General features: G+C 44.1%; 2 protein-coding genes and 1 pseudogene across 2 annotated transcripts; 2 read left to right on the top strand and 1 right to left on the bottom strand.

Annotated features, from left to right (window-relative positions):
* Positions 1-12,016: 12,016 nt before the first annotated feature.
* Positions 12,017-15,593, top strand: LOC123102097 (nucleolar GTP-binding protein 1-like). The gene is made up of 3 exons (XM_044523382.1): positions 12,017-12,141; positions 12,583-14,662; positions 15,344-15,593. Exon 2 carries the CDS (start codon positions 12,614-12,616, stop codon positions 14,618-14,620), a length of 2,007 nt encoding a protein of 668 aa, XP_044379317.1. The 5' UTR covers positions 12,017-12,141; positions 12,583-12,613; the 3' UTR covers positions 14,621-14,662; positions 15,344-15,593.
* An 8,225-nt stretch (positions 15,594-23,818) lies between these two features.
* Positions 23,819-25,710, top strand: LOC123106412 (copper-transporting ATPase PAA1, chloroplastic). The gene is made up of 4 exons (XM_044528588.1): positions 23,819-24,150; positions 24,259-24,312; positions 25,122-25,275; positions 25,445-25,710. The coding sequence occupies exons 1-4, from the start codon at positions 23,884-23,886 to the stop codon at positions 25,462-25,464; spliced, it is 495 nt and encodes a 164-aa protein (XP_044384523.1). The 5' UTR covers positions 23,819-23,883; the 3' UTR covers positions 25,465-25,710.
* Positions 25,711-33,991: 8,281 nt separating this feature from the next.
* LOC123102096 (GTPase LSG1-1-like) lies at positions 33,992-37,765 on the bottom strand (annotated as a pseudogene).
* Positions 37,766-72,089: the final 34,324 nt, after the last annotated feature.

Here is a 72,089-nt window from a genome sequence, read left to right as displayed (position 1 = left end):
AAGAGGGGGTACGGAGGCCACCGAGGTGGGCATAATCCACCTGGGCGCGCCTGCCCCCCCCCCCAGGCGCGCCCTGGTGGGTTGTGCCCCCCTCGGGGCACCCCCAGGTGCTGCTCTGGCTCATTGGATGTCTTCTGGCCCATAAAAATCCACAAAAAGTTTCGCGGTGTTTGGAATCCGTTTGATATTGATTTCCTGCGATGTAAAAAACAACAACTGGCAGTGGGCACTGGGTCAATAGGTTAGTCCCTAAAAATGATATAAAGTTGCTATAAAATGATTGTAAAACATCCAAGAATAATAATATAACAACATGAATACTTCATAAATTATAGATACGTTGGAGATGTATCAACATCCCCAAGCTTAATTCCTACTTGTCCTCGAGTAGGTAAATGATAAAAGAAATAATTTATGAAGTGTGAATGCTAGCAAAGTGCACAAGTTTGATCAATGACAATTTCAATCACTTCTCCTAGCATCATAACAGCAATTCTTTCCTATAAAACCTCTCATGTTAAAGTAGCAACCAATTCACATGTTAAGGTTCAAACAACGAATTCTCTTGAAACTCAACAACTTATGTTCTCAGTCACCAAGCAATTGTAATTCAACTTATTCAACAGAGTCTAAGTAAGAGCTCCACATACTCAACCATCATATAGTCTTCTATGATTGCTAACACTCACCACATACACATGATCAAAACATTTCAACCGGACACATATAAATATAGGGGCTTATAATTTCGCCTCCCAATGTATTCACCTCAAGGGTGATGTCAACAATAATAACTCATGCTACCCATATCCAACTGGATATATGTGCCTAGATCTTTCCTCACCACATGATGCTTGCCAAAAGAGAAAAATAGAAAGGAATAGAGAGAAAAACTTTGACTCTTGCAAGAAAGTAAATACATAAAAGTAGAAAGGTAGGCCCTTCGCAGAGGGAAGTAGAGGTTGCCATGCGCTTTTTGTTTATATGCTCAATCCCTTAGTGCAAAAGAACGTCATGTTATATTGCCCCTTATGATCACAACCTTTATTATGCAGTCTGTCGCTTTTATTCTTTGCCATCACAAGTTCATACAACGCTCAACTTTCTCTTACACTAAATGATCTAACACTTTTAGGACCAATTTTTATTGCCTTATTGCACCGATGACAACTTACTTGAAGGATCTTGCTGAATCCTTAGGTAGGTATGGTGGACTATTGAAAATAAGATTTGGGTTTAAGGGTTTTTGGATGCATAAGTAGCATCTCTACTTGGTGCGGAATTTTTGGCTAGCAAGAATGGGGGGCAAGCACCACATGTTGAAGGATCTATGACAATATAACTTCTGTGTGAATATGAACAAACGTAAACCATTACATTGTCTTACTTGTTCAACGTCAACAATTTTGGCATATAATATTTTGATGGGGGCTCACAATCACAAAAGATTTCCAAGAGAGTGTATTTGCATGTGAAAGTTCTCTTCCTTATAGTAATCATTCAGGAATTGCTTGTATGACCAATATTGTGATTGTCAAGCTTCAAAAGATTTCACTTTCTAAACCCAATGTGAAGCAACCACTATGCATAATATGAACATATAATTTCAACTTCATGATATTCAATTCATTCAACAATTTACTCATAGGATATAAGTGAAGCACAAGAGTAAATGACAAGCTACTCCAAAAAGATATAAGTGAAGATCAAGTGAGTAGTTATGTAAATTAGTAGCTATTTGAGGACTCTCTCTTATTTAGAGTTTTAGATCTAAGTATTTTATTAAAACAACAAGCAAAACAAAAAAAATGACATTCCAAGAATATCACACATTATGTGAAGAAGCAAAAACTTAGGCTCAACCGATACTAACTGATAATTGTTGAAGAAGAAAGGTGGGATGCCTATCGGGGCATCCCCAAGCTTAGATGCTTGAGACTTCTCGAAATATTATCTTGGGGTGCCCTGGGCATCCCCAAGCTTGAGCTTTTGTGTCTTCTTAATTCCTCTCATATCACGGTTTTCCTAAAATCTCAAAAGCTTCATCCACACAAAACTCAACAAGAACTCGTGAGATAAGTTAGTATAAATCAATGCAAAACCTTATCATTCTCTACTATAGAAAATCACCAAAATTATTATTCAACATTGCATACTAAATGCATCTGCATATTTAATACTCCTATCCTCAAATAGAATCATTAAACAAGCAAATATATGCAAACAATGCAAACATAACAGCAATCTGCCAAAACAGTACAATTTGTAAAGAATGCAAGAGTATCAATACTTCTTTAACTTGAAAAATTATGAAAATTTACCACACTCTAGAAAATTTATCAGATCTTATTGTGCAAAAAAATTCAACATTTTATCAGATTCTGACTTTTCTCGAGAATTTTTGCAACATTGATAAACTTTCTGTTTTGAAACAGCAACTCATATACTTGCAAGAAAAGCATGGTAAAGGCTATCCTTGCCACTTTTATTGAAATAAAAGATGCAAAACATTATTATAAATAACAGAAATAAAATCCTAACAAAATAAAATGACGCTCCAAGCAAAACACATATCATGTGACGAATAAAAATGTAGCTCCAAGTGAGGTTACCGATAATGTCGGAGACGAAAGAGGGGATGCTTTCCGGGGCATCCCCAAGCTTAGTTGCTTGGGTCCTTCTTGGATATTAACTTGGCGTGCCTTGGAAATCCCCAATCTTAGAGTCTTGTCACTCCTTATTCTCCTCATATAGACATCTCACCCAAAACTTGAAAACTTCAATCACACAAAACTTTACGGAACTTCGTGAGATAGGTTAGTATGATAAAGAGCAAACCATTTCACTTTGGTACGACCAAAGACAAGATTCATAATTGTTTCCACACAATTCCTACTGTAGCTTATCATTTTCATAATTTATATTGAGCAATATAAGCCATAGAAACTAGAAAACAAGCAAACTAAGCATTGAAAACAGAATCTGTCAAAAACAGAACAGTCTGTAGTAATCTGTACTCCAACCATACTTCTGCTACTCCAAAAATTCTGAAAAATTAGGATATTCTGGGAAATTTGTCTATTAATCTTCCGCAAAAATAATCAATATTTTATCACGCTTCTATTAAAAATGAGAATTATTTTCCTAAGCGCAAAAGTTTCTGTTTTTCAGCAAGATCAAATCAACTATCACCATAGACCATCCCAAAGGTCTTACTTGGCACTTTATTGAAACGAAAGCTATAAAACATGATTACTAAATTAGCTTAAACATGTGAACACGCAAAAACAGTAGGAGTAAATGTTGGGTTGTCTCCCAACAAGCGCTTTTCTTTAAAGCCTTTTAGCTAGGCACGATGATTTCAACGATTCTCGCATAAAAGATAAGAATTGAGACATAAAGAGAGCATCATGAAGCATATGACTAGCACATTTAAGTCTAACCCACTTCCTATGCATAGGGATTTTATGAGCAAACAACTTATGGGAACAAGAATCAACTAGCATAGGAAGGCAAAACAAGCATAAATTCAAGATTTTCAACACATAGAGAGGAAACTTGGTATTATTGCAATTCCTACAAGTATAAGTTCCTCCCTCATAATAATTTTCAGTAGCATCATGAATAAATTCAACAATATAACCATCACATAAAACATTATTTTCATGACACAAAAGCATAGAAAACTTATTACTCTCCACATAAGCAAATTTCTTCTCATCAATAGTAGTGGGAGCAAACTCAACAAAATAACTATCATGAGAGTGAAAATTAAAATCATGATGAAAAGTTTCATGGTTATCATTATTCTTTATAGCATACATGTCATCACCATAATCATCATAGATAGCAACTTTGTTATCATAGTCAATTGAATCCTCATCCAAAATGGTGGATTCATCACTAAATAAAGTCATGACCTCTCCAAATCCACTTTCATCATTATAATCATCATAAATAGGAAGCATGCAATCATTATAACAAATTTGCACATCAAATCTTGGGGGACTAAAAATATCATCTTCATCAAACATAGCATCCCCAAGCTTATGGCTTTGCATATCATTAGCATCATGGATATTCAAAGAATTCATACTAACAACATTGCAATCATGCTCATCGTTTATACCAAACATTCTATTGAATTCTTCTTCTATCAATTGGGAACATTTTTCTTTTCCATCATTTTCACGGAAGACATTATAAAGATGAATAATATGATGCAACCTCAATTCCATTTTTTTGTAGTTTCCTTTTATAACCAAACTAGTGATAAAACAAGAAACTAAAAGATTCAATTGCAAGATCTAAAGATATAACTTCAGGCACTCACCTCCCCAGCAACGGCGCCAGAAAAGAGCTTCGTTGACGAGATGTGAGTGCCGCTTACCTAACCTCCCCGGCAACAGCACCAGAAAAGAGCTTGATGTCTACTATGCAACTTTATTCTTGTAGACACGTGTTGGGCCTCCAAGCGCAGAGTTTTGTAGGACAATAGCAATTTTCCCTCAAGTGGATGACCCAAGGTTTATCAATTCGTGGAAGGCGTAAGATGAAGATGGTCTCTCTCAAACAACCTTGTAACCAAATACAAGAAATATCTTGTGTCCCAACACACCCAATACAATGGCAAATTGTATAGGTGCACTAGTTCGGCGAAGAGATGGTGATACAAGTGTAGTAATGATCACTACTATAGGATGCTTCTAACGCGACACTACGATCAGATCTAACGCGACACTACGATCAGAGACCCTTCGAGGAACTGTGTGCGATGCAATAATCGCAAACGGCGGTGTATGAAAACCGTCAAAAAGGTGCAAAATGTTTGCGATGGAGAATGCATCAAACACGGTTCAAATTTTAGTTGCGTGTGCGATGAAGGGCATACGGTTCAGTTCAATTAACTATTTGCGATAAGGAGGAACAAAAGAAACGGGCAGCCAGATGAAGGCATGTGCGATACACAACATACGGTTCACTCAGATGAACTGTTTGTGATTAGGCAAAACAAAAAAACGGGTAACCAGATAAAGGTGTGTACGATATACAACATACGGTTCACTCGGATGAACTGTTTGTGATTAGGCAACACAAAAGAAACGATTAGTCAGGCCAAGGTGTGTGCGATATACGGCATGCGGTTCACTCGAATGAACTGTTTGCGTTGACACAAGAGAACAGAAATGGTTCAACTTAACAAGAAATGTGTGTTGTGCGATGAGATTGCATACAGGACAACAATATATATATAGACACACACACATACACACTTATAAGGACATGCTTGCATAACCAAATTAAACATCCACTTACATAGGTGGCTACTACAACCTTGGCATTTGCACACACCAAAGTAAACTATTACATGCATAATTACATAGGTGGCTACTACACACATGACATTTCCACACACCAACAATAAAGTAAATTATATATTACATTCATGATTAACTAGCACAAATGATCATCTGATCATCATCTACTTCTTGTGACGCTTGCTCTGCTTGTGGCTCGATCCAAGCTAATCGATTTTGGTAACGAGGCACTTCCTCATGTCAGCGATCCGCCTGTGCATCTCGTAGCATGTGTACACGCTCTTGGCCGCGAACCTGAGGTGAGGTTCATCCAGTTGCCGCATCCAGGCCCATGCCAGGATACGGGACTTGTTCTCTGGGCATCCTGCTTTATATTTTCGTAGTAGGGGTCGATGATGGCCTAGGCGAGTTCGACCATGGAGTGCCTCTTCGTGCTGCCCCAGACTCTATAGTGGTCACGGATTTCGACAAGGTTCTTGCAGGCCAAGCCCGTAACACGGAGAGCGTTTACGTCGTTGGTGGTTTTCACCATGGCGAACTTGTAATCAGAGCTGTTGACAAACCTGTTGAAATGGTCGCGAGGCTCTGTGGCCATGCAGTAGTGGTAGATGAGGACATGATGGCCCACGCACAAATGGGCGACGACAACCTTCTGATCTATGCCGGGACGACCGGTGGTGTACTGGAGGTCGATATCGACCACCTTGTACTTGTCTCGAGCAAGCAACTGCTCAACGCTATTGATGTAGTCGTCCACCATAGCCGGGTCGATGGTGTACACCACCAAGAGATCCGTCTCCCTCATGTGGGTCTCCACTCTATGCTCGCCGAACTCTATTGGAGCGCCGCTGGACATCATCCCCTCTCTATGCGTCATCATGGGTGTGCTTGTTGTGTTGTGGGGCGCGATCGAAAGATTGAAGAGACTAAGGTTATAATGGCCGCGGGAACTAAAGGGGAAGCCGAACGGCCAGAAATATCGGCAGGCCCTGATGGCGGTTCTAATTTGCAGCGCGTAACTCCATCGTGCCGCACATAACTGCATCGCGTGGCAACGCGCGCGGCGCAACCACATGCATATGGGGCCCCGACGTGATCGTGCACACGCCTAACCACTGGCAGAGCACGCGCGGAGGGACGCGAGCAGAGCGCTCCGCGGTCGCCTCAACGATGATCAACTATTTCTATCTCTATTCTTATAAAAGACCGAGTTGGTGATGATGGTGTGCCTGCCATCGTGTAATATAGACCGTCCGATCTATATCTGACGGTTAGAAAGCAAACTATGACAATTTTGCAAAAAGATGCCCGCACCTTTCTCCACACTTGCAAATAAGGACTTCTCTCGTTCATCCTTTTCTCTCACAAGATAAACTACTCATACAAATGTATCTTGATGTTTCGTGCAACGCATAGGCATCTTGCTAGTATATATATGCATATAGCAGTTGAACGCGCAAGGAAAAGCTGTTCACAAACCGAGCGCGCCGACGGACGCGAGCAGAGCGCGCCGCAGCACCTAACGGCGAGCAGAGCTTGCCGAGGGACGCAAGCAGAGGACGGCACAGTGATACGTGACAAATAAGACGAACTGTGCAAGCGGTGTCGGAGACATCAAGCACGAATCAGATTAGAGTTGCGTGTGCGATACATGTCATACAGTTGATCCATCCGAACTGTTTATGATGGAATAAGCCATGTGTGTTACGGGCAAACGCTTGCTGGTATATAACCTTAAATTTAACCAAAACAGTGTTAATGCATGTTATAAAAATTGTATAGCTGGAAACTATGTTCAAATACGACTCCAACAATATAATCTTTGGTGACATACATTTGTATTTTATTAGTTAAATCCTACTTATAAACCAGAACGGGGGAATAGTAGGTAATTAAATCGCAAACGTTTTTTTATTAAACACGTCCTCTCGCACGTCTTGTCACCCCGCTGCCGCAGACGGCTTACAACGCAAGCTTGCATAGCGCGCGGGAGCGTTGTTTTGGCCAAACGGTGACGCCAATAAATCGTGGGTGAGCCCGTTCCCGCACAACCTCCCAGTTTCCCGCGCAAGTTTCCCACCCGACTCGATGAAATCCCCCAAAATCGCAATGCTTACCGGCCTGCTGTAAAAAGCCTCACGGCCGACGAGTCTTGCGTCGCATTTTCCCATCCCTTTCTGTAGCTTATTTCGTCTGCTTCTCCCACAATCGCCAATGGCACAGATCCGTCGTCGTCGCTCAGCCACTCCGTCGTCATCGAAGGACAGCTCCAGCTGGGAGGCTACACCACGGCGGCAGCGCAGTCCTCGGTGTAGTGTAGTGCGCGTGGCGTCCCTGTTGGATGTGTGCGGAGCACCTAACGCGATAAAGAGGTTGTCAATCCCTTCACGGTTACTTGCAAAAGTGAAATTGATAGAGATAGATGAAACTAAACAAAAGGTAAAGTCATGGAGCCTTAGTAGGAAACATCTGCAATAACGCTTTTTTTACTTCTTCCTCAACATATGGGGCCGGCAAAATCTCATTCATCGTTAATGTCACCTTTACCGGCACATGATTTAACACGTCAGCCACGCCCGTGCACTCCCTCAGATGTGTACAAGTTTTTGTAGAACTTCAGGGCTAAGTGTTGCATCTCAAATGGATTATCCGTGAGTTGTCCATTTGTTTTTTGCAAAGCCATTATAAGGTTTTTTCGTCATTGGACCGAGACACATAGGTGAAAAAGAATGAGTGTTTCTATCATTAGCCGAGAACCATTTGATACGCGACCTTTGACGCCACATCAGCTCGTCAAATCGATTAGCCGACAATCCCTATTTGGCGCTCCAGGCGCTGATTATTATTGTTTTTGCAAATCGGCGCCTGCAGCCACGTTAGGTGGGCTCGGCCCAACTACATTATTTTTCTGTTTTGAAACTCAAAAAAGGAGTGAGGGAAAGTGTGCGCAATCGGGAATCAAACCTGCGATCTCTTTGTTAACAGTTAACTCCACTAACCACTACCGCAACCCCGCCACAGGTGCATAAAACACCTTTCCTCCTTTTATATGTACAGGAAATGCCCCTTATGTTTTCTGCGTTTTTTCCTTTTCCTTTCCTTTTTATGTTTCTTGTTTATTTTTTTTCTTAAATATGTGAAATGTTTACAAATGCACGATATTTTATTCCTAATTCCTGAACTTTTTTTAAATTGATGGACAAATTCGATGAACTTTTTCCAAATTCGATGAACTTATTTCAAATTCAATGAACTTTTTTCAATTTCTATGAACTTTTTTTAAAAATCAATGAACTTTTTTCCAATCGAATGAACTTCTTTTCACAATTGGTGAACTTTTTTTCAAATTCGATGAACATTTTTTTCAAAGTCGGTGGACTTTTCTCAAAATCAAAGAACTTTTTTCAAATCCGATGATATCTTTTAAAAAATTGATGAAGTTTTTTAAAATTTGTGAACCTTTCTCTAAAATTGATGAAATTTTTGCAAACCGATGAACTTTTGTCAAATACGTGATCATTTAGCTCATGAACTTTTATTAAAATTTGCCAGCTTAGTCCAAATTTCGTGAACTAATTTCACATTTCACAAACTTGTTTCAAAATTCAAGAACTTTTTCAATCGATATTTTTTCCTAATTCCTCAACTTTTCTCAAGTTCATGAACATTTTTCATTTCCGCAAACTTTTTCCAATTTCTATAAACCTTTTTTAAAATTCATGGTTGTTTTCACTAGTTTTAAGAATCTATTTTCAATTTTATGTTTTGCTTTCATATAAATTATGTTGGGTATATAATAGTTTATGTCAACTAAAGAAAGGGCCAAATAGTGATGTTTCCTTACAATGGACAACCAACAATGTTCCTGACCTTGGTTCAAATCCTCCTTCCCAATAATTTATGTTAGGAATTTACCTTTTTCCCTTTTTCTTTGCGTTTTCTGTGTTTCAAAACAGCTTATTGGGCCAGCCCGCGAGGAGGGGTGCTTCAGGTGCCGGTTTCCCAAATGATGCTGAAGGCGCCACATAGGAGCTTCCCAATTAGCCGGGACCTCCTATATGCCGGCAAAAGGTCATGGTTTCGCACAAGCACGGCTAACCGGGCCGCCCAATTTACAGCAGCACGCGGCGCATTCGCAAGATTTAAAAAGGAAAAAAATAGGAGCACTTGCTGTGTGATTCAATCACACACCCTCGTTGCAAGTCGTGTGCTATGCTAGCCGCTGCACCAGACAAACACTGGTGCAAGATTTGAGCCACACTTAAAGAACGAAAATGACATCGGCAAAACAAAATCAACCGTTCCTTAAAAGTCCCAACAACTGAAGTTCATGACATGACTCGAACCGACGATCTACTGCACGTGATCAACGTCGCAAGCCACCGCAATTTCTCAAGATTTGGTGTCCAAAATGGCAGCCCAGTTTATATGAACATTTTTTTTGAAATTTTGAACGTGATATTCTTTTTTGAGATTTCTCAACAAATTTTAAAACTCTAACATTTTGTGAAAACAACATTTTTTGGGAATCTCAAACATTTTTTCAAAAAAGGAACAAATTTGAGAACACGAACATTTCTCAAAATTATGAACAAAATTTTGAAAAAGAGGAACAAAAATTGAAACACTATGTTTTTGAACTTATGAAAAATATTTTCAAAACATTAAAATAATTTTAGTTAGCGAACAAATTTTGAAAATATGAACATTTGTTGAATTTTTGAACAAATTTGGAAAGTAGGAGCATTTTTTGAAAGTCACGAACATTTTTTAAATTTGTGGACATAAATTGAAAAATGCAAACATTTTTCAAAATTAGCCAAAAAAATCTAAATCTTGAAAAAATGAACATTTTCCGGATTTGTGAACAAATTTTAAAAGTAGGAACATTTTTTGAAAATCTCGAACATTTTTTAAAATTTTTAGCAATTTTTGAAAATATCAATATTTTTCGAATTTGTGAACAAATTTTGAAAGTGGGAATATTTTGTGAAATTCGCAAACATTTTTTGAATTTTCGAACAAATTATGAAAACATGAACATTTTTTGAATTTGTGAACCAATTTTAAAACCGGGGTGCTTTTTGAAATCATGAATGTTTTATTAATTCGTAGGAGAAACTGCAAACATTTTTAAAATTTAAATCGTACCCTGAAATGGTAAACATGAATTTGTTTTTAAATTCTGAACATTATTTGAATAGAAGGGAACAAAATTTGTAATTCTTGAACATTTTTTAATAGAATGGTACACAATTTGAAATCCTGAACGCTATGTTTGGATGTTTGCATTCGGGCACTGCATTGGGTATTGGCATTTGTCTAGACCGAATATCCCGAATACCAGCGTTTGGTTGCTCTTGGCATTCAAGGGTGGCATTCGGGCTCGATATCGAGCGGCCCGCCCCGAAGGCAAAAAAACTCCTGGCCCAATTTAGAGCGTCTGTGCTCTACATCGATGAGGTATTCAGGATAGAGACTAAAACGAGCGCCGTCCCTTCTAGGCTCGCATCCCCGCTCGAGACAGGAGGTCTCGCCCGTGCGTGACCTAAGGAACGGCGCGGCGCCACCCTCCCGCGCCTCTCCTGGTCAGCCGCCAGCGCCACCCTCCCGCCCCTCTCCTGGGCAGTCGCCGGCGCCACCATCCCGCCCCTTCGTGCTCCCTTTCCTTTTCCCCCTCCTAGTAGAGTTGTCCCCCTCTCATCTCCCTCTTATGTGCAGGCACGGTAGCAACTAGTTCAAGCTCCGGCGGCCGGCGTACCTCCATCCCGAGCTCCGGCGGCCGGGGCATGTTTGTTGTTGACCGCCTCCCTCCCCTCTTCGTAGAGCTCTGAACCTCTCCCTTCTCCTCTGTCAAGTGTCCGGTGGACCTCCTCTTTGCTTGATTTTTCTTCTTTCTCCTCCGTGCAGAACGCGTGACCAAGATTAAGAAGACCAATGGCGAGCTCCACTCCTCTGTGCAGAACGCGTGGTCGAGATTGAGATGACCAACGGCAAACTCAATTCTTCACTCTGACCGTCCAAACAGCATTTGGCATTCAACCAGAATATCAATCTGTGTTCAGAATACCTTAACATCCAAACAGCAATATTGCATTCAATCTCAATACCAATGTCCTCTGATATTGGTATTCAACCCAATGCAATGCCAAGCCTCCCAATGCAAACATCCAAACGGAGCGGTGAACATGTTTTTGAGAGTTGATCTTTTTCAAATTTTATATTCTTAATATTTAGAAAGAAACGAGAAAGAAAAAGGGAGACAAAAAAAGAAACATATAACAAAAAAAGTAAAAGAAAAACGAAAAACGAAAAATAAAAAATAAAGAAAGTAATGAAAAACAGAAAAAATAAAAAAAAGAAACAGCAGGAAAAAAGAAAAACGAAAAAACCATGCCTGGACCGGTTGGGAACCTTCTAGAAGGTTCCAAAACCGGATCAGTGAATCGCGCAATGGGCCGTCCCATTTAGTCGCTGGCGTCGCGCTGTCTGTGCGTTTGCACGACAACTTGACGCAATAAGCGTCATATAGGGTTTTGCCGATTAGCCTATCATTAATCTTGATCTCGGCCCAAAAAGATCCTGAGGCTAGGCCTCTATGTCTCGGCCGAAAAACAGGCTCGGCCCAAAAGTACGTCTCGGCCCAAAAACAGCCTCGACCCAAAAATAGGCTCGGCCCAATACAAACCCTATTCTGCAGGTCGCACGCTCTCCACAAAACGAACGAGCTGCTCCCCGGCAGCAGCGAACGCACCGCCGTCGACGCCTGGACTCGACCGGCGACCGCTGCCCCAAGCAGAGCAGCCTCTCCTCCCGACGGCAGGTAACCCCAACCCCAGCAGCCTCTCCTCAACCCCTTCATCTCCGTGACTTGCTACCCCTTGCTGTGCTGGGCTGCTCGCTTGAATGATATATATGCTTTTCCTTTCTGGTTGTGATGCTAACTGATTATATTTGTGCTTCAACTATGTTTAACCATCAACAAAGAAACTGGGGTTAGCCTTCTGTCCAATAGTATTTTTTTTAAAATCAAAGTTTTCCTTGTGTGTAACAAGGATTCACTGATAATGCTGGGCCTAGAGTCTTCATATGATTACATATTGATATTTCCTTAATGCAATGATTGCTAGATTTCTCCCTGGCCATGTTCTTTTGGAAATTGTGCTGTCTTGCATTTGTTTTGCACCTGTCTTTTCTTCTGCACTAGTTTCTTCACCGGTTTATCTGCATTGGATTGCCATGACATTTGTTTGTATTATTACAGGAAATAAGTAGCCAAGCTTTACAGTGGCAAAATGGTGCAGTATAATTTCAAGAAAATCACTGTTGTCCCTCCCGGGAAGGACTTCATTGACATAATCTTGTCCCGCACTCAGAGGCAAACGCCAACTGTCGTCCACAAGGGCTATGCTATCAACCGCATCCGCCAGTTCTATATGCGCAAGGTTCGCTATACTCAGCAGAACTTCTATGAGAAGCTCTCCACCATCATCGATGAGTTCCCCCGACTGGATGACATCCACCCTTTCTACGGCGATCTCCTTCATGTGCTCTACAACAAGGATCACTATAAACTTGCCTTGGGCCAGATCAATACGGCCAGAAATATCATTGCAAAGATCTCCAAGGACTATTTGAGGCTGCTCAAGTATGGAGACACGCTGTACCGGTGCAAGTGCCTGAAGGTTGCTGCACTAGGTCGCATGTGTACTGTTCTAAAGCGCATCAGTCCTAGTTTGGCATACCTGGAGCAGATCAGGCAGCACATGGCCAGGCTTCAATCAATTGACCCAAACACCCGTACGATCTTGATTTGTGGCTATCCAAATGTTGGGAAGAGCTCTTTTATGAACAAGGTTACAAGGGCTGATGTGGACGTACAGCCTTATGCCTTCACAACAAAATCCCTTTCTGTTGCTCATGCAGATTACAAGCATCTGCGATACCAAGTGATTGACACTCCAGGGATCCTTGATCGGCCTTTTGAGGACAGGAACATCATAGAAATGTGCAGTATCACCGCTCTTGCCCACTTGAGGGCTGCTGTGCTGTTCTTCTTGGACATCTCTGGTTCTTGTGGGTACACTATTGCTCAGCAAGCTGCACTCTTCCACAGTATAAAATCCTTGTTCATGAATAAGCCTCTAGTCATTGTGTGCAACAAGACTGATTTGCAGCCGCTTGACGGTCTTTCTGAAGAGGACATGAAGCTGGTAATGGAGATGAAGTCAGAGGCTATGAAGACTATACCTCAAGGTGGAGATCCTAGTGAAGAGGGTGTTTTGTTGACTATGAGTGCTTTAACAGATGAGGGTGTGATGGCTGTTAAAAATGCTGCATGTGAGAGGCTTCTTGAGCAGAGGGTGGAGATCAAGATGAAGTCAAAGAAGATCAATGACTGCTTAAATAGGTTTCATGTTGCTATGCCCAAGCCTCGTGACAACAGAGACAGGCCTACTTGCATTCCTCAGGCTGTTCTTGAAGCTCAAGCAATTGCTGCTGCAAAGGAAAAGAAGAAACTCGAGAGGGACCTCGAGAATGAGAATGGAGGTGCTGGTGTCTATTCCGCCAGTCTCAAGAAGCATTACTTATTGGCCAATGATGAGTGGAAGGAAGATATTCTCCCTGAGATATTGGATGGGCATAATGTTGCTGATTTCCTAGATCCGGATATCTTGGAAAGGTGTGAAGAACTGGAAAGGGAGGAGGGTCTTCGTCTTGAAGAAGAAGCTGCTCAGGATGCTTTCATGATTGATGGCCATGATGAATTAACTGAAGAACAGCGTGAGATATTGGGCAAGATTAGGAAGAAGAAGGCAATGCTCATCCAAGAGCATAGGATGAAGAAGAGTACTGCTGAGAGCCGGCCTATTGTTCCAAGGAAGCATGACAAAGATAGTAAATTCACAACCAAGAGATTGGGCAGACAACTCACATCCATGGGTGTTGATCCTACTGTGGCTGTGAACCGACTTCGCAGCCAGTCAAGAGGCCGTAAGCGTGAGAGGTCACTGAGCAGAGCTGATGGTGACGCTATGGACGTTGATGGCCAGCATTCCGACAAGAAACTGCGTACAAGGTCGAGGTCTAGGTCCAAGTCACGACCAATTGAAGAGGTTGTGCCAGGTGAAGGGCTCAGGGACACTGCTCAAAAGAAGAAGGCCATCAAGAAATCAAGGGACTCTGTGAAGAACAGGAATAAGGAGGCTCGACGTGGAGAGGCGGACCGTGTCATCCCCACCTTGAAACCAAAGCATCTCTTCTCTGGGAAACGAGGCATTGGAAAGACCAGCAGGCGATAAGCCAGTCAATCTGGACATTGCTGCTTGCGATCACTGGATCAGGTGTGGAACCTGTGCTTCACATGATTTCCACCTAGTTAACAAATCTTATTCTGTGCTATTGATAATAGACTGCTGTTTCTTTTTCATAGGGATAGGGCTGTTAAATCTTGACATCATGCTGATTGTTTAAACTAGATGCAAATGTTAGAACCAGCACCGTTGTTGTAGTTAATTGGTTGTTCTGTAGTAAGCTGAGAGTAGTTTACATATCGTACTGCACTCTCAAATTGGATTAATAATTTTCTTTATAATAACCTAATAAAAAAGCACCGCTATCACAAACTGGTCAGTGGTGATGCAAGCACTGTAGATCTTATAGAAGGGCTTGTGAAGTATTGCTTGAGCTACATCCACATTTATGATTATATATAGGGTATCAGCCTAACCCTTCAATTTTTTCCCATATGGATAGGGTTGTTGATCTTGAAATCGTGCTGATTTTGTAAATTGAATGCACCAGCACCGACCTTGTAGTCAATTGGTTGTGCTGTAGTGAGCTGAGTAGTTTGCATATCGTGCTGCACCAAATTCGATCAGTGAATTTTTCAATAATACATATTTAAATAAATACACGAAAGCACCGTTGCCATAAACTGCCGATTGGTGATGCAAGCAAGCACTGTATGGAAGGGCTTGTGATCCACATATGTTTATTGGAAGCTCAACTATTCTCTCCTGCAGGAAGTACAGGATCACTGCTATTTTTGGTGCTGCATATCTATCACGGGAGGCTTGAAAACCAAGCTCAAGCTGGCAGGAGGAGATACTACTAGTATCTACATTTTCATTTTTGCCTGTTACACTTTGTCCTCATTTGTTAGATTATGTCGATCGTTGCTGAAGTGTACGCAAATTTTGGTTTATTCCACACTTGTGTGGAGTGGACTTAAATTTTGTTTGATGGTGTCAATGTGCTGGAACGGGTCGCTGGTTCTTACTTTTATACTGAAGTGTGTTGGTGCTGTGATGTTTCAGCTGTGTTTCTAGGCATTGTGAGATTACAAGGTTGCACTCTGTCTGGCCTGTTGCACTTGAGGTCTGGAACGTGGGACTTTTAGTTGCTCACTGACGCAGTTGTTCTTCAGGTCAATTGTGAAGAACACATTTCTTTTCTTGTTTTATGATCTTGTTGCTGGGCGAAAACAACTGCTTCCTCACTGAAAAAGGCGCCGTACACTTCCAGAACAAACAAACAAAGCTCGACCCCGCTGGTCATAACAATTTTCCAGATCAATTACACATTGTAAGCATACAACACCAACCTTACTACGGTTATCTAAGATCCACTGAGCTTACTTGAGTTTCTTCTTACTCTGTAACAGCAGATTGTATATTTCTTACAGAGAATGCATTAGACCCTTTACATACGCAGTTCATGCAATCATGCTAGCGAAGTCACCGCTAATTCCTTATCTTGGCTTGTTCTTGACCACCTTTTATCATGTCCAGAATCTGATTCCGTGGCCAATGGCTCCAGAAAATCTCCTTTGAGATCATCAGCATGTGAATTCTTCTCAATAGACTTTTGCAACTTAATGGAATATTTCAAGTCTTTTATCTGCGGGGAATTATATGAGGCATGTTAAAGAATGCTGCAGGGAAAAAACAACAGAAATTATAAGCACCTGTTCTTCCAGGCCAAGGATCGTATCGTCCTTCAGCTTGAACTCTGCTCTCTCCCTGTGAATGCATCATTATCGGAAAAAGGGGAATGAAATAATATGGTAGGAAACGTGTGGTATTTTAGAATTGAAATAAATATTAAGGGGAATATTCAAACAACTTTTAAATAGGACTGTACATGAATATGTATATAGTTCAGCAAATCATTGCAAATAGTATCAATGTTCATAATGTGCCCCAAATAAATGTGTTATTTGACGAAAGTCCTATTCTGATCCCGAGCTCAAATGCACCTTGATGCACAGTAAAATGGTAAAAAAATCTGAATTGTTTTTGTGATAATTTTTACAAAGTTTTGTATGCCTGCAAAATTTCAGCATGAAATGACATTTGTGGAAGTCGTGAAAAAGAAAATCAATACTCTGAAATGTTTCCCAAACTAGCATTTTTGAAGCATCGATTTTGTTTTTTGTTTTCCAAGACTTCCACGAATGTCATTTTATGCTGAATTTTGCAATCATGCCAAACATTTGTTAAAGTTTACCACCCAAAAACTTTTTTAAATTTTTTTACTGTTCATCAGGGTGCATTTGAGCTCGGGAGCAGATACTCCACGTCCACTATTCGACTTCTTTCACATGACACACCTTGAATGACTACTACCAATTTCAGGTGGGAAGATCAAAACATACCTATTCCTTTTCCTGTCTGGCGCCATATATCCTAGCTCGTGAGTTTTTCATTCATCTACAGGATAATGCAAAAGGACATCAGTTACACCAATAGTGAAGCTGGTTGTACTTCATAAAGGAAAGCTGCATGATTTAAATACATGCTCACTTCAGCAACTTTATTTTTCTCCAACATTGTATTTTCGAGCTTAAATTGCATCTCCTGAAGCCTATCATTTATAGTTTTATCCGCAGCAACAGAAATGTTTCGTTCCCTTTCTTTCTTAGTTTCTGACAAAAGAGCCTCATAATACTGTGAATATGAACAGACACAGGTATATAAATGCATCAGATATACAGTACATACAACTATAACATGTTAGACTGTATTTACATATAGCTTCTGTATATGTCTTGTATATTGTATCGTACACCTTGGTGTACCCCTTATATATATGAGATAGCCACACCCTTAACGGGTGTCGTGCAGTTTCCCAAAACCTTGTGTTTAACATGGTATCAACCCTAACCGGTCCAATGTATTCCGCTGCCGCCGCCGCGACCGCATCCACATCCGCCACTGCCGCCGTCGCGCCAGCTCCTGCCACGGCGCCTGCGTCGCCGTTCCTCTCTTCGCGCCCCCTGGCCTCGGTCTACTCCGGCCAGGCCTCGATGGCGGGGCCTTCGTCCGATCCGCCGCTACCTCCTTCCCCGATCGCGCCACCGCAGGCCTGGGGCGCTGCGTACCCCGACCCGGCGGGTCCCTGGATGGGATCGGCGCCCTACGGGGCCCCTCCTCCGCCGACCGCCGGGCCATACGGGGCCCCTCCTCCGTCGACTGCAGGACCCTACGGGGCCTCTCCTGCGGCTGCTGCGACCAACGCCGTCGCCCCGTACGGATCGTCGTATCCGGCGGCCGCGGCTACGACGCCCTACGTCGCTGCGGCCCCGCAGTCCTACGGCGCCGCTCACAGCGGGTCGGCCCGGGCACCGACTGTGCCCTACGGTGCCCCGCCACCGCCGCTGCCCTACGGTGGATACTATCCACCTCCGATGGCCGCGTCCTACCCTGGAGCTGCTGCACCGTCCTCAACGTCGGGCCCTGGTGCATCTGCTGGATCATCCCACATGGCCTACTACACGTCGCCTCCCGTGGCTGATCATGCCGCGGCAGTTGCACCGTTCTACTTCGCGCATCTCATCCCGGTGAAGCTTACGACAGACAACTATCTGTCATGGCGTGCACAGGTGCTGCCGCTTCTCCGCAGTCGCTACCTGGAGGGCTACGTTGACGGTTCCCTGCCATGTCCTCCACCGCATCACCCGGCGTATCATGCATGGGTAGCTCAGGATCAGGCCATCCTCTCCGCGATCCAGTCATCGCTCACCGAGGGGGTGTCCTCCTTGGTTCTCTTCGCTGCCACGTCTCAGGAGGCGTGGTCTGCTCTGCACACGAGCTTCGCCTCTCAGCAGCATGCGCGCGCTCACACTATTCGTACGGAGCTGGGGGAGACCAAGCTTCTTGACCTCAGCATCACCGACTATTTCAACAAGATGACGCGTCTCGCTGATACATTGGCCTCCATTGGCCAGCCGCTTCGCAAGGAGGACTTCACCACCTTCGTCATGAACGGACTGGACGACGACTATGATAACCTTGCTGAAAATATCAATGGTCGTGACACTCCGCTTGAACCTCGCGATCTCTACGCCCGCCTCCTCGCCACGGAACAGCGCATCAAGTCTCGCCGCTCTAACCCGAGTTTTCTTGCTGCCAATGTTGCCGCGCGTGGCAAAGGGAAGCCCTTTAAGTCCTCCACCGGCGGCAAGTCAGTGCCTTCGGCTCCACAGACTCAGCGGCCACCTGCCGCCGCTGCCATGCCTCCAACCGGGGGTGGTCGGTGTGCCTGCTGCCCCTCATGTGGCGTTCAGCTCCCCTGTCAGCTGTGCAATATTCCAGGTCACATCGCCTCTCGCTGTCATCGCCGCTTCAAGCAGGACTTCCTCGGCATCGGCAACAATGGCAAAGGCAACGAGAAGCAGGCTGCCTTGGCCACTCATGAGCCTGCTCGCCAAGCAGGCCACACTCCATCCTATTCCATCGACCCAACTTGGTACATGGACACGGGCGCTACGAATCATCTGACAGGCGAGATGGGCAAACTTTCCATGCAAGAACCGTACCGTGGACATGATCAGATTCACACCGCCAATGGAGCAGGTATGCACATATCACATGTTGGTCAGGCCTCTCTCTTAACTCGCACACAAAAATCTCTTCATCTCCATAATGTTCTTCGAGTTCCTTCTGCTACTCGTAGCTTATTGTCTGTTCCACAACTTACTCGTGATAACAATGTTTTCACTGAGTTTCATCCTTTTTATTTTTTTATCAAGGATCGGGCCACGAGGGACGTTCTGCTTAGAGGTCGCCTGCGTGATGGACTTTATGCACTTGATCCACCATCTGCTCCTCGAGCGTTCAGCGGTGTCCGTGTTTCGCCCACTCATTGGCATGCACGGCTTGGTCATCCTGCAACTCCCATAGTTCGTAGTATCCTACATAGTCATAATCTTCCCATTGTGTCCAATAAAGATGCTGCCACAGTCTGTGATGCCTGTCAGCAAGGCAAGAGTCATCAGCTTTCGTTTTCAGATTCGAGTCGTGTCGTTAAAACTCCACTTGAGCTTATTTTTTCTGATGTATGGGGGCATGCCCAAACTTCTGTGAGTGGTCATAATTATTATGTCAGTTTTATTGATGCTTATAGTCGATTTACATGGCTTTACCTTATCAAGCGTAAATCTGACGTGTTTGATGTGTTCCTCCAATTTCAAGCTCATGTTGAGCGTCTTCTCAAGCATAAGATTATCCATGTTCAGACCGATTGGGGGGGTGAGTATCACAACCTCAATTCTTTTTTTAATAAGCTTGGAATTTCACATCGCGTGTCTTGTCCTCATACACATCAGCAGAATGGCACGGCTGAACGTAAGCATCGTCACATTGTTGAAACTGGTCTCACTTTACTTGCCCATGCATCGGTACCTTTTAGGTTTTGGAGTGATGCGTTTTCCACTGCCTGTTTTCTCATAAATAGGCTTCCTACACGACTCCTTGGAATGAAAACACCGCTTGAACTGTTGCTTAATGAGTCTCCGGATTATACCTTTCTCAAAATTTTGGCTGTGCTTGCTGGCCTCATCTTCGTCCATATAATAAGCGCAAGCTTGAGTTTCGATCCAAACTTTGTGTTTTTCTTGGGTATAGCTCTCTTCATAAAGGGTACAAGTGTCTCCACATTCCATCTAACCGTGTCTACATCTCGCGTGATGTTGTGTTTGATGAGAATGTATTCCCGTTCTCGTCTTTCTCCATCACTCCTGCACCTCCAGTTCCATCTTCATCTACCACTTCTCCCCTGCCTGCTCAATTTGTTGATGTTGCATACTCTCCTGCGTTGTTGCCTAATCATGCTGCAGGTACAGGTCGTGGAGCTCGTCTTGAGTTACTGGATGAACAGGAGGAGCCGTCAGGTGCACCTGGCTTGGTGCCTGGTGCCATGCATGCGCCATGCATGCCTCCCGCGCGACCGGGGTCGGCAGCCCCGGCCTCACCCGCGCGACCGGGGTCGGCTGCCGCACCAGCTCTTCCCAGGCTGGAATCGCCTGGGCCTCAAGGTGTCGCCCCCGACTCACCTGGGCTGGCCTCAAATGGGCCGGCCGTGGATGGCGTGGAGCAGCCGGCCTCCCCTGGGCTGGAGTCGCCCGGGCTGGTTTCCCCTGGACCAGCCTCGCCTGGGCCCGGATCGCCTGGGCTGGTGTCGCCTGCCTCTGTGCCGTCGTCTGGCCCTGCCTCGTCACTGCCTTCGTCGCCTGATGCCTCGCCGGTCTCTCTGGTTCCGTCACGACCGGCTGCTGCTGCTCAGAGGCCACACACGCGCAGCAGGTCTGGCATTTTCTGTCCCAAGCAACGCAAAGATGGGACGGTGGCGTGGCTTGCAGCCTGTATTGCTCATCTCAAGGAAGATCCTTCGGCTGAACCGCGTCATTTTCAGGCTGCCCTTGGGATCCCTCATTGGCGACAGGCTATGGAACAAGAGTTTCAAGCGTTATTGACAAATGGTACATGGCAACTTGTTCCTCCGGTCTCTGGTGTTAATGTCATTGACTCCAAGTGGGTCTTCAAAGTTAAAAGGCATGCTGATGGTTCTATTGAACGCTATAAGGCACGGTTAGTGGCGAAAGGGTTCAAACAACGGTATGGTCTTGACTATGAGGATACATATAGTCCGGTGATCAAACCAACGACTATCCGACTTCTGTTATCCTTGGCTGTTACTCGAGGCTGGTTTCTTCGTCAGCTGGACGTTCAGAATGCCTTTTTGCATGGAGTTCTGGATGAGGAGGTTTACATGCGTCAGCCACCAGGATTTGTGGATTCTGCTCGCCCCCATCATCTGTGCCGTCTGGTCAAGGCGCTCTATGGGCTGAAGCAGGCTCCTCGTGCCTGGCATGCCAGGTTGGGCTCTGTTCTTCGGTCCCTGGGCTTTGTTCCTTCCACTGCTGATACGTCACTCTTCCTTCTGCATCGGCCTGAGGTGACGATGTATCTGCTGGTGTATGTTGATGATATTATTCTCATCAGCTCATCTGATGCTGCTGCTGATCGTCTCATCTCCTCCTTGAGTGGTGATTTTGCGGTGAAGGATTTAGGCACGTTGCATTACTTCCTTGGCTTGGAAGTCTCTCGTTCTCCTGCTGGTTTGACACTCACTCAACATAAGTACTCCATGGATTTGCTGCGCAAGGCAGGTATGCTACAGTGTAAACATGCCATGACTCCTATGTCTGCTACTGATCGTTTGTCTGCATTTGATGGAGATCCTCTCACTTCGGATGACTCTACTGAGTATCGCAGTATTGTTGGTGGTCTGCAGTATCTGACCATCACTCGGCCTGACATCTCCTATGCAGTCAATCGTGTTTGTCAGTTTCTTCATGCTCCTCGGACTACTCACTGGTCAGCGGTGAAGCGTATTCTTCGTTATGTACGCCTCACTGCAGCATATGGTTTACTTCTTCAGCCAGCGCCGTCTTTTGCACTTTCAGCTTTTTCAGATGCAGACTGGGCTGGTAATCCAGATGACAGGCGATCCACGGGGGGACATGCTGTCTTCTTTGGTCCTAACTTGATCGCCTGGGCTGCTCGCAAACAAGCTACAGTGTCCAGGAGTAGCACTGAAGCAGAATATAAAGCCGTTGCAAATGCTACAGCTGAGATCATATGGGTACAGTCCTTATTGAGAGAGTTGGGAGTTCCTCAAACTCAGCCGCCTGTCCTTTGGTGTGATAACATTGGAGCTACATATCTCTCATCTAATCCAGTGTTTCATGCTCGGACAAAGCACATAGAAGTTGACTATCATTTTGTACGGGAACGTGTTGCACAGAAGCTACTCCACATCAAGTTCATCTCCTCCAAAGATCAACTTGCTGACATTTTCACGAAGCCTCTTCCACAACCTCAGTTTGTAGGCTGCAGGCGCAATCTTAACATACTTTGTACTTCAGGGCATAGTTAAGATTGAGGGAGGGTGTTAGACTGTATTTACATATAGCTTCTGTATATGTCTTGTATATTGTATCGTACATCTTAGTGTACCCCTTATATATATGAGATAGCCACACCCTTAACGGGTGTCGTGCAGTTTCCCAAAACCTTGTGTTTAACATAACAAACTTTATCTCTTTCAACAAAATAATTATCTCCAAAAAAAAACTATGCGAGAAGCTATAGAACAACGCAATGGATAGTGACCATAAAAAAATACTAGGAAGGAAAGAGGATTGCACCTCTCGCTGAGTTTCAAGTTGGCTTGCTAAGACGATTGTATTCATCCACAATCTGTTAGGAAGAGCAGGGCATGTGATTTGAGGAACAAGAATACCAATAAGGTGTGATGGTGAATCAAAACAGATAAACTTAGAAGATATTCTTCGATAAACTTTTATTTTCCATGCATGTTTTTTCTATTTTCCCTTTTTTATCTACCTTTTCTTTTTCGTGTTTCCCCTTTTCTGTTCATTTTGGTATTTTCTATTTTTGTGTTTATTTTTCTGGCAGGTAGGCCCAACATTTTTTAGAAATTGTGTTTTCTTAAAACTATATGAGTTTTTTTAGGCCCAAGATTAAAAAAATTGTTTTGTTAAAACTATATAAGTATTTTTTTTATATAAAACACGTGATCAATTTGAAAAAACGTTGATAATTTTTACAAAAAGGCGAAGATTTTCTTTTGAGAATCTAAGGCGATTTTTTTAACTACAAGAACATTAAAAGAAAGGTAAACACTTTATAAATTAACAATAAAATTTTAAAGTGCCAACACTTTTGAAGAACTACATACACAATTCTTATAAACATGTGAACATCTTTAAGACTTACCTGAGTATTTGTAGAAATGCATTAGCACTTTTTAAGTAGACAAACATTTGAATAAAATGCCCAAACACTTGTTGAAATTACGTGAACACATTCTTGAGACTACATGAAATGCATGAACGGTTTTGTGCGAATCGTACGAACATTTTTATAAATATATGTAACATATATTTTAGTTAGATGAATATTTTTTTAGAATATTTGAACGCTTTTGTAAAAAAAGTTAACATTTTTCTTATTATTAAACAGCTCATATGAATCAATAGAACACATGTTTATTATTATTGTTATATACATTTAAAATATTAGTGAAATAGATACATTTTTGTGATTTATAGCACAGATAAGATAGTCGCGTGCACCATAATGGAATAAGGAGGCCCACGTAAGAACAAAGTGAATGGATATCGACTCGCGGCGGAGGAGGCCGAACGAAACGAAACGAACGTGAGCAGAGCAGCGAGACACGTCGTGCCAGAGCAATGGAGCCTGCCGCAATCACATCAGCAGCGCCGCCGGCCTTGGCGGCCACGCGGCTCCTCGTCATCCCGCCTCCCCGCGGCGGCTTCGCGTCCATCTCCCTCCCCACCTCCATCGGTGGAGGCGGGGGCAGGGGCGGAGGTCGCTCCGCTGGAGGAGGCGGCGGCGGCGGCGGAGGAGGAGGAGACTCTGGTGCCGGCGCTGCAGCGGCGATGGCGCTCGTCGAGGCCGGGACGATTGACGGCGACGTCATCGTGCTCCACGTCGGGGTATGTATGTATGTATATAATTCTGCGTAATCCCACTGCTCGCCGCCAGCGCGCCATTGCAGGGCAATTCCTTTCTTTTGGTACTAATTTGGCATGCAAGCATTGCAGGGTATGTCGTGCGGCGGATGCGCCGCCAAAGTGAAGCGGATTCTCGAGAGCCAGGTCCGTTCCTCGGCTTTTGCAAATGAATTTTTCATCACTTGCATGTTTGCCACTGAATGTATGTATTCCTCGAATAAGGAGGCGAACGTTTGGTCTATAGGTGTATCTACACCCTACATAAATAAAATAGCAATTGAATAAAAAGTAAAAAAATAAAATATTTTTGAAATAAATTTGACCTTTCATTGTACTTGTGAAAAAAGTTCCACAAAAAGGAAAACTCCCCTTGACTTCTTTTCAAAAATACTCCATCACTAATCTCTTATATTTCTTTACGGAGAGAGTAACAATTTTTCATCGAAAATAATGTAAATAGTTATAATAGCAAATAAATTTACTTTTTTTGCCTTGGAGTCAGCGCTGGTGGTTTTTTAGTGAAAATTTATATACTAGTGCAAAAGAAAGTCAAGTTTGTTGTAAAAAAAACTTCTGAACTATTTTGTAACTCTTAATTTTTCCTCATATAGAGTTCATATATATTTTTTTTTGAAAAAGGGGAAAGCACCGGGCCTCTGTATGAGAATGATGCATGCAGCTATTTTATTAACAAAAGGATGCCAACAAAGTCTGAGGTTTAGTCTTGGCTCACAAACAGAACCCAAGCGACAAGAGAAATATAGAGTCTAGATACAACCAGGAACAAAGAGGCATTTCCGGCCTGCCATACCTATTTGCTACTGAACTTGATGTTTGCCACTGCCTTCTTTCATGTGCTATCCCTACCACATCTTCAATCAGCAGCATGGCCAATGTAACTGAAAATCTAGTGAATTACTGCTCCACCGATGTTGAATCTTTTACTTTTACAGCCTGAGGTTGCTTCTGCCACGATCGACTTGGCCAAGGCGACCGCGGTGGTGCGGACGACACCAGAAGCCATGATGACCAAGGACTGGCACAAGGAACTTGGGGAGAAGCTTGCAAATGACCTAAGAAATTGTGGATTTCAGTCTCATATGCTTGGTAAGGGTTGTGTTTTTCTGTCTTCCAAGTTTCGACCCAGTTTGATGTGCATGTGATTTAGTTAAATATAGGTACACTTACATTATTGTACGTGTCGGCACCCTTTTTTTTTGTCAATACAACAAATGGCCCTCTCTTGGAAACTCAAGCACTCGTGTCTTTCTTGCAGATGAAACCGAACAAAGCTGATTCAGCACCGGCGCCTGAGTACCCTTGAAGTTTTTGCACAATCGGATGCTCTTGTTGAACGCAGTAACTATCTTGCACAAGTTGTACATGTGGTTGTGGCAATATGAGAAATGTTTTGCGTTGAGATCTGTTGTCGTAAGTCAAATCTCCATGACTGTATTTAATTGCAGAAAACCATCACATTGTGGGCTAGGTTTGCAGGACACACGGGTTTACAGGTTTGGAACAAAAACCACTGAGTCTAATCTTTTGAAGAAGAACAAAACATTGTTGGCGTCCTTGCCCCATTTGATGACAACTATGACATGTGGGCCCCGCAAAAGCTGACGTGGCGTAACTGCTTGTACTTGATGCCGTTAGACATCACTAGAGGAGACGGCCTAGTTGTTTCAATCAAAACCGAAACGAATCGGTACGGGTCAAACCCCTCCTCACCCCACCTCCCCCTCTCGCTCGCACTTTCTCCCTCATAGAAATCCATACGAATTTGATTTGTTATAAACTTTCGAAACCGGAAGCTGTCTTTGAAGTTCAAAAATAAACTATTGATACTTGACTTGGAGTACTCTTTGAAGCTTCACAAAAGAATAGTTCTAGTAGGCATGCAATTAGCCCATAAACTGGAACTGATAGCAATTTACCTTCTATGTTCTATAGCTATTTCCAATTTTATAGATCATGCGCATGCACATTTTTTTAAAGGATCTTCGATCTTTGATGTGGCACTATGAAACCAGCATCCTTTCGGATCAGGCTCTCATAGAGGAATATGTAGTCAAGTGGGGGACTTCTAAAAATGAAAGAGTTATCTATATCCTTTACTAATTCCACTTTTTGCTAGAAAAAGTGTGGTTAACTCAAATCTTGATTTTTTGGGGTCCAGATAACGCCCATACGTGTGACATACTAGACTTCCGTCCACACACCGTGTGCGGCGTGAGTAGGAGGCAGCCCACACGGGTTGTGTGTGGGTAAACATTAGAATTGCTCACACGTGTGAACGCAGCTACTTCATGCCACACACCCAACAAGTACTACTCATCCCACTCTGCGCGTGTGGCATGAAGCAAATATGCCTACACATCCTGGATTTAGTTGCCATCCGGGATGACAGATGTAATTATTTGGGATGGAAAATGCAGTTGTAAAAGCATGGCAACTTTCTCTGTTTTGGTTAACTATAGTTGTCATGTCTAATTCATGGTAGTTGCCGCGCGTAATCAAACCATAGTTGCGGCGTGTGTTTATCTAGTTGACACATGTGGTCCAACCATAATTGCCATGTCTGGTTAATCACAGTCGCTATGTGTGTTTACCCTGGTTGCCACGTGCGCAACTGCAGTTGCTGTCTAGCAACGAATCATAGTTGTCATGTGTTTACCTAGTTGCCATGTACGCGCAACTGCAGTTGCCATTCAACAATGTACGAGTGTCATGTGGGTGAAAAGCAGTTCGCCCACACACGCGTGGACTAGGTTGTGGTTGTGTGGGCAGAAACTAGTTCGCCCACACAGCGCAGCTGGCAAACCGCGTGCTGCGGGGCGTGTGGACGAACTCTCCAATGCTCACACATACGATGATGCCCACGTAGCACTCAGATTCTAACAGATTTCTTTAGAATTCGTGCAAAACAGAATCAACGTGGATCAAGGCGTGTGTGCGTTATCATTTGGGATTTTTTTTCTTATCCTTCACACTTCCAGCTTCCCAAAATTAGTTTGCCACCTTCGGATGCAACTACTACATGGTTGTCTTTATTTTTTATTATGTTAAAGACAAAATGATTTCTAAGTTTACTTACATATATTTTTAGTAATTTATCCTATCTAATTTGGTGTATTGTGCAGAAAATATTATTTTGCGCCCCCTTGCGCAATGTATGATCCACATGCTGAGCACCGTATTGTACTCTTTCTTTTTTCAAAATGCCATTCTACTTTTATCTACATATATGAATAGAAACCTTTGATCTATGGGTGGGGGGGGGGGGGGGGGGCATTACACAGAAAAATGTTCCGGTAGGAATTAATGAAAAAGGGCATACAGAGAGAGGGGATCTTCAATTTTCCTCTAAGGTTGGTACTGAAATTTCTGGTCTCCCAAATATATAGATCTTAAACATTACATGCTATATGTATGCATACAAAATTTCTGGTCTTATAAATATATTGATCAACCATAATGTGTTGTAGAAAAGACAAGTGCTTTGTTCCACAAAAAAAGATGGTTAGATGTGAGGAGAAATATAAACATCTAGTTAGTTCACATGTGCTTCAACATTCCTTGTGTTGCTATTTATTTTATTTCCAACATCTATCCCTTTTTTTGCGGGAATCTATCCATTAAATATTTGCACTGCATTGCGAGGGAAAATATACAATTGCACCGTTTAAATTACTGCTGCACAATCTATCATCACCATTACCAAGTTCAGCAGGAAAAAATGTCAATAAAAAATTTCTTTTTTTGAAAAGAGAGGGGTCGCCCCCCGCCCCAACTTTTATTAAGCCAAGGCAACGGCAGAGACCAGATTGTTGAACAGCTCTCGGCGACAACCAAAAGTAGCCGCCACAGAACAAACATCCATCAGGGTTTTTAGGCTACTACCCTATTACATCCCATAAGAGAGTCATACTCATGCAGACCACAACGCAGACGATAAGTCACTCAAGACATACACTAAACCCAAGCAATTCTAAGCAGTTCCCCTCTTTGACGCTCCAAAAGCCTTAAGCACCGGAGAAGTAGAGCACCCTGGGCCTCTGAAGATAAGATTTTGCACTGCCTGATTGTTGCCGCCACCTGTCCCAGCACACAACGTATATCTCGCCATCTTCCCCCCTGAAAGACAAAGTCATTGCGTAACCGCCATAAGCACCACAAGGTAGCAGAAGTAACCATATTCACAGCTTCACATTGTTTTTTCCTCTTTCAAAAAGAAGTCAAGGATGAAAAAGAAACAGGAGGGGGAATGCTAAGTGCTTCAGCAACCACAGACCAGACATTAGATGCAACAATGCAATCAAACAGAAGATGTTGGATAGATTCCAACTCAGCACAAAAAACACAAGTTTTATCCTCAACATTTCTTCTTTTGGCCAAATTGTCTCTAGTAAGGCTTTTATTATTGTACATCAGCCATAAAAAGACATGGATATTTGGAGGGACTTTGATTTTCCAAATAAAATCTCTGATCTCAGAAGAACCCCCCCCCCCCCCCCCCCAAAGTTGATCAGTTTATAGAATGACTTAACAGAGTATTGACCATTTGATTCTAGGGCCCAGATAGGGCTGTCTGGATGATCTGAAAGGGTAGTTTGTGAAACCAAGCTAACTAAACATCCCCATTTCTGCATCATGGCCTCATCCACACAGCGCCTGAAAGTGAGACATAAGTTCACACCATCCCGTACCTGGGACAAAGTGGCATCCTGTTGATGACAGATATCAAATAATTCCCAAAAAGCAGTTTTTAGGGAGCACCCCCCAATCCAGTTATCATGCCAGAAGGCAATGTTATCCCCATTCCCAGGATTCCATTTCCAGAAATTTTTTGCAGCAGCAAAAGCCCAAGAGATGCTTTTCCAGAAGGGAGACCCAGAGGCAGGTTTAGCATGGAAAATATTAGGTTTATCAGTAGCATATTTGAAGTAAAGAAGTTTTTTCCAGTCCCCCTCCCTCCCATCATAGAACCTTTTCCCCCAAGAGGCCAGGAGAGCCATGTTAAATTCCCTGAGATTAGGGACACCCAGGCCACCAAATTCCTTCTTTCTAGCCACAAGGCCCCAGTTAGCTAAATGGTATTTGTGAACCTCACCCATATTGCCCCAGAAAAAATGAGACATTTGGGAGGTGATCATATCAATAGCCCAGTTTGGGAATTTAACCATAGCCGTAAGATATGAGGGAATGCTGGCAATACAAGTAGTTAATAAAATCAGCTTGCCTCTGTAAGATAAAAGTTTGCCTAGCCAACCAGCAATATTTTTTATAATCCTATCAATGATAGGTTGCAAGTCTTCCCTCCTCAGTTTTTTAAAATGAAGTGGCACACCAAGATATTTGAAAGGAAAGTCACCAAATTGACAACAAAAAATTTGGGCAAATTCTCTAGACATTTGCTCAGATACATGAATGGTATGCAAATCACTTTTATGAAAATTGATTTTTAAGCCAGACAGCTTCTCAAAACAAGTCAGGATCCACTTCAATTTTTTTGCATATTCCACAGATTCTTGAATGAACGGAATGGTATCATCAGCATACTGTAAACTAACTACTCCACCCGGGATGGCATGTGGGAGAAGCCCACCAATCAAGCCATTATTAACAGCTTTAGCCAGCATTTTAGAAAAAACATCAGCCACCAGGTTAAAAAGAAGGGGGGAGTGGGGGTCCCCTTGTTTCAACCCTTTACCTCCAACAAAGTGTGGCCCATTTGTGTCATTGATTCTAACCTGAAATGTCCCATGTTTCAAGGTGCTAAGCACCCAACTAACCCATTTAACCCCAAAGCCTATAGAAAGAAGCATTTCCTCCAGGAATTCCTAGCTGACCCTATCATAAGCTTTCTCATAATCCAGTTTAAGAATCAACCCACTAGTGTTAGACCTATGGACCTCATGAATCACTTCATGGGCCATAACAACACTTTCCAATATAAATCCCCCTTTAATAAAGGCAGTTTGGTTATGTGAAATGAGTTTATCACAGATAGGGGAGGCCCTAGTATTCATAGCTTTGGAAAAGATTTTAACAGCACAGTTGCTAAGACTAATAGGTCTGAAATTCTTCATCTCTCTAGCTAGGGGGGGCTTAGGAATGAGAGTAATGATAGCATAGTTCAGTTTGTAAATATCTAGCACCCCATTCTCAAAATCCCTGACCATCCACATAAAGTCATTCTTGATGAGATCCCAGAAGTTCTAATAAAAGAGGAATGATAACTCAAGTTCTGTCAATAAAAAATTTCAGTAGGCAAAAATAAAATAAAAACAACAATAATAAGAAGAATAGACAACCCCAGCAGAAAAGAACTTGGCGTTGTCCGGATTTGAACCGGAGATCTTCCGCGTGTTAAACTGACGTGCTAGACCAACTACACCACAACACCTTTTGATTTTGTTAATGCAACAATATTATATATTTTGTTGAGACAATTATGACGTCACTATCAGCTGGACAAAAAGGAGCAAAATCAATTTGTGGTGGCGTCCGGGTTCAAACCGGAGATCTTTAGCGTGTAAAACTAACGAGAGAGAGAGAGAGGGAGAGAGAGGGGGGGGGAGAGAGAGGGGGAGGGAGGGAGAGAGAGGGAGAGGGGGAGGGAAAATCAATTTGTGGTGGCGTCCGGGTTCGAACCAGAGATCTTCAGCGTGTAAAACTAACGAGAGAGAGAGAGAGAGAGAGAGAGAGAGAGAGAGAGAGAGAGAGAGAGGAGGGAGAGAGAGGGGGGGAGAGAGAGAGGGGGGAGAGGGAGAGAGAGGGAGGGAGAGAGAGGGAGAGGGAGGGAGAGGGGGAGGAGGAGAGGGATGGGGAGGGAGGGAGAGAGAGAGAGAGAGAGGGGGAGAGAGAGAGAGAGAGAGGGAGAGAGAGAGAGAGAGAGATCAACTTTTTGAGTCCATCCTTTACAACCTTCCTAAGGTTTCTAATTTTAAACTGCCACTTACTTGGTGGGTTTGTAAGGTGGCAAGGGGAGTTTAAAACATGCCTCACACCCAACATATCAGGGTTCGAAGCTCCCGCCAAAAGGCACGCAGCTGGTTTTCGAAGGAAAAACTAATAACTTTCCAGTTTAGTGGGTGAGTCCTACATTATTGTGAGCTAAGATTTTACTAGGAGTTAACATTCAGACATAGATTAGAGATGTCCTTACAAGAACGTTTGTTGCTGGGTTCTACAAATGATAAAAAAATACAAGCAATATAAGATGAAGGATACAGAGACAGAGTATTTTAAGTCTGGACAAACTTGTCTCTAGGAAAATGGGGGCAAGCCCTGGCTTCAATGTACTGGAACACAACAATCTCCAAAAAAAAAAAGCATATCGACTTGTGAACAACAACAGCAAACAAATTATAGCAAGACAACATCTTCAAGCACCAGAACGCACCACATTGCATGTATCATTCAGCGATACAAACTCGGGAAGAACAAACCTAGTCCAAAAGAAGATGAAGGAACATATAGGTGCATAACAAGATGAACTTAACACCACAGCACTAGCTAGTTTCCACAAAGCAAACAAAAGGAGACGGACTCAAACACAGATGCAATTTCTTCCTGGCAACAAGAGATCCATCATCACTCAGCTGAGCACATCACTGACATTCACTGGCTCAATCAATACTTCAGTCATATTTATCAGAATAAGAGCTGCCGCACGGATAAACATGAGGAAGAAGGTCCTGTACTAATAATTCCAGCCAAAGCTGAGATTGCCGGGTGTTTATGGTGTAGCTCGAGAGGAGCTGAAGGATGGTGAAAGGAGGTTTAGCAACGGGTAGCCTGATGGGGTTTGGGTTTAAGAAGGAATGCATGCTGCCTATGGCTTCACAGACGCACTCTTCTCTCTCTCTCTCTTCAGGTCATACTGGTAAATGTCATGTGACGAATCTGTAGGCTTGACGTAGTAGATGCAGTTGGCGATGACAGAGGGGAACTTGTCCGCACTGACAGACAGGCTCCTGCGGTAACCGATGAAGATGGCACGGCCACCGATGCCCTCCACCGGCTCAAGCTCATCGCTGTCGGTGTCCAGCGTGAAAACTTTCAGGTGTGGCTGCACGTTGACAATCGCCAGAATCTCTCCGGCAGATTCGACCAGGAAAATGCGGTTGGCATTACTTGTCCAGGAAAGATCGGCAAACCCCATACCCATCGAAGGTTTTTCTTCGTACATCTTGTAAGTATCAACGTCGAACAGCTTCATCAAACGGAACATCTTATCAGCCAAAGCAACCGGAAGCGGTGCCGCCCTTCTATGCCAACCGTCTGCGGCATAGATACCGCCGGCGATGGCCAGCGGCATCACAATCTGGCATGAGCTCGCAACTTCTTCATCCAAATCTGGGCTGAAATCGTCGCTGTCAGGAACAGCCATGTATCGTTCGCAAGTACCACCATCACAGACCAAGATGAGGGTGGGTGGAGAACCGAGGTCCGCAGAAGAGAGCGACGGCCCGAAAATGCCGGTGAGAGCAGCGGCAGCAGGATCCCTGCGGGAGGGCACGGGCGCCTTGAAGCGGATCATGTGGCCGGTGAAGGGGTTGAGGACGACCGCACGGTGAGGGGGCTTCTTGTCGGCGAGGACGAAGAAGCCGCCGTGGGTGGTGGCGACGAGGCAGTACCGGCGGAGCAGAGGCAGGTCCAGGCGGACGACACGGCCGCTGACGGTGTTCACCAGGAGGCGTGAGTCGCTACCCATGTGGAAGTGCTCGTCGACGACGATCCACCGGCACGGCCGGAAGCGGGGCTCGGAGGAGTCCTTGGGGTCGTCGGTGGCGGAGCGCCAGCTCGGGCAGACGGCGCGGAGGCCCATGTAGAGGTCGAGGTCGTTGGTGTCCAGGAGGCGGTCGGCGATGCGCCGGACGAGCTCGGGCGGGAGCGAGGACCAGTCCGCCATGGCTGGATGGATGAGAGGTTTCTGGCTGCTGTGGGTAGGAATTCTGAGCGTGGGTAGACGAAGGTTGGTTAAGTAGGGGTTTGAGTGTGGAATGTGAAGGCAGAGCGGCGGCATTGCGACGGGGCGCATGCGTTGGCGATTGGGGGCGCGAGAACCGAAGGGTGGCCGTTGGCCTGTTGGGGTTCAAATTCAATGGGGCGGGAGTGCATGGCCACCATTGGAGCAGCTCTCTTGGAAATGACAACAATGGGCGGTGCCGCCTCGTTAAAATGACCGATTAAATGCATTTGAATGAGAAAAAGTATTAGGAGAGGTGCCTGAGATGAAACTTGAATGACAAAATAAAATTTGAATGAGAGAATGCATTTTCAAGGTTTTTTTCCCCTCTCTTGGAGTAACTTTTATCTTCAAAATGAAACTTGAAATGCTGAATCTACACAAACCAATTTGCAAGAGGCAAGAGGTACGTACTCCAAAGTTTGCAGGAATCGTTCAATGAATGGAATGGGGGCAGGTTGTCTTCTGGCTCCAAAAAATACTGCAGTTGGCAGAAAATGTGAAAATCCATGCGCACAATGCAATTCCACTCCGTATATGTAAAATAAAATATAGTTAGTGCTCGAATAATGGTTAGCAGCCTGAAAAAAGTACTTCAAGATGATCTTCGCATATGTATAGTTACGTCGATTGTTGAAAAATTACAGAACACCACGCGTATCACAAGTCACAACCCACGTTATATTTACAACGGCAATCTCTGCATGTTCGGACACATTATCAGGAAACAATCTTCACGTCAGTCTCCCGTCCATCTACCAGAGCAGATTCAGCAATCGGCACACAGCCAGAGCAAGCACAGCTATATTATGTGTAGATGTATTTCTTGGCCTTTTTGCATTCGACAGACATCTTCCCGGAAGCAGCAACTGTGATATGTGGTTGTTTAGGAAGCTTGGGACACTGGCACTAGACATTTCCATCCACGCTGACCGTGGGATGACTGACGGTGGGCTTCTGGAAGTCCCTTACCACCGCCGTCCCATCGCTGCCATCGTTGCTAGCCCTCCAGGACCGGTCCTTCTTCCGCTGGGGTTTCCTGTGCTGCTTCTGTGATGCCTGGTGCTGCTTCTTCTTTCCAGTGGCATTGGACCCTTCGCTGGCGGCCAAGTCGAAAGACTCGAGGTCACTCAAGAGCTGCCTCATGTCTGGACCTCCTGTCATATCATCCTGTTCATCGGAGTCGTCACTGCCAGATTCGTCAACTGCTGAAGCAGTCGGACCTTCTGCTGCTGCAACAGTAGATTCTCTTGTTTCTACTTCATCGTCTGTGACAACACCAGGAGGGAGTTCGTAGTGTGGGATTTTGCCGTCGATGTAGTCCTTGAGTATCTGCCTAGCAGCCCTTGTCTCGTCAGGCAGCCCGCCATGGCTGACATGGCCCCGAGACGCGCAGTATGCCCGCAACAGCTCAGCTGCAGTCGGTGGCCGAGATTGTGGTTCGTATGGCTTTGGCTTTGGCAAGGTGATCTTGTAAATCTGCTCCAGGACGTCTCTTGGGACACGATCTGCCACCACCTGGATAGCTTCCCGGTGCTTTGTCATCCTATCAATCGGCAAGACACCGCATGACACCATCTCATGCCTTGAGCTTGAGAATGAAGGGAAGACCAGACCAGGACAATCACACAGCATGAGCTCTTCAGAGATTATCAATGTCTGGAAATGTTTTGTCTTACCAGGTGTGTGAGTAACACCGGTCTTCTTCTCACCAACCAAAGCATTTATGGTGGAACTCTTCCCAACATTTGGATAACCAACAAATCCAGCAACTACATGTTTAGCCACTGATGAAACGGAATCAGTAGAACTTCTTGTTCCCCTTTACTAGCTGACGTCCTTCTTTGTGCTGCGATAGATTTCGCTTCAGCTTGCAACCTCATCAAAAGTTCTTCCCTGCCAGATATCTTGGTATCCATATCAGGTGAAGCAGAACCTTGTTCACCACTCGACATTTTTCCTTCTAATGTGGCAGTAGCAGCTTTAGCAGACCAGAAAACATGAAGAATATCGTGCTCCTTGAAATAATCTGCCCATATTTTTCTGTATTTAGGCCAAATGTACAAGGACGTCATTTCATAGTCATGCTATATAGTGCAACAAATTAATCACAATGGACAAGGTGCAGACCTGATATTTAAAGGTAGTAGATCAGCCTTGTTGACAAGGAGCATTGTTCTCTTGTGTTCATCAAGTTCCTTTGCATATACCTAGTACAAATAAGACTCATCAGATCAAGAAAACACTGCAGAATCCGCAATAGAACACATTAGGTACAACAACTGGTTTTGGTGTCAACACATAAACCTATCATGAATGCACAACAGTAGATTCAGATTAGCATATTTTACTTTTGTAGCAGAGAACATGGAAAGTTCATCTTAATATGGAGAAAAGAAAAACAAGACTCGGATCACAGATCATGCTAGCAAGATAATTTTAACAGATAAGATCTATGAGAAGGTTGAATTATGTATGTTTGCTCATGATAGACAGAAAACCTGAATTTGCTTCAGCCACAAATACAGGAAACAAGCACATTCTAATAATATAGCTGTTGCAAGCTTCCAACTTGCAATACTTGCATCAGAAGCATGTAGTCTCTGAATGAGAATTCATGAACAGCTCTCTGGACCAATTTTACTACTATTGGCTTTCATGCACAAAACTGGACACTGGACAAACTTAAACTAGGGACAAGCTGCAATCATTTTGCTATGTGTAGTAGATATTCCTTGAGTTGACCAAATTACTACAGGAACATGATAAGAAGTACCTCAAGATCAGGACACCGGTAGAATAAGGGATCTCGAGCATCAACTACCATGACCAGCTTCATGGAAGAAAGAAAACAGTAGTCAGTACTTCTGCATGATATTCATTGAGTTGCTTATCTTCAATCAAGGTACAGTAAATGGATTGGGCATAACAGAGTAGCATATTTAAGGACATGATATACAGTAAATAGAGCACAACAGAGTAGCATATTTACAGGATAGGATATACAGTAGTAAGAGTACAAGTTATATTAATTCAGCGTCAATACGCAGCACAGAAAGAGCATGTGTGACCTTACAAATGCATCTGCCACTCATTTCTTAGAGAATACTCCCTCCGTTCCAAATTACTCGTCGCAGAAATGGATGTATCTAGAACTAAAATACATCTAGATACATCCATACTTGCGACAAGTAATTCAGAACGGAGGGAGTATAACACAGCGGATGTGGTCACACAAAAAAAATTGTGCTAACACCTAACAGTTGGGATCACAAGACCAGTAGGCAAGCAGTGAATCACAGGATTTATGGGTGACAATGGCAGCGAAAGTGGAGCATTACTCACCAAATCACTGCGTTCAATTACTCTCCAGAGCTGTCTCCAGATGTCAATGTTCTTCTCGAAAGGTGTAAGGACAAGCTTGTCATTCTCTTCCAATCTAAGTACAAGAATTGATCAAAGCATTTAATATGTCAAATGGCACAATAAGACACAGCAAGCACCACATTTGTAAGAAAAATTACTGTCACAACATACGTAGTAGATGTACACTGATGCTCGCGCACGTAATCCATGAGAAGAATCCATAACATAAATGCTCAAAACATGGTACTACTACCATCTACCAAATACCATTACCAGTTCCATACAAAAATCAATGGTACAGCTAATAAGTTTAGCTGAGATTATCAGTCCTATAACATGCATTTTGCAGCCGAATTCTCTTCAAACTAGAAAGTTCCGAATCATAAATAAACCGAGTAAAAACACAACTCGGTACCAACCTCGCAAGATTCCTCCGCCACTCAAGGAACGCCTGCCTCTCGCTCGTGTCGAGCTCCTCCGCGGTCATCCGGTTAGTCCACGGTGGACTGCAATCACGGGCCACACACACAGTCAGATCAAAACCACAACCCCTAATAAACTCAAAACAACAGAGCAACTAAAGCAAGAGCAATCAGGGGCACTCACCGCCTTGGAACCCCCAGGCTGTTGGCGTGCAGCGCCTCTTGCTCCTTCCGAAGCCTTCGCCTCTCCTCGGCTGTCTCTCCCGTCGCATCCCTGTGCCCAATCATTCAATCCAACCATTTCAGACCAAACGCCATTCCAACCAATACAGCCCGGAGCCAACGAACATGTCTCACTGGAGGGAGGGGAGGCGGCTCACAAGTCGATGATGAGGTCGGAGGAGGAGGCGGAGGCGGCGGCGGCGAGGGCGGAATGGAGGCGGTCCTCCTCGGCGGCGCGCTGGAGGACGGCGTCGATCTCGCTGACGTCGATGACGGACTCGAGGGGCGGCGCGCGGCGGCGGGAGGAGGAGGCGAGCGCCTCGCCCCGCTCCTTGGCGGCCGCCGCCGCCCTGTTCTGCTGGCGTATGAGCGCGCGGCCCAGGTCCTCCGCCCCCTTCCCGCCCTTCTTCCCGCGGCCCGCCATCGCGTGGAGACCAAAGGCACCGACCCTTGAGCAGGAACCGTCGGAGAAACCGGCGGCGAGAGGCTTGGAGGCGGAGCGATAGGCGGGGCTAGGGTTTTAGCGAGGAGGAGGGGGGAGGAGGAGGAGGCGTGCTGGAGGAAGAGGACGATGCGACGAAGAGGAGAAAAGGTCTGGCAAATGGGAGTCATGGAGTTCGTTTTCTCCTGTGGGTGAGCCTCTGACGCCCGGGCCCCACCTGACAGAGGGCGTATGTGCTGACGCAGCCCACCAGCCAGAATCTCTGCCCCTAATCTCTACTCCTAATGTCTGAGTTGGTAGTCTCGCCTCATTTCAGTTAATCCTTCCTCACTGATTTTTATCCCACCAATACATTTAAACCGGATTTTATCCATGATCTATTTAAACCGATTTTATCTGCCAATAAGATCAATTTTTTGTAGTATTTGGTAACTTTTATATGGAAAAGAATAAATCATGATCAATATTTAATCAATTTCTGAAGACTAAATCTCTAACTAAAATGGCAAACCGTACGTCATTTCCTTCCTTCGCAGTCCAAACATCTATCAAAAGCATCTCGCATTCCCTCGATCATCCCAAAAAACAAACCCTCTCAATTCTGATTTTTCTTTTTATTCTTTTCAATTCTCATTCGATCTGAATCCAGACAACGGGTTTTGCCTCCCTTCCAACCCATCACGCCCGTTCTGCAAGCCCCCACGAACTACCCAGACATGAGGGCCATAGCAAGGGCCCGTCCCATTGTACGTGGCCAACTGCGGGCGTCCATTTCCGTGAGCCCGCCGCCACCGTGGCCGTGATGGCCCTCGCCCGCACACCTCTCGCGAAAGCCCTCCCCATCGGTTCAACTACAAAAAATTTCAAAAACAAAGTACTATTATTGGCTAATGCAGTATACATGAGATTATGCGATTGATTGAAATTTCATAAAACCAAATGTATAAATACAAACTTACTGCAAATATAACACACCCGTCTCATCAAAATAAGAAACAATCATCACCTAGCTGTGACACACCACAAGGAGGTTAGCAACAAAACAGACCCACATATCTGAATAATTTCATAGTTTTTGTATAATAAACATAGAAATAAACAGATCCACACAATCATCCATTATCAAGCACATCAAAGTCCATAACCAGAGTCTCATCAGTGACACATGCATGTGTACCATTCTTCTGAGCAACATCCTTTTAGCAACAAGATGAGCTCGTCGTAGGAGTCGCCTTCGACAATATGTTGCTTGAGGTTGTTCATGAACTGCAATAGAGTGTAGAATGCAGTATCCTGGAGGTGAGTGATGCTTCCATGGTGCCACACAACCTCAGTCAAGTACCCTTCATCATTCATGATTGTCAGGAGGGTAGTGAAGTTAGGTGGTTGGAGGTTCAGGATCCCGTGGTAGGGGTTTATCTCATTCCACGAGAAGCAGACACTAGTGCTTGTCTGCGTTTAAGATAATCGTAAAATCGTAAAGTATTAGCTCGGTGGTACAGAGATTCAAAACGCATTCTAAATGGTGAAGTAGGTTCATTTTTTTTGTTAAGCTAGCTATTGTCAAATGCATTTGAATGTAGTTGTTATTTCTTGTAAGTGAACAAGGAGAATTTACATGGCCACGACTAATGTCACAACCCTCAAAGGCTTGTGGTCCATCACCTGGATCCCAATGCCACAAACCATGTGTATTATCAATAAAAATATTCAAGTGAACTAAGACCAAAAGGTTGCGACAGATAACTGAAACCCCTTTAACCAGTATAACAAAAAAAATCTAGGACTCATTATCTGTCGAATCCCTTCAACCAAACTGATAGCGGGTTTCATAGAGAACTAAACATCGGTTTGGTTGAAGGGATTCGACAGATCTTTCTAGTTTAATAAGGCATAGGTTTTTTATACTGTTTAAAGGGGCTTTAGTTATCTGTGGCAACCTTTTGGTCTTAGTTCACTTAAATATTTTTATTGATAATACACATGGTTTGTGGCATAGCGATCAGGCGAGGGACCACAAGCCTCTGAGGGTTGTGACATCAGTCGTGGCCAGGTAAATTCTCCTTGTTTACATACAAGAAATAACAACTACATTCAAAAGCATTTGACAATAGCTAGCTCAACAAAATAAATTGGAACCTAGTTTACCAATTAGAATACATTTTGAATCTATGTATCACCGAGCTAATACTTTAAGAATTTACGGTTATCTTAAACGCAGACAAGCACTAGTGTCTACTTCTCATGGAATGAGATAAACCCCTACGACGGGATCCTGAATCTTAAACCACCTGACTTCACTACCATCATCACCATCATGAACGGTGAAGGGTACTTGACTAAGGTTGTCGAGCACCATGGTAGCATCGCTTACCTCCAGGATACTGCATTCTCCACTCTATTGCACTTCATGAACAACCTCGAGCAACATACCGTCGAAGACAAGCCCTACGACGAGCTCGTCATGTTTCCTAAAAGGATGTTGGTCAAAACAATGGTACACATGCATGTGCCACTGATGAGACCCTGGTTATGGACTTTCTTGTGCTTGATAATGAATGACTGTGTGGATCTGGGTTATTTCTATGTGTTTTGTGGCTGATCTCCCCGTGTTGTGGGGCTGGTAGGTGATGATTGTTTCTTATTTTGATGAGACGGTGGTGTTGTATTTACAATGATTTTCATCTATATATTTGGTTTTATGAAATTTCAATAAGTTGTAGAATGTCGGGTATATTACAAAAGCCAATAATAGTACTTTATTTTTCGAATTTTTTATAATTGAGTTATTTGGCATGTTAGGTATATTTTGTGGCAAAGGAAGCTGGATGGAGAAACTATATTGGTAACTTATCAAAAGTGTATTCCATAAATTCTCAAATTTTGAATTTGAGATAGTTTTAAATGGAATAATTTTACATGAATTTGATTGGAAGTTTAGCATGCAAAGTTAGAAACCTTTGCACTTTTTTGGATGGTGGAAATTTCCTAAGATGTTAGTATAATTTAATCCTTAGAAATAATTTTATAGTAGGTCCTTTATGGCACTTCCCATGCCTAAATTTAAAGTGGAATTTAAAACATGCCACACCTCGTATGAAATAAAGCACTCAAAATGTTACTTTCAACACAAAACCTAGAAACTATAGCAATCACTAAGACCATGTCCAAGTCTTAAGATATAGCCCACCTAATAGAAACACTTGTACATGTGAACCATCATTTTTTGTAAAATAATAAATTTTAGTTGATTGTACAAGTGTTGTGTTATTATATATCTCATTGTATTTGCTTGGCTTTCGGTGGCCGAGCCAGGAACCGTCACAATATATTTCTATGAGTATGAAAAACCTTACTGTGTATAACTACCCAAAAAATACCCCAAGACGTCATGTGAAAACATACAAAATATTGCTTAACCGCACAATAAATCAAACAGTTTAACTCAGTGTTTAACGATGCAAAAAAAGATAAAAACATGAGGCAAACTACAAATAGCAATACATATTTTCACCTAGAAGATACAACCAATTTGCATATACTGCCTCTGTTGGCCTATTAGGAGGGATTATTACTATATGGAATGGCAATCTCTTTACAGGATCTGTTGTCAGCCAAAATACGTACCCAATCACTGTGAGATTATCATGCAATCTATCTGGGAACATTTTCTACATCAGCAATATTTATGGACCCTGCCACAATGATGACAGAACTGAATTTTTTGATTGGTTGAGCAATATAGATGCCTCTTAGATGGATCATTGGATTTTAATGGGTGATTTCAATCTAATAAGGAGCCCACTTGACAGAAACAGACCAGGAGGAGACACAAATAATATGCTTATATTTAACAGCCTACTCCAACAACAGGATCTTGTGGAAATACCTATCAAGGGTAGGAATTTCACATGGTCTAACATGTAGGACTCTTCACTACTGGAAAAGCTTGACTGGATTTTTACTTCTGCCAACTGGACCCTGACATTCCCAAATACTTTAGCGCACCCACTTGCTAGAGTCACATTAGATCATATTCCTATTCACATTCAGATGGGCAGTGATATTCCAAAATCCTCTATATTCAGATTTGAAAATTATTGGCTTGAATTTGATGGGTTCTATGAGACTGTTATTCAATGTTGGAACAGAAATTAACAATTGACAAACTCTGCCAAGGATACTGATGCCAGGTTCAAATGTCTCAGAATGGGTTTAAAAAAATGGAGCAAAAATCTATCAAAACTTAACACTAATATTTCTGCTTGTAACTATGTTCTATCTATGATTGATGGCATTGAGGATCAAAGGAATCTGAGCACTATTGAAGCAAACTTCAGAACTATTATCAAGAATCACATAGCCAAGTTATTGGAAGTCAAAAGATTATATTGGAAATCCAGGTTTAAGATGAGGAGTATTCAGGTTGATGATGAAAATACTGAATTTTTTCATGCCATGGCTACCCAAAGCTACAGGAAGAATTTCATAACTTCTCTACAAGATGAAGATGGGACTCCTTTTCAAAATCATGATCACAAGGCTGCCATTATTTGGAAATCATACAAAGATAGATTGGGAAAAGCTATCAACCCCCCTATGTTATTCAACCTTGAGGAACTTATTCAGCCTAAAGATCTATCTGAACTTGAGGCCCCTTTTTCCATGGATGAAATTGACCAAGTTATTAAAGACATCCACTCTGACAGAGCACCAGGACCTGATGGGTTTAATGGCTTATTTTTGAAGAAATGTTGGGATATCATTAAACAAGATATATACACTATGATCTGGGATTTTTTTGAAGGGAACATTGATATTCAGAGCATTAATACTGCTTTTATTACTCTCATCCCAAAGATTACAAACCCTATTAACATGAATGATTTCAGACCCATTTCCTTGGTCAGCCTTCCTCTCAAAATCATCACAAAACTTATGGCCAATAGAGCTCAGAAAATCATTACCTCTGTCATTCATCAGAATCATTATGGTTTCATAAAAGGAAGAAATATCCAGGACTGCTTGGGATTTGCATTTGAATACATTCATCTATGCCATCAGTCTAGAAAATCTATCATCATACTCAAACTTGATTTTGAGAAAGCTTTTGACAAGATTGAATACAATGCAATTATTGCCATGTTGAAAGCTAAGGGATTTGGTCCAAGATGGATAAATTGGGTAACCAATATACTCAATACTGCATCAACATCTGTCCTATTAAATGGTGTTGCTGGGAAAAAATTATATGTAAAAGAGGAGTCAGACAAGGAGATCCTCACTCTCCACTTCTATATATCATTGCTACTGATCTTCTTCAGTCTATTATTAATGCTGCTTGGGAAAATGGTGAAATCACTCTCCCCACAAATCAGGCATATGGCCTTGACTACCCTATTATTCAATATGCCGATGATACTTTATTGATCATGTCTGCTGATGAAGAGCAACTCAGCCATCTCAAATACCTGCTTAATCTATTCAGTATGTCCACTGGGCTGTTTGTTAATTACAGCAAATCATCCATGATTCCAATAAATATGGATCAACAATCAATCAACAATCTTGCAAACTCTTTTGGTTGTAAAGTTGAAAGCCTTCCATTCACCTATCTTGGGCTACCTATGGGCACCATCAAACCCTCTGTTCATGACCTCATCCCAGTTATATCTAGAATTGATAAGAGATTATCAGGGGTTGCCAGGTTCATGAACCATTCTGGGAGACTCACTTATGTCAACTCTGTTGTTGCTTCAATGCCTATATTTGCCATGTGTTCTCTTAAAGTCCATGTCACCATTCTGGACCATATGGATAAATCAAGCAGAAATTTACTCTGGTATGGAAATGAAAACAATAAAGGTGGTAAATGCCTGGCCAGCTGGGAGATGATATGTAAACCCAAACAACAAGGAGGACTAGGGGTTTTGAATCTTAGAGAACAAAATAAAGCTCTTCTCATAAAGCACTTGTTCAAGTTCTATAACAAAGTGGATGTCCCATGGGTAAAATTAATCTGGGAAGCTCACTACCACAACAATGAGGTCCCTCATTACAACAGGAGCAAAGGATCCTTTTGGTGGAAAGATTGCATGAAAATGTATGACTTTTTCAAGGAAATGACTACTTGTGACATCAAATCTGGTTGCACTAATCTGCTATGGGATGACATATGGAATGGTGATATTAGGAAAACTAAATACCCCGAGCTTCACTCTTTTACCCAAAAGGAAAGCATATCAATCAAAGAAGCCAAGAAACTGGATAACCTTTACAATCTGTTCCAACTTCCACTCTCCATTCAAGCCCATCAACAATTCCACTTACTACCAGGAGAACTAAACAATATCAGAAACTCAGATGATAAGGACACATGGACCTTCAACTGGGGTAACAATAAGAACATTACAAAGAAGATCTATGGATACCTTATGAATGGTGAAGATGCAGCTGACACATTTAAATGGATATGGAAATCATGTTGTCTTCCAAGACATAAATTTTTCTGTTGGCTCATGCTAAATGACAGAATAAATACATGTGAACTTTTGACCAGAAAAGGCATGCACCTGGATTCCACTGTATGTGTTCTATGCAACAATGAAGACTATGAAGACATGACTCATCTTCCATTCACTTGTCCATTTAGTCAAGGTTTCTGGTGGAACATTGGATTTGAATGGAATTCGGATATGGAGATCAACAATATGATTATTGATGCTAAACACAGATATAAAATTGACCACTTCATGGAAATCATGATTCTTGGTTGCTAGAGCATATGGAACCAAAGGAATGGGATGATCTTTGAAGGGATACCTTGCTCAATATATGATTGCAAGATTGACTTTGTCAGATATTTCAAAATGACCATGCTGAGGGCTAAACCCACTCTAAAAGAGGGCATGTCTTCATGGATAGACAATATTTAATTATTCAATAATTTCCTTACTTTCCTCCCCCTAGATTGCATCTTCTTGGTTGTCCCCCCAACAACCAATTGATTATGTAATTTGGATACTCTCTTTATAAATGAAAATGACTCACAGTAGGGGATTTACCCTACTATTCTTTGGTCAAAAAACAAATAGCAATACGGGTATGAAAAAGGCTCTAGGAATTCCTTTCTTTTAAGGCGCATTTATGTTATATCTATAATATTTAGGTCTAGATCCTTGAGCTACAACCTAAACTTATCGCTCAAGATCTATATATTTCTACATTATAGATGGTCGGCACATCATGGACAATGATATTGTATAAGTACTTACATTTCTAGATAGCTTTAATGTTATGCCTTCATTGGTACGGTTTTCAACATTCACTCATGTTTGCAATCTTACTCGTGTATCCTAACAACATTAGCGTGTTTTCTTCACCTTGTATCAAGTGTATCTATGTATTTGTCTAAAGCTTCAAGTTGCATTTATTGCTTATGATCCATTTTTTATATTAGAGATGCTGCCGTATTGTATGTATATTGATTTGTATAGATAACACACATTTTTCGAGATTGCTTTCAAGTTATGTCGTCGCTGGTAGGGTTTTCATAATTGTCCCCTTTATTTCATTTCTACGATTTTACAACAAGAATTTGTGCAGGAAATGATTTAAGTGTTTGAGACTGACTAGTGGCCTACGTCAGTGCACATGCCCTCTGCCAAGTGGGCCCTCGCGGTCAAAGGCTCACCCACATGAGAAAATGAACTCGATGTCGAGAACATATCATGTGAAACGAGAAAATCTATGCACCTAGTTAACCATGTGATTTTGAGCCATTGGATGGAAATCTGAGGAATGTGGTCGCGCTGGAAGATGGATTGTTGGCATATTTGAAAATTTCTCCTCTGTTTGAATTCAATCCACACACTACATCTTACTCTCACATCCATAAATATATTTGTTTAATTTTTTGTTCTAGACATAAAAAGGGTTATATTTTTTTTAACAAATGTTTGATTTTGGATGCGTTCTGGCTATAGTCTTTGTTTTGACATTATGTTTGAAACAAGACCAATACTGATTAATATCTTTTTGTTTCACTTGGAACTTATGAATGTTGCGGTCAAGTCTCAAAATAATAATAATAATATCCAACATTAGCCTTGTTTTGAACATCTCATAAAAACAAAGATGATGCTCAAACCAAATCTAAATTAGGATATAAGGTTCAACATATATGGTCATTCATATGTTTGAAGAAAGAAATTACAAATATGATGAGAGGAGAAAATGGTGGAGTGTGGGTTGATTTTTATAATGCGTGAGGGTTTTGTTGCTAATGTGCCAACAATCCATTTCCCAGCTAGCTTACATCTGTCAGATATACATCCAATGGTCCAAAGTACCTCGGTGCACCCGGAGCACATATTCCTTCACTTCATTTGATATGTTCACACTACACCCACTTGTGCATGTACACAACATTCTCCATATAAAATTTTGTAAGATTTCACAAAATATTTGACTATAAAATTTGTTGTCAAGCTTGTATATGGGAGACCTTCAATGTCTACAGTGACGTTATTATGGTAGCGGATGGATTATAAGACATAATAGCATATTTTAGATAATATACGGTTGATCATCTATGGTACTGTCTTGCATGCACACCTAGGTATCTAATTTACTCAGCCAAATCCATGCACCACTACGTCAAAGAAATTAGGAGAAATCCCTAGAATATGATTTTACTATAATAACTTTATGTTTTACTTATAAAAGTCATCATGATGATAATTTGTTCTTTTTCGGGGTGGATCATGATAATTTCTACAACAGTGATAGGGCAAGTTATGAAAGATTATCTCACATCTATGTTGTTGTCTGTTTTGAGATGGATGTCAAGGAACATGGGGTTGTGGCTCAGGTAAATGCAGAAGAACACAAAGCATTGGCTCCAGGGATTTGTATTGACACCGAAAAATGTTTAGGCAAGGAATACTGAGATAAAATTATGTTTTACTTCAATTTCTGTAACTATTCGATATCCCGGAGTCCATCTTTCACTATCATAAGTACATGTGCAGTTTGGCTCAAGCTGTATATTAAGGAATTGTCTAGAAATTCCAAATCATGTATAGTAGACAATATTATATTTGTATAAAAAATATAGCTAAGTAACAAGAACAATATTTGCTAGTCCTATTCTAGATTCCAGCTACAACTCGATATAAATGGTCATATTCCAAGAAACCATTGGATGAACTTGAAGAAACACATGCACGAGATGCCACATCAAGCACCAACAATTTCTTTTTTACATAATTCTGATGACTCCATATTATCGCTAGTGGTAAAAAATCCAGCTAGAACCGGATGATGGCACTATCGTTGGTGAGAACCGACTTAATTAAAATCCGCATTACTAATTTTATAAATTGCTTTTTAGTTCCCCTGTCTCCGATTATCCCCTACTTGATCAGGATGTTAGAGGTAACGATCCTTAGCTATCGGCGGAGAAGAATGCCATCCTACAAGCCCCATTTTCTTACAAAGAAGTTTGTGAAGCTATCTCATAGATGGATCAGAATAAAGCGTCGGGACCAAATGGGTTTGATGAGGAGTTCTATCAGTGCTTCTTGCGAGTCATAAAAAAAGGATTTTGTGCCTATGTTTGTTGAATTATACAATGGGGATTTGGCTTTGTATAATTTCAAATTTTTTGTATTATTTCCATTCTTCTAAAGCGACAGCTAATCGGACGATGATCGCTCACAATGTGTATAGAACGACACAGACGACGTACATGCCAGGGTGACACATCCTGGAGGGGATTGTTGTATTACATGAAAGGATCCATACGTTGCGGTCGACAAAACTTGACATAGCTATCTTCAAAGTAGATTTTGGAAAGGCCTACAACAAATTTAAATGGCCATTCTTGCAACAATATACGCAAATGAAAGGCTTTCCAACAAAATGGCGTCAATGGATTGACTCATTTGTTTCAACGTTGGAGCCTTCTCATTCCTCTATTTCCTCTTCACATTGCCCTCTAATTCTTTTCAACGAGGCCAGAGGCCAAATGCTTTCCCCTTCACCCTCGACATTTGTTTGTACCTTTCTTGGGCTATCCCATACTACAACATACAAATGAGCAATGATTTAATGCTCAATATTATATGCAAATATGGCATTTAAAATGACGACAAGAGTGCTCACATTAATGGTAACACTGCTAGGAGATGAGTTCCTTACTTGCTCCAAAAACCTTCCTCGACGGTTGGAACTCTCTTTTGGTCGCTTCCAATACTTTACACTAGTTTGACCATTCTTGGCGACCGCATCCAGAGTGGTATAATGCCATGCCAGCAACACAGAAGGCTTCTTCATTGATATAGTTTGAAACCGGAGATGCTTTCTTCGTAGAAGATTGGGAGGCATGGAATTGATCCAATTTCGCATCTTTGCTCACAACATCCGACCACTCAGTGTGCTCAACAACATTTAATGAAGAGAGAAGTCTCTACTATTTAAATCATTGGTCTCAACTGAATCTTGCATCATACCCCTCAAGGAGGATTCATTATTAACAAGCAATCCTCTGAAATACGTAAAAGCATCACTACACACAAATATTACACAATTGCCACCATTGTTCTACTAACACCTTGCATTGAAGCAAACAAATCAAAGGACAAAGGAAGGAGGTTTATTTACCAACTTTGCATGTCACCAAATGCTTCAAAGTTCGAAGGCGCCAATGCGTCGACATCTGCTTGAACAAAGTGGGGAGTTGAAATTCGGTTTCTTCCTCCATTTTGTATTGTTCTTCGCTACGGTTGGGCGACCAACACAGTGTGGTGGCTGCGGGGGAGGTCGGAGGATGGAGGTGATGCCTGACAGCAGAGGGTCTATAGCCTGTGCGGTTGCATCGTCGATGGAAGATCCAACGAGGTGGTGTCCTCGGCAACATGATGTTGAGGGGGGGGGGGGGGGGTTGCGCGAAATAGTATGGAGGAGTAGGATGAGCGGGAAGCGCATGATCTCGTGGGACACCGGAGGAATGGGATGTAGGGGTCGTGTCGGAGTTCATGGTGTCATCGACATGTCATGTGGTCGAAAGGAGGTTGTGCTACGATGAGGTATGTCAGGTGGCGTCGCGGGCGGGAAGAGGGGAGAGAGGGAAATGTCGCTCATGCCAAGTAGCAGTTTTCGGGATGGAGTGCGCTCTAAATGTCCCTCTCCCCATCCTCCAAATATTGAGGCAGGTCTTGATTCGGAGTTCCCTCCAAACATATGGCAATTGGAGTGGTGGATGGCGACTCTGCTAGAACGACTTTTTTGGGGTCAAAGTTACCATACAGGTTATTATGTGTTTGGCTTGATATGACAACTCTGCTAGAGTTGATCTAATGCCACAAATTTCCTCATGAAGTATTAGACTAAAAATTGTAAACAAGGAAAGTTTCCTACATACGGAAAGAAGACAAGTAGTGTTTACTATTTCAAGTATGATTACTTCGAATTTTTAACTGAAATGAAAAAAATAACTCCTGGTTTCTTAAAAAAAACTATGGAGAAAAACAATCAAACTTAAATGCCCTCTAATTAAAATCGAACCCGCAAATTCCCACTTGGTAATAAGCAGCCTGAGGGCGCCTCTAGTGCAAATCCCTAAAACAGACACTACAAATTTCCTCAAACGTGTCCGGACGTGGTACCCGGACGAGATGCGGAAGGAAACCATCCAAAGCTATTTGCAAATTTCGTGAGAGAAATTGCAGTGGGAGAAAGGAGGAGAGGGCAAGTGGGTGCGTGGTCCCTGTATTGGAGGAGAGAGAGGGGAGAACAGAATGTGTGGTAGCGTAGGCACGTGGTAGCTTTTTGTTGGTCAAGAGGATGTTCGAACTCCCGCATATCCCCCTCACGGTTGTTCCCAGGATATCGGGATTTCGAACATGCGGACAGGTCCATGGACATATGAGTTCGTATTGAATGACAAAAGCTGATCCAAACATTGTGGTCCGGATATATACGTGGACTTTGAAGGTCCGCTTTAGAGATACTCTTAAGCAACGATATTATCGGTAACCTATACTCTAGTCAAGACGGCAAAGATATGTGTGGTCATTGCAGAATCTTTCCAGTTTACTAGTATAATACAATACGGTACTATTTCAATATTCAGTCCACGATAGCTTGTGTGACCGAGCATCAAAGTAAGACTGAGCATTCCGCCTATCGTGATAGCAAAGAGAAATGTTCTCCGCGGTGCAAGTTTTCGTGCGACATGGAAACTTGGTTACAAGTTTCAGTTCCCACACGCTAAAAACCAGCAGCTCTGATCATAGAATGCGCACTAGAATCAAAGTTTAAGGCAAACCTCATGTGGTAACTGAAGCAAACAGTAGCGAATACTGATGACTAGAATCATACAGTAGTTTAAGACAAACCTCATGTGGCTCCTGAAAAGAATGGCATCCGCTGGCATCAGTCGCCTCCCCTGGATCGACCTAGCGTCCCATGCATGGCTGCGGCCAGCTGCAAGCAAAACAAGTCATCACGATCCACAAAGTGAAGAAGAATAACAAAGAGATCCGAACAAAGGTAACTGAAGCTCACCATCGCAGAACATGGATCTGCTCCTCCTCGTGCTCCTCCTCTACCCTGCGTCCAACCTATCCTATCGGTCAAAGTTCATCAATACAGCACGAGCACCTGATGAAGTGAGGTAGAAGTTGAACTGAACCCTTACAGATCTCGGAGGAAGACGGCTGGACGAGGAAGGTAACGTATGGGCTGCTGCGGCGTCGGCCCGGTGCCTCTCCCTGACGTACGGCCACCGCGCCGCACCAGAGAGATTCGGCATCCGCTTGCATCAAGGCCCCCCTGGATCATCCTAGCGTCCCATGGCTGCAGCCTGCCAACAGCAAAAATCATCACGATCCACAAAGCGAAGAAGAACATCAAAGTTAAATGGTCCATTACCACCGCTGAACCCGGATCTGCTGCTCCTCCTGATCCGCTGGCTGCTCCTCTGCTCCCCGTCTACCCTCTGTCCAACCAATCCGATCGGTCAAAGTTACTCAGTGCAGCACGCGGAAGTTACTTAGTGCAGCACGCGAAGAAATGAGGTGGAATACTTACAGATCTATGAGGAAGAAGGCTGGACGAGGAGGTGTTGACGGCGGCGGCGGCGGCCGAGGAGAAGCACCCGGCGACCCTGTGATGCCTCCCGGCCAGGCGGCCACCATGCTCCGCCGCGGCGCCGGGCGCCGGGTTCCAAGCGTGTAGCCCAGCCACCAGGCGCTCGCCAACGCCAACTCGGGTTCCAGCGGGAGGGAGGCCGTGCCTAGATGGAATTCTAGCGGGACGGAAGGGATCGCGTCGAATGGAATTGGAGATTTGGGGTCCTGGCCGGCCTCGTGGGTATAGATGGGTGCGACGCGGTGGCTTTGAATAAATTTGAATGGGCAGGCAAGGCTGGAAATCTGAATAAATTTGGTAGGTAGGCGGTGGCTTTTATCTAGCACAATTAATCACGCAGTGAATTACTAATAGGAGACTACCAACTGCTTCTAATGACTACCAACTGCTTCATTAGGAGACAGTTGGTAGTCTCCTCCCACCTTCCATGGTTTTTTTGGTACCTCCTCCCACCTTCGCTGGTTTTTTTTCGTAGATGAGGACGGGGCGTCGACCCGTTGGCTGGGCAGCTGAGGTTGCTGCCAGCCCACCTGAGTTCAAGTCCCGGCTTGGACGCGTGGTGCTCGCGGAGTTTCTCCTATAAATAAATGTCAACGAGGGTTAGCCCTTGGGTTGGTCTCATTTTTTTTTTCGTAGATTTTTTTCGTCCCCTCCCCTCACTTCATCGGTTTATTTTCGCGTCACCCTCTCACACAACGAAAGAAATCTAAACAGATCAGAACTTTCCATACTGGCGCAAGTTATTTAGTAATGTAGAATCAATCACGAACAATCTCTAAAGATCAAATCTAAATTAATTAACCTTACCTTAAATCACTCAATTACATTAATTAGAAAACAAATAATTGATTTTCAAAAAATCGCTCAATCATGTAAACCTTACCTTAACTCACGGAAGGTAATCAATCTCCAAACAAAGGAAACAATAAATCGAGGGAGCAGTAAATAAACTCCCTTTGCTTTAGGAAACAAATAATAGATTTTCAGGAAACACATAATCTCTAATCTCTAATAATTTCTACTCCTAATGAAGCAGTTGGTAGTCTCCTCCCACCTTCCATGGTTTTTTTGGTACCTCCTCCCACCTTCGCTGGTTTTTTTTCGTAGATTTTTTTCGTCCCCTCCCCTCACTTCATCGGTTTATTTTCGCATCACCCTCTCACAGAACGAAAGAAATCTAAACAGATCAGAACTTTCCATACTGGCGCAAGTTATTTAGTAATGTAGAATCAATCACGAACAATCTCTAAAGATCAAATCTAAATTAATTAACCTTACCTTAAATCACTCAATTACATTAATTAGAAAACAAATAATTGATTTTCAAAAAATCGCTCAATCACGTAAACCTTACCTTAACTCACGGATGGTAATCAATCTCCAAACAAAGGAAACAATACATCGAGGGAGCAGTAAATAAACTCCCTTTCTTATGACATGTATATGACCTTTCCTTCCCTCTACGTTGTCGAGCGTTCTTGATTCTCGAGGCCGATGCTTGGGCTGCGTCACTGGGTCGCGACGGTGCTGGAGGACGAGGACGGCGAGGCCGGGTGCCGCGGCACCGCGTTGGCCGCGGCCGGTGAAGGGGGCAAGGAAGGGCGGCTTCCCTGGCCCTGGCCATGGCCGTGACCCTGGGAGTTGGTGCGGTGGAAGTGGCACTTGAAGGACACGACGTGGGTGGCCGACGCGCAGACGCGCTTGGAAGCGGGCCCGTGGCCCGTGCCGGACGGCGCCGACGCCGACCCGGGCCACCTCCTCCGCGTATTCTTGGAGCTGTGGCTGGCCAATTTACATGAAATTAATTCCCTCAGTTGTGATGGCAAATATAATACACATAATCCATATTGTTATGTACTAGCGTGTGTGTGTGAAATAGATGGATTATGGTCCCGTATCCAATAAGATGGATATGTGTGTGTGTTAGAGAGAGAGAGAGGGAGAGGGGGAGAGAGTGAGGAAGAGGGAGGCAGAGAGTATGTGTGAGGAATTGATGGTAAAAAAGATCGCCAATGTCACTTGATATATATATGAGAATATTAATATTGAATTTTTAAAGTTAATGTGGCCCCGTTGCAACGCACGGGTGTTCTTCTAGTATTAGTAGTGATGCAATATTTGTTATCTCCTGGTTGGTATACACAAATAAACATATGATCCGATGGATTTCGATCATCCGTGGTGTCCATCGTGGGCCTGACGACACACATGTTGTTGTCCCACCTCATCTCACACTCTTTTGGCTCTGTAACTTGTGCGGTCGCATCGTCCATGGATGATCCAACGAGGTGGTAGATTAGGCAGCTGGATGCTAAGGGGGCGGTGTGGAATCTTAAGGAGAAGCAGGAGGAGTGGGAGGCTCATGATCGCGCGCGGAACACTAGAGGAATGGGGCACAAGGTCGTGGTGGAGTTCATGGTGTCATCAACGTGGCATGGGTCAGGCGGAGGTTGTGCTCAGCCTCCAAACACTTAGGCGTGCCTTGATTGGAGTGCCCTCCAAAAATTATGACAATGGAGTGCCAGATGGTGACTTTGCTAGGATAGTTTTTTTGTCTACATTGCCATATGATTATTATGGTGTTTGACTCCATATGATGACTATGTTAGAGTACCACAGATTTCCTTATGAAGCACTCCCTCCGTCCACAATATAAGAGTTTTGTCAACTATGCTAGAGTACCACAAATTTCCTTATGAAGTACTCCCTCCGTCCACAATATAAGACGTTTTTTCAAGCTAAAACAACTTGACAATATGTCTTATATTACGCGATGGAGGAAGTATTAGACTAAAAATTGTAGATGCTGGGAGTGGCTACTTCCTTTTATAAAAAACATGTTCTGTTTTGAACATAAACCTGATATTCATCTATACTTAGATTTCTTGGGGGACAATGGCATGGTTACTGAAGAAGGAAATGCTATGTTGGAGGGTTCCTTTTTTGAGGAAGAAATAAATGCTGCTATTATGAGATCTTATGTTGGTGGTGTGATACGTCTTCAATGTATCTATAATTTTGTATTGTTCCATTCTATCATAATATTAATCTTGGATGTTTTATATGCAATTTTATATTATTTTTGATACTAACCTATTAACTCAATGCCCAGTGCCAGTTCTTGTTTCTTGCTTGTTTTTTGGCTTTTCAGAAAATCAATATCAAACAAAGTCCAAACGGAAAAAAAGTCTTTGGATGAATTTTTTCTGGATCAGAAGGGGCCCTAGAACGTTCGGGAGAAAACCAGAAGAGTCATGAGGGAGCGACAAGCCTGGAGGACGCGCCCCAGGGGGGCGCCCCCTGAGCTTGTGAGCCCCTCGTGGCACATCTTGACCAATTTCCGCCTCTATAGATTCAAAAATATTCCCAAACCAACAGAGAGCCACTCGAAACAATTTTTCCGCCGGCGCAAGCCTTTATTCTTCCGTGATCCCATCTGGAGGCCTTCTCCGGTACTCTGCCTGTCGGTGTACAAAAGTAGGGGCTCTTCTTTTGCACCCCTTAACCTGTGCACGGGCAGTCAGAGCCGCGCCCACGGCCACACTAAGCAGAGCAGGGAAGGGATGCCCGAGCAACGCCAAGACCAGAGACGCAAAGAGAGCAAGAGGGCGAGGTGGACTCCCCCGGCAAGACTCTTGCCGGGGTGGCTTCCACAGCCTCGACAGGATCCTTGTCGGGGCAACTTACCTGACGCCAACAGAGCGTACCACCCTTGAGCCCAAGGGGTCCCCATGCCATATTGGAACCAAGGCTCGGGAAGCACCTCCGTGGTAGCATGCAGATCTTTGTAGAGATCATAGATACACAAGATCAGATGGAAACCAGAAGACGATGACCCTTGGCGAGATCCTTGCCGAGGAGGTCCATGAGGCCCCCAGCAAGACCCTTGCCGGGGACGAACACAGTGCCGCGGCGGGACTCTTGTCGGTCCCTCGGCAAGACCCTTGCCGAGGACGCCAGCGAGGCCACAGCCGTGCCCGCGTCCGCCAAGACTCCACCACCGCTCCCATACAGCTGCCAGCTCGACCAGCTGAGCAGGCATCTGCATGGCAGCACGCGGCATATACACCAACTCAGCAAGCACCTGCGTGGTGGCATGCAGATCTCCGTGAAGGCTCCACCACCGCGCCAGGACAACAGCCAGCCAACGTGGCGCTACAACGCCTCATCAGCTTGGACGCGCGTCGGAGCCAGGCGAGGCGACGACAGCTGGGACGAGCTTCTTTGCCGTCCCCAATAAAGCAAGAGGGGCACGTCGGCAGCGCATTAAATGCATTTGTCCGACGATGCCAGGGGATAGACTCAGCCCCTGTACACCTTTCCACCTCCTGTGTGCCACTGTGGCAACCCCTTTTTGTCTATAAAAGGAGGCCCGAGACGCACTAGAGAGGGATTCGGATATTTTGGACTAGAGAGCCACGACAGCTAGTTCAAGAACACAAGAACACCTCAATACACATCAAAGCAGGACTAGGGTTTTACGTGTTTCCGTGGCCTGAACCTGGGTAAACAATTTATGTGCTGACCGCCAGACCCGCTCTTCGTACAACCCCGCGCCCGCCAACCATAGAAGGGATCCCAGTGACCCCATAGGCGTCGTTTCCCACCGACATCTCTAGCGCGCCAGGTAGGGGGTGTGCAGTTGTGAGAATCCGGTCTGGACGAAGCAACGGATTTGTCGTGGTCATCACTTCAAGCAAGGAGACGACCGAACAAATGGCGTCCTCGGTGGACGCAGCGAACGCTCACGCAGCGGCAGAAAAGCTAAGCTATACAAAACTTTGAGTAGTTCCTTTTTATATATATGGTTATCGTCCTCGACGATCTTACCCTGTGTATGGAAAACCTGCACGCAATGGGGCCCTACCACTATTGGCAACTCCCTCGTTCTGTTTCGAGCCTACGTCAAGAACGGCAGGGCGACCTTCTGCGATTGGCAACGCTCTCGTTCTGTCTCGAGTCCGCTCGACAGCTCGAGCGGCCGCGTCAAGAGCAGCGAGGTGGTTTACCCGGCAGCAAGCATGACCGGCAGGCCATTGAGGATCGGTCCTCAAGACGCCGCCTGGGCTTCTGCGCCGGCAAACCTACCCGAATAACGTAGGGTGGATTTGTTGGGGAACGTAGTAATTTCAAAAAATTTCCTACGCACACGCAGGATCATGGTGATGCATAGCAACGAGAGGGGAGAGTGTTGTCTACGTACCCTCGTAAATGGATTGCTAGAGCTTGCACACTTTTTTAGCTCCCTTTGGATCTACAAAACCTTCTGGTTGTATCATATACAACTCTTCTTCTAGAAATCCATTCAGGAATGCAGTTTTGACATCCATTTGCCAAATTTCATAATCATAAAATGCGGCAATTGCTAACATGATTTGGATAGACTTAAGCGTTGCTACGGGTGAGAAAGTCTCATCATAGTCAATCCCTTGAACTTGTCAAAAACCTTTTGCAACAAGTCGAGCTTTATAGACAATAACATTACCGTCAGCATCTGTCTTCTTCTTGAAGAACCATTTATTCTCAATGGCTTGCCGATCATCGGGCAAGTCAACCAAAGTCCACACTTTGTTCTCATACATGAATCCCATCTCAGATTTCATGGCTTCAAGCCATGTTGCGGAATCTGGGCTCACCATCGCTTCTTCATAGTTCGTAGGTTTATCATGGTCTAGTAACATGACTTCCAGAACAGGATTACCGTACCACTCTAGTGCGGATCTTACTCTGGTTGATCTACGAGGTTTAGTAATAACTTGATCTGAAGTTTCATGATCATCATCATTAACTTCCTCACTAATTGGTGTAGGCGTTACAGGAACCGGTTTATGTGATGAACTACTTTCCAATAAGGGAGCAGGTACAGTTACCTCATCAAGTTCTACTTTCCTCCCACTCACTTCTTTCGAGAGAAACTCCTTCTCTAGAAAGGATCCATTCTTAGCAACGAATGTCTTGCCTTTGGATCTGTGATAGAAGGTGTACCCAACAGTCTCCTTTGGGTATCCTATGAAAAAACATTTCTCCGATTTGGGTTCGAGCTTATCAGATTGAAGCTTTTTCACATAAGCATCACAACCCCAAACTTTAAGAAACGATAACTTTGGTTTCTTGCCAAACCACAGTTCATAAGGCGTCGTCTCAACGGATTTCGATGGTGCCCTATTTAACGTGAATGCATTCGTCTCTAAAGCATAACCCCAAAACGATAGCGGTAAATCGGTAAGAGACATCATAGATTGCACCATATCTAGTAAAGTACGATTACGACGTTCGGACACACCATTATGCTGTGGTGTTCCGGGTGGCGTGAGTTGCGAAACTATACCACATTGTTTCAAATGTAGACCAAACTCGTAACTCAAATATTCTCCTCCATGATCTGATCGTAGAAACTTTATTTTCTTGTTACGATGATTTTCAACTTCACTCTGAAATTCTTTGAACTTTTTAAATGTTTCAGACTTATGTTTCATTAAGCAGATATACCCATATCTGCTCAAATCATTTGTGAAGGTGAGAAAATAACGATATCCACCACGAGCTTCAATATTCATTGGACCACATACATCTGTATGTATGATTTTCAACAAATCTGTTGCTCTCTCCATAGTTCCGGAGAACGGCATTTTAGTCATCTTGCCCATGAGGCACGGTTCGCAAGTACCAAGTGATTCATAATCAAGTGGTTCCAAAAGTCCATCAGTATGGAGTTTCTTCATGCGCTTTACACCGATATGACCTAAACGGCAGTGCCACAAATAAGTTGCACTATCATTATCAACTCTGCATCTTTTGGCTTCAACATTATGAATATGTGTATCACTACTATCGAGATTCATAAAAAATAGACCACTCTTCAAGGGTGCATGACCATAAAAGATATTACTCATATAAATAGAACAACCATTATTCTTTGATTTAAATGAATAACCGTCTCGCATCAAACAAGATCCAGATATAATGTTCATGCTCAACGCTGGCACCAAATAACAATTATTTAGGTCTAATACTAATCCCGAAGGTAGATGTCGAGGTAGCGTGCCGACGGCGATCACATCGACTTTGGAACAGTTTCCATGCGCATCGTCACCTCGTCCTTGGACAGTGTTCGCTTAACCCGTAGTCCCTGTTTCGAGTTGCAAATATTAGCAACATAACCAGTATCAAATACCCAGGTGCTACTGTGAGCTCTGGTAAGGTACACATCAATAACATGTATATCACATATACCTTTGTTCACCTTGCCATCCTTCTTATCCGCCAAATACTTGGGGCAGTTCCGCTTCCAGTGACCAGTCTGCTTGCAGTAGAAGCACTCAGTCTCAGGCTTAGGTCCAGACTTGGGTTTCTTCTCTTGAGCAGCAACTTGCTTGCTGTTCTTCTTGAAGTTCCCCTTCTTCTTCCCTTTGCCATTTTTGTTGAAACCGGTGGTCTTATTGACCATCAACACTTGATGCTCCTTCTTGATTTCTACCTCCATAGCCTTTAGCATTGCGAAGAGCTCGAGAATCGTCTTATCCATCCCGTGCATGTTATAGTTCATCACGAAGCTTTTGTAGCTTGGTGGTAGTGATTGAAGAATTCTGTCAATGACGCTATCATCCAGAAGATTAACTCCCAGTTGAATCAAGTGATTGCAGTACCCAGACATCTTGAGTATATGCTCACTGACAGAACTATTCTCCTCCATCTTGCAGCTGTAGAACTTATTGGAGACTTCATATCTCTCAATTCGGGCATTCTTTTGAAATATTAACTTCAATTCCTGGAACATCTCATATGCTCCATGACGTTCAAAACGTCGTTGAAGTCTCGGTTCTAAGCCATAAAGCATGGCACACTGAACTATCGAGTAGTCATCAACACATGACTGCCAGGCATTCACAATGTCTGCAGTTGCTGGCGCAGGTGGTACACCTAGCGGTGCTTCCAGGACGTAACTTTTCTGTGCAGCAATGAGGATAATCCTCAAGTTACGGACCCAATCCGTGTAATTGCTACCATCATCTTTCAACTTTGCTTTCTCAAGGAACGCATTAAAATTCAACGGAACAACAGCACGGGCCATCTATCTACAATCAAAATAGACAAGCAAGATACTATCAGGTACTAAGTTCATGATAAATTTAAGTTCAATTAATCATATTACTTAAGAACTCCCACTTAGATAGACATCCCTCTAATCTTCTAAGTGATCACGTGATCCATATCAACTAAACCATAACCGATCATCACGTGAAATGGAGTAGCTTTCAATGGTGAACATCACTATGTTGATCATATCTGCTATATGATTCACGCTCGACCTTTCGGTCTCAGTGTTCCGAGGCCATATTTGCATATGCTAGGCTCGTCAAGTTTAACCTGAGTATTCTGCGTGTGCAAAACTGGCTTGCACCCGTTGTAGATGGACGTAGAGCTTATCACACCCGATCATCACGTGGTGTCTGGGCATGACGAACTTTGGCAACGGTGCATACTCAGGGAGAACACTTTTATCTTGAAATTTTAGTGAGAGATCATCTTATAATGCTACCGTCAATCAAAGCAAGATAAGATGCATAAAAGATAAAAACATCACATGCAATCAATATAAGTGATATGATATGGTCATCATCATCTCGTGCTTGTGATCTCCATCTCTGAAGCACCGTCATGATCACCATCCTCACCGGCGTGACACCTTGATCTCCATCATAGCATCGTTGTCGTCTCGCCAATCTTATGCTTGTACGACTATCGCTACCGCTTAGTGATAAAGTAAAGCATTACATGGCGATTGCATTGCATACAATAAAGCGACAACCATATGGCTCCTGCCAGTTGCCGATAACTCGGTTACAAAACATGATCATCTCATACAATAAAATTTAGCATCATGTCTTGACCATATCACATCACAACATGCCGTGCAAAAACAAGTTAGACGTCCTCTACTTTGTTGTTGCAAGTTTTACGTGGCTGCTACTGGGCTTAGCAAGAACCGTTCTTACCTATGCATCAAAACCACAACGATAGTTCGTCAAGTTGGTGTTGTTTTAACCTTCGCAAGGACTGGGCGTAGCCACACTCGGTTCAACTAAAGTTGGAGAAACTGACACCCGCCAGCCACCTGTGCAAAGCATGTCGATAGAACCAGTCTCGCATAAGCGTACACGTAATGTCGGTCCGGGCCGCTTCATGCAACGATACCGGCGAACCAAAGTATGGCATGCTGGTAAGCAGTATGACTTATATTGCCCATAACTCACTTGTGTTCTACTCGTGCATATGACATCTATGCATAAAACCTGGCTCTGATACCACTGTTGGGGAACGTAGTAATTTCAAAAAAATTCCTACGCACGCGCAGGATCATGGTGATGCATAGCAACGAGAGGGGAGAGTGTTGTCTATGTACCCTCGTAGACCGTTCACGGAAGTGTTATATCAACGCTGTTGATGTAGTTGTACGTCTTCACGATCCGACCGATCCAAGTACCGAGAGCACGACACCTCTGAGTTCTGCACACGTTCGGCTCGATGACGTCCTCGCCTTCTCGATCCAGCAAGAGGGGCGAAGTAGTAGATGAGTTCCGGTAGCACGACGGCGTGGTGACGGTGTTGGTGAAGAACAATCTTCGCAGGGCTTCGCCTAAGCACTACAAAAACTATGACGGAGGATAAACTAGAGGGGACGGGGTTGCCGGCACACGGCTTGGTGTTTCTTGATGTGTCTTGGGTGCCAGCCCTACCCCTCAATTTATATGTTGAGCCTTGGGGTCAAAACTTGGAGTAAAAGCCTCCACAAGGTCGATTTCACCCAAAAGGCAAGAGTCCTTCTCGGACTCCAGGGCCAGACGCCAGGGTTCCTGGCGTCTGGACCCAGACGCCAGGGACCCTGTCGTCTGGCTCCTGGACCCCGCAAAACTTCCTTTTGCACTTTCCAAAAACCTTGTGGGCTTTCCCCTTTGGCCCAAATAAAGGGTTCTCGTACCCAAACATTTCGGGAAACATCCGGAACCCCTTCCGGTGAATTCTGGAACCCTTCCGGTGACCAAACACTATTATCCCATATATCAAACTTTATCTCCGGACCATTCCGGAGTTCCTCGTCATGTTTGTGATCTCATCCCGGACTCCTAACAACATTCAGTCACCAACAACATAACTCATAGTACTATATCGTCAACGAACGTTAAGCGTGCGGACCCTACGGGTTCGAGAACTATGTAGACATGACCGAGACACCTCTCTGGTCAATAACCAATAGCGGGACCTGGATGCCCATATTGGCTCCTACATATTCTACGAAGATCTTTATCGGTTAGACCGCATAACAACATACGTTGTTCCCTTTGTCATCGCTATGTTACTTGCCCGAGATTCGATCGTCGGTATCTCAATACCTAGTTCAATCTCGTTACCGGCAAGTCTCTTTACTCGTTCCGTAATACATCATCCCGCAACTAACTCATTAGTTGCATTGCGTGCAAGTCTTATAGTGATGTGCATTACCGAGTGGGCCCAGAGATACCTCTCCGACAATCAGAGTGAAAAATCCTAATCTTGAAATACGCCAACCCAACAAGTACCTTCGGAGACACCTGTAGAGCACCTTTATAATCACCCAGTTACGTTGTGATGTTTGATGGCACACAAAGTGTTCCTCCGGTAAACGGGAGTTGCATAATCTCATAGTCATAGGAACATGTATAAGTCATGAATAAAGCAATAGCAACAAACTTGTGACGCCCTCGATCCAATCGTACACTAATCATGTGTGCAAACATGTACGATCAAGATCAGGACTCATGGGAAGATATCACAACACAACTCTAAAACATAAATAAGTCATACAAGCATCATAATACAAGCCAGGGGCCTCGAGGGCTCGAATACAAGTGCTCGATCATAGACGAGTCAGCGGAAGCAACAATATCTGAGTACAGACATAAGTTAAACAAGTTTGCCTTAAGAAGGCTAGCACAAACTGGGATACAGATCGAAAGAGGCGCAGGCCTCCTGCCTGGGATCCTCCTAACTACTCCTGGACGTCGTCAGCGGGCTGCACGTAGTAGGGGCACCTCCGGTGTAGTAGGGGTCGTCGTCGACGGTGGCGTCTGGCTCCTGGACTCCAGCATCTGGTTGCGACAACCAGAAAGAAAGGAAAAGGGGAAAAAGGGGGAAGAAAGCAACCGTGAGTACTCATCCAAAGTACTCGCAAGCAAGGAACTACACTACATATGCATGGGTATATGTGTAAGGAGGCCATATCAGTGGACTGGACTGCAGAATGCCAGAATAAGAGGGGGATAGCTAATCCTGTCGAAGACTACGCTTCTGGCAGCCTCCGTCTTGCATCAAGTAGAAGAGAGTAGATTGAAGTCCTCCAAGTAGCATCTCCAAGTAGCATCTCCAAATAGCATCTCCAAGTAGCATAATCCTACCCGGCGATCCCCTCCTCGTATCCCTGAGAGAGAGCGACCACCGGTTGTATCTGGCACTTGGAAGGGTGTGTTTTATTAAGTATCCGGTTCTAGTTGTCATAAGGTCAAGGTACAACTCCAAGTCGTCCTGTTACGAAGATCACGGCTATTCGAATAGATTAACTTCCCTGCAGGGGTGCACCACATAACCCAACACGCTTGATCCCATTTGGCCGGACACACTTTCCTGGGTCATGCCCGGCCGCGGAAGATCAACACGTCGCAGCCCCACCTAGGCAAAACAGAGAGGCCAGCACGCCGGTCTAAACCTAAGCGCACAGGGGTCTGGGCCCATCGCCCATAGCACACCTGCACGTTGCGTGGGCGGCCGGAAGCAGAACTAGCCCCCTTAATACAAGAGCAGGCTTACGTTCCAATCCGGCGCGCGCCGCTCCGTCGCTGACGTCTGAAGTGCTTCGGCTGATACCACGACGTCGGGATACCCATAACTACTCCCGCGTAGATGGTTAGTGCGTATAAGCTCGTAGCCAACTCAGATCAAATACCAAGATCTCGTTAAGCGTGTTAAGTATCCGCGAACGCCGAACAGGGCCAGGCCCACCTCTCTCCTAGGTGGTCTCAACCTGCCCTGTCGCTCCGCCACAAAGTAACCGTCGGGGACCGTCGGGAACCCAGGCCCACCTCTACCGGGATGGAGCCACCTGCCCCTTCAGCCCCCAACTCCGAACAGTATCACAGGTAATGTAACTGTGTAAAGTATATAGTATATGCCCGTGATCACCTCCCGAAGTGATCACAGCCCAGTAGTATAGCAAGGCAGACGGACAAGAGTGTAGGGCCACTGATGGAACACTAGCCTCCTATACTAAGCATTTAGGATTGCGGGTAAGGTATCAATGACTGTAGCAGCAATGACAGGCTATGCATCAGAATAGGATTAACGGAAAGCAGTAACATGCTACACTACTCTAATGCAAGCAGTATAGAGTAGAATAGGCGATATCTGGTGATCAAAGGGGGGGCTTGCCTGGTTTCTCTGGCAAGAGAGAGAGGGGTCGTCAACTCCGTAGTCGAACTGGTCAGTAGCAGCGTCGGTCTCGTAGTCTACCGGAGAGAAGAGGGGGAAGAAATAATGAATACAGAGCAAACAAAGCATCACAAAATATAGCAAGGCAGTACGCGGTGTTCGGTGTTCCCTAACGCGGTAGTAGGTGATACCGGTGAAGGGGGGAAAACATCCGGGAAAGTATTCCCGGGGTTCCGTGTTTTCGGGCAGAGGAGCCGGAGGGGGAAAGTTGCGAGTTCGATAGGTTAGGGGGGTGTGGCGGATGAACGGGTTGCGTATCCGGAATCGTCTCGTCGTTCTGAGCAACTTTCATGTTGAAATTATTTTAATCCGAGTTACGGATTAAAAGATATGATTTACTAAAGATTTTATTAATTTCTGGAATTTTAATTAATTAATTAATGAATTCGAAAATGATTTAATGACATCAGCATGATGTCAGGCTGACATCAGCAGTCAACAGAGTTGACTGGTCAACCTGACGTGTGGGTCCCGTTCGTCATTGACTGTTTAGTCGATTTAGGGTTTAACTAACTTAATTACTATTTATTTAAACTAACTAGTTAATTAGACTAATTAAACAGGGTTAATTAACTTAATTAATTCACTAATTAATTAATTATTAATTTTATTAATATTATTTTAAATTCTTTTAATTCTATTTTTTTAAACATGTTCTGTGGGCGGGGCCCATATGTCATAGGCCCCAGGGGGCCATAGCGGTTTTGGGCGCGGGTGCGGGCACGCGCCCATCAGGGCCACCAGGGGGGGCGCCGGCGATAGCAGGGCACGGCGAGGCCGGCCGCCGGAGGCGACAGCGGTGAGGCCACGGCGGGACGGCGCCAGGGCGCGGCAGCAGAGGCGAGGACGCGGGGAGCAAGGGAGAGGGCGAGGCAGAGAGGCCTCAGCGGGGCGAGGCGCTGGGCGCGGCCAGCGCACGGACGATGTCGCGGTCGTGAGTGTGTGCGCGAGACTGAAGGAGGAGAGGAGGAGGCGGAGGCTCACAGCGAGATGCAGGGATCGGGGCAGTGGGGCGCGGGGAGGAGACGGAGAAGTCAGCGACGCGGTGACGAGGTGCAGGCCGGCGAGGAGGAGGAGGCAGACCGGCGAGGACGTCCGGCGAGGTCCAGGCGGCGGCGTGCGCGGTCGATCTGGGCGGCGGGGGTCGTTGAGGCCGTTCGGGGAGGAGGTCGAGGACGGCCGGGCGACGATGAGACGAGCAGTTGCGGCGAGGGACGGCACCGACGTCGGTGTTGAGCGGCGGGGGCCGAGGCGGCGAGGGGCGCCGGGTTCGTTCCCCTTCCCGATCCAGATCGGGATCGAGAGGTGGGGGAAGCAGACGAGGGGGAGACGGGGAAGCGAGGTCCGGCGAGGTGGTCCTCTAGGCGGCGTCGACGAGGTGGCTGCGACGGTGCGGCGATGGGGTCGGGGTCGCTCGACCCCAATCCAGTCGGGAGGGAGGGAGGAGTGAGTGGGGGTCGTGGGGAACGATGGGGGGAGTGGGGGTGACGCTAGGGTTCGGTCGCCCCAGGGGGTGCTGTAGGCACCAGCTGGGCCGGCCTAGTTGGCCCGATGGCCTGCTGGGCCATGGTCCAGCGGGGGGGGGGTGTCTCTTCTATTTCTTTTTTTTGTTCTTTGTTAGTTTTGTTTTCTGTTTTATATTTTCTTTTCTTTTATTTTTTATTTGTAGTTTCATTTATCTTTAGTTTTATAAAATTTACCCCTAGTGCCTAAATTTGTACTTATCAACAAACTATTGTGGGATTAATTATTAACCCATAATAAAATAGTTTTAGCATTCTATAAATTCAATAGGCATTTGTTTAATTGTTTTCACTACTGTTTTAATTGTTCTAGAGCCTTTAAACATTTTATCAAAGTTTGGTTTCTCCACCATAATTACTTACGATTTATTTGACACAACCCGAACATTTTAGTTTTAATTTTTGAAAACTTTTGTTGTTTGCCTGATTTTAAATTGAATTCAAATCGGTTTCGAACTAATGCGAGATTAACCACAGTAATCGAGGTGACGTGGCATCATTAGTGGAGGATTACTGTAGCGTAACTATCCGGGCGTCACAATTCTCCTCCACTACAAGAAATCTCGTCCCGAGATTTAAGAGGGGTGTAAGGGGGGAAGTTCTGGTTACGAAGTCTAACGGATCTTCTCATCTTTGGTTGATCTTTCGAAGAGGTTGATCCCTTTCATTGATTTCTTCATTTCTCTACTTCAAGTCGTCATCCTTTCTTCGGGATCTCCATCGTCCTACGAACGCGACCAAGGGGAAAAACTCCGGAAGAATGCATTTGCACAAAGCTGGGCATCTGACGGTGAACTCAATGGGAAATACACAAGGTACCCCACGAGTTATATTTCAGTGAATTTGTTGAGTGCAATAGACGATTGTACCAAAGTTTCAAACGGTTAGGCAATCGTTCGATGCCTGAAACAGGGCGTGAAAGGGGTTCAAAGCAACGAGAATAAGTATTGCGTTTGATACCAAATTAGATCACCTCTAGGAAGGTGGTTGGTGATCTTCATATGAAGCCAATCGTGAGGAATAAATTCAGAGATATGGGTGTACCGGAGAGTCAGGTTCCGATCCAGTGGACCTGTGGGTTATGGGACCACCATGTGGGTTAAAAGTAGGAAGGGGGCTGACATCTTGCACGGTCACGATAGCAAGGCAGGTCAGAGGGTAGTCTGTTAGTTATGTCGGCAACAACATCGATACCAAGGGCGAGGGACGAAGAGAACCATTTCCCTGCTCGTTGAACGAGGCGGGCCATTAGGCAAAGTTCTCGTCCATCGGTGGCTACCGAAATGTCATCAACAATAGTAACAGGTTCTTGCTGACAGAATTGTACACCGAGGAGTTTACATAAGCAGTAGAATATTGCTGCTTAGATCATATAGATCACAAGAAAGGTTCAAACAACCAATGGAAAGTAAAATATGATTATCATATTAAACAGAACAATGGAAAGGAAAACGTGTTTAAACACATAATTCAGGGATATATCCTTCCCAAGGACAAGCAGAGCATGATATCCGTGGCAGGATATAATGTAGAAAACTCTTTAGGTACGGGAGAGAATTTTCATGACATTACCCATACAACGGTGTTAGGATAAATGATAAATAAAATTTAGCATCGTGCTTCAAATGTTCCTGTTGAAAATCGGAGTACCATTGACATGCTTCGAGATAGCATTGACATGGTCTTCAGGTGAAGATCAGACTTTGGAAACACGAAGGATCCATCAGGAATAACTTGTAGATTAAGTCTTACAATTTCCTCATGGATGAACGGATAACCTTGCTGAAAAGGAATCTATAATGATAGGTCCTCCAGCCGGGGGGGGGGGGGTGCTAGGCATGACATCAGGTTACCGGGTCACCAAAGGATCAACATCATAACTCTCGGAAAGTTGTCCCAACCATCATATCTGACCGAGATTCATATCCAATTGGTGTCATGATACCTCAAACTCAGGATGCCTGAGAAGAAAAGGTGCAACACAATTGACGAGTTGACATTGTAAGATTTTCAGGAAATGAACTATGGAAGCGAGTTCCGAAACAAGAGTTCATCATTAAATCAAGGAGAGGTGAGGAGGTGACTGATTGACTCAGCGACAACCCATTGACATTTCCAAAAAGGATGGATTTCCACAACTATGTGAACAAGGAGATAACATTAGCCAGATCAAATGATATAAGGAAGTATGCTCGAGGAAAACATACACCATTAAACATTGGTTGAAAGGTGCGCCCGAAATATGGGTTGGGTTGCACGACCAATGTCAGAATGGTGATGCAATAATCAATAGCCTAAGAATGAACTTTCGACCATTAACTTCAAAGAGATAGGGTTGCTAGAAGGAAAGAATCCAAACAACACCGTTCACTTGTTGGAATTAACACAGGGACCAAGAAAGAATGGTGATGGTGAGAAGTATTTCTATGTCAAGAGTTCTCAAGAGGTGGAACAAATCTCAGAACATTCTTGACATAAAGGACGGTAATACTCCAAGGTAAAGAAGAACAATTGCTGGATAGCAAGGAAACCAAGGTACAACACAAATTGTGAACAAGTTTGTGTTGGGGGGGGGGAAGGCAAGAATGTTGCCGCTGATAACTCAAATCATCGAGGGACAAGGATGGTATTTCTCATCATGAATTCAATTGATATCCTGGAAGAACTCATAAGGTTGATGAGGAATTTGTCGACAGATTTCATGAAGAAGTAATCAATCAGCGACGACATCAAGTCAAAGGAATGATGAAGCCAAAAGTCATTGGAACCATGGGTACGACACAAACTCGAACTCAAGCTTGTTGTTTAAGGTGAAAGGGTATGACGAGGAAAATCGACGTAAGGTTAGTTCATCGTCGAAAATTGGTGCTCCGAGAATAAGGACCAGGTAGCACCGTTAGAATCGTCACGACAATGATATAGCCAAACAGGCTAGGAATGGCGTGATCGGGTACAAACTCGTACTTATAGAAGCTTACTGAAGAGTTGTTGAACCGTAGAGTGGACTCGGTTCAGTTATCGGTGTCTTTGAGTGTTCAATAACTCAGAGCCCGCGAAAAATTGGAATCAGTGGGAAGGTAGCACTTGATGAAGAACTCATAAAAAGTTATGCAGTTCCATGATAATCTCGAGATACCAGGGGGGTAATACTCGACACAAGATCAAAGTAAAGGTTGGACTGGTGTATTGATCCATAGAAGACAATTGTTTCAACTTGTCCGAGAAATGAGATCAAAGAAGAACAATCATGGTCGGAACCACGGTTGCAAAAGGCCAGATCCTAGATATAAGGTGAACTTATACCAAAGGAATAATTTATTTAAGAGAAGCTTTAATGATAAGATCTACATCGTGTCCATGGGCATGAACACAAGTTCAAGGTTGACTCCCACTTCTCCAATGCATAACCTTTCATTCACTTCTCACGTTCGATGAAGTTGCAGTGTTGAAATTTTATCTGGTGAAGCACCAGAAGAGTATGACTCGTGAAAACTTTCGGGTTCACACGGTTTAGAGAAGGCATATGTTCAACCCATAGGGGCTTCTTAGAAACATATACCACAAGTTTCAAGAGTAAATAACACAAGCCCGAAAGCAGAGCATGGTTGGCCAAGCAGAGGATACAACTTAACAAAGGCATTATGTATCAGGGGAAGAACTCACAAGGTGATCAAATGTGAAGGACACTGTCGGATAACAATCCAACAAAGGACTTGGTGGTCCACAAAGGATCTGATACGAGTATCGGTACTCAACTAGAGGAAGAAGAATGCAAGGAGATCAGATTATAGAAACAACTAACTAACTCAATTGTCAAATGCAAAGGAATTATGATTTCCAAATCAAGGGATCAAAAGCAATGCTCTCATTAGGGATGGATAAGTTGAATAGCCTTAGGGTACAATCAATGACAATTGGATTGGTTGATAACCAATTCCAGTTAAAAGAATGGCAGCTTAGCCGGAGAAGTAATTTATAAGGATCAATGATGATTGCGTGCATTCGCAAACATATTGAGTCAACAGACTCAAAATGATAATGACAAGGAATGTCATTAAGACTACGAGACTTATGGGATTAACCATAATGCGAGCAAGCAAGAATTTCAAGAGCCAAAGGCTCCAGAGGATTTTCGGAAGATCGAATAGTATTTTGAAGACTTTTGTGAAACTCATGAACAACTGGGGATGAGCGGATACTTGACAAGTGTGGGGATTTATTTGAAGGGGTATTCATGTGGCAAAGAACTGCTAGGCAGTAGGCACGAAGTATTCTCGGAACAATAGAGAAAACTTCGGGTATCTTGTAATAACAAGAACAATGGGGAATGATCGTAAGAATGGCAAGTGTAAGTAGTTATCCATAAGGATTTATCGGTGGTCGGGAATAGCAAAAGTGATGGGCACAAAGTCTCGAGAGAATATCAAAGAGTATCTCCGAAATCTTCTGATGCAGTCGGTGACCATCTGGACTGAAGGGGCTCTCCGGGAGAAAGTATTTTCGAGAACCTAAAGTTAGTTTTTAGTAAAAATCGTTTAACCCGAATAGAAGAGGGTTCAGAATCCCAGAGTAAAGGTCGAGGAATAAAAGATCCTAATACCTCCCGATGGCGACGTGGGCCCATGGGCCACACAGCCATGTTAGTAAAAGTTTTTCAACGACTAGACTCGACTTCGGCCAAGGAGTTGGAAAAGGGGATTCCTACAGGCAGTCGGCTCTGATACCAACTTGTGACGCCCCCGATCCAATCGTACACTAATCATGCACGCAAACGTGTACGATCAAGATCAGGGACTCACGGGAAGATATCACAACACAACTCTAAAACATAAATAAGTCATACAAGCATCATAATACAAGCCAGGGGCCTCGAGGGCTCGAATACAAGTGCTCGATCATAGACGAGTCAGCGGAAGCAACAATATCTGAGTACAGACATAAGTTAAACAAGTTTGCCTTAAGAAGGCTAGCACAAACTGGGATACAGATCGAAAGAGGCGCAGGCCTCCTGCCTGGGATCCTCCTAACTACTCCTGGACGTCGTCAGCGGGCTGCACGTAGTAGTAGGCACCTCCGGTGTAGTAGGGGTCGTCGTCGACGGTGGCGTCTGGCTCCTGGACTCCAGCATCTGGTTGCGACAACCAGAAAGAAAGGAAAGGGGGAAAAAGGGGGAGAAAGCAACCGTGAGTACTCATCCAAAGTACTCGCAAGCAAGGAACTACACTACATATGCATGGGTATATGTGTAAGGAGGCCATATCAGTGGACTGAACTGCAGAATGCCAGAATAAGAGGGGGATAGCTAATCCTGTCGAAGACTACGCTTCTGGCAGCCTCCGTCTTGCAGCAAGTAGAAGAGAGTAGATTGAAGTCCTCCAAGTAGCATCTCCAAGTAGCATCTCCAAATAGCATCTCCAAGTAGCATAATCCTACCCGGCGATCCCCTCCTCGTATCCCTGAGAGAGAGCGACCACCGGTTGTATCTGGCACTTGGAAGGGTGTGTTTTATTAAGTATCCGGTTCTAGTTGTCATAAGGTCAAGGTACAACTCCAAGTCGTCCTGTTACCGAAGATCACGGCTATTCGAATAGATTAACTTCCCTGCAGGGGTGCACCACATAACCCAACACGCTTGATCCCATTTGGCCGGACACACTTTCCTGGGTCATGCCCGGCCGCGGAAGATCAACACGTCGCAGCCCCACCTAGGCAAAACAGAGAGGCCAACACGCTGGTCTAAACCTAAGCGCACAGGGGTCTGGGCCCATCGCCCATAGCACACCTGCACGTTGCGTGGGCGGCCGGAAGCAGAACTAGCCCCCTTAATACAAGAGCAGGCTTACGTTCCAATCCGGCGCGCGCCGCTCCGTCGCTGACGTCTGAAGTGCTTCGGCTGATACCACGACGTCGGGATACCCATAACTACTCCCGCGTAGATGGTTAGTGCGTATAGGCTCGTAGCCAACTCAGATCAAATACCAAGATCTCGTTAAGCGTGTTAAGTATCCGCGAACGCCGAACAGGGCCAGGCCCACCTGTCTCCTAGGTGGTCTCAACCTGCCCTGTCGCTCCGCCACAAAGTAACCGTCGGGGACCGTCGGGAACCCAGGCCCACCTCTACCGGGATGGAGCCACCTGCCCCTTCAGCCCCCAACTCCGAACAGTATCACAGGTAATGTAACTGTGTAAAGTATATAGTATATGCCCGTGATCACCTCCCGAAGTGATCACAGCCCAGTAGTATAGCATGGCAGACGGACAAGAGTGTAGGGCCACTGATGGAACACTAGCATCCTATACTAAGCATTTAGGATTGCGGGTAAGGTATCAATGACTGTAGCAGCAATGACAGGCTATGCATCAGAATAGGATTAACGGAAAGCAGTAACATGCTACACTACTCTAATGCAAGCAGTATAGAGTAGAATAGGCGATATCTGGTGATCAAAGGGGGGGCTTGCCTGGTTGCTCTGGCAAGAGAGAGAGGGGTCGTCAACTCCGTAGTCGAACTGGTCAGTAGCAGCGTCGGTCTCGTAGTCTACCGGAGAGAAGAGGGGGAAGAAATAATGAATACAGAGCAAACAAAGCATCACAAAATATAACAAGGCAATACGCGGTGTTCGGTGTGCCCTAACGCGGTAGTAGGTGATACCGGTGAAGGGGGGAAAACATCCGGGAAAGTATTCCCGGGGTTCCGTGTTTTCGGGCAGAGGAGCCGGAGGGGGAAAGTTGCGAGTTCGATAGGTTAGGGGGGTGTGGCGGACGAACGGGTTGCGTATCCGGAATCGTCTCGTCGTTCTGAGCAACTTTCATGTTGAAATTATTTTAATCCGAGTTACGGATTAAAAGATATGATTTACTAAAGATTTTATTAATTTCTGGAATTTAATTAATTAATTAATTAATTCGAAAATGATTTAATGACATCAGCATGATGTCAGGCTGACATCAGCAGTCAACAGAGTTGACTGGTCAACCTGACGTGTGGGTCCCGTTCGTCATTGACTGTTTAGTCGATTTAGGGTTTAACTAACTTAATTACTATTTATTTAAACTAACTAGTTAATTAGACTAATTAAACAGGGTTAATTAACTTAATTAATTCACTAATTAATTAATTATTAATTTTATTAATATTATTTTAAATTCTTTTAATTCTATTTTTTTTAAACATGTTCTGTGGGCGGGGCCCATATGTCATAGGCCCCAGGGGGCCATAGCGGTTTTGGGCGCGGGTGCGGGCACGCGCCCATCAGGGCCACCAGGGGGGCGCCGGCGATAGCAGGGCACGGCGA

The sequence above is a fragment of the Triticum aestivum genome, chromosome 5A (genome assembly GCF_018294505.1).
Source record: "Triticum aestivum cultivar Chinese Spring chromosome 5A, IWGSC CS RefSeq v2.1, whole genome shotgun sequence".
Lineage (NCBI taxonomy): Eukaryota > Viridiplantae > Streptophyta > Magnoliopsida > Poales > Poaceae > Triticum > Triticum aestivum.
The sequence above is the reverse complement of the archived record's forward strand: the minus strand, read 5'-3'. Positions and strand labels throughout refer to the sequence as shown.

Coding starts and splice junctions, on each gene's coding strand:
- LOC123102097 (XM_044523382.1), top strand. CDS start 12,614: ATGGTGCAGTATAATTTCAAGAAAATCACTGTTGTCCCTCCCGGGAAG.
- LOC123106412 (XM_044528588.1), top strand. CDS start 23,884: ATGGAGCCTGCCGCAATCACATCAGCAGCGCCGCCGGCCTTGGCGGCC. Junction 24,313..25,121: donor AGCGGATTCTCGAGAGCCAG/GTCCGTTCCTCG, acceptor TTACTTTTACAG/CCTGAGGTTGCTTCTGCCAC. Junction 25,276..25,444: donor ATTTCAGTCTCATATGCTTG/GTAAGGGTTGTG, acceptor TCTTTCTTGCAG/ATGAAACCGAACAAAGCTGA.